At 33.6% G+C, this 72,089-nt stretch overlaps 5 protein-coding genes, 2 long non-coding RNA genes and 1 other non-coding gene across 10 annotated transcripts in view; 5 read left to right on the top strand and 3 right to left on the bottom strand.

Annotated features, from left to right (window-relative positions):
* The window catches only part of LOC145953293 (uncharacterized), a 5,966-nt gene extending 5,229 nt beyond the window's left edge, over window positions 1-737 (top strand). Inside the window, exons 5-6 of the mRNA XM_083067234.1 lie at window positions 141-235; window positions 686-737. Coding sequence (XP_082923360.1) covers window positions 141-235; window positions 686-737 — 147 coding nt within the window. The remainder of the gene's footprint in view (window positions 1-140; window positions 236-685) is intronic.
* Window positions 738-1,232: 495 nt separating this feature from the next.
* On the top strand, window positions 1,233-2,995 carry LOC145953218 (uncharacterized). The gene is made up of 2 exons (XR_014430778.1): window positions 1,233-1,534; window positions 2,810-2,995. It is a non-coding gene; the product is annotated as an uncharacterized LOC145953218 (long non-coding RNA).
* A 5,954-nt stretch (window positions 2,996-8,949) lies between these two features.
* LOC145953292 (serine/threonine-protein phosphatase 7 long form homolog) lies at window positions 8,950-9,958 on the top strand. Its single transcript, XM_083067233.1, has 4 exons — window positions 8,950-8,997; window positions 9,115-9,689; window positions 9,781-9,859; window positions 9,950-9,958. The coding sequence occupies exons 1-4, from the start codon at window positions 8,950-8,952 to the stop codon at window positions 9,956-9,958; spliced, it is 711 nt and encodes a 236-aa protein (XP_082923359.1).
* Window positions 9,959-13,438: 3,480 nt separating this feature from the next.
* On the bottom strand, window positions 13,439-15,259 carry LOC109801433 (uncharacterized). Its single transcript, XM_020362499.3, has one exon. The coding sequence runs from the start codon at window positions 14,743-14,745 to the stop codon at window positions 13,978-13,980; it is 768 nt and encodes a 255-aa protein (XP_020218088.1). The 5' UTR covers window positions 14,746-15,259; the 3' UTR covers window positions 13,439-13,977.
* A 13,019-nt stretch (window positions 15,260-28,278) lies between these two features.
* TRNAQ-CUG (transfer RNA glutamine (anticodon CUG)) lies at window positions 28,279-28,350 on the top strand. Its single transcript has one exon. It is a non-coding gene; the product is annotated as a tRNA-Gln (tRNA).
* Window positions 28,351-40,713: 12,363 nt separating this feature from the next.
* Window positions 40,714-42,871, bottom strand: LOC109800406 (Tetratricopeptide repeat (TPR)-like superfamily protein). The gene is made up of 2 exons (XM_029271539.2): window positions 42,679-42,871; window positions 40,714-42,607 (listed from the first exon to the last, which is right to left on the bottom strand). The coding sequence occupies exon 2, from the start codon at window positions 42,538-42,540 to the stop codon at window positions 40,792-40,794; it is 1,749 nt and encodes a 582-aa protein (XP_029127372.1). The 5' UTR covers window positions 42,541-42,607; window positions 42,679-42,871; the 3' UTR covers window positions 40,714-40,791.
* Window positions 42,872-44,118: 1,247 nt separating this feature from the next.
* Window positions 44,119-46,614, bottom strand: LOC109801525 (UPF0496 protein At4g34320). 2 transcript variants are annotated; one of them, XM_083066266.1, is made up of 3 exons: window positions 46,433-46,614; window positions 46,188-46,282; window positions 44,119-45,532 (listed from the first exon to the last, which is right to left on the bottom strand). In XM_083066266.1, the coding sequence occupies exon 3, from the start codon at window positions 45,512-45,514 to the stop codon at window positions 44,399-44,401; it is 1,116 nt and encodes a 371-aa protein (XP_082922392.1). In that variant the 5' UTR covers window positions 45,515-45,532; window positions 46,188-46,282; window positions 46,433-46,614; the 3' UTR covers window positions 44,119-44,398. The 2 variants fall into 2 exon arrangements, with proteins under 2 accessions (XP_082922392.1, XP_029127373.1); XM_029271540.2 differs by having other exon boundaries at window positions 46,188-46,614.
* A 17,179-nt stretch (window positions 46,615-63,793) lies between these two features.
* On the top strand, window positions 63,794-68,349 carry LOC109799957 (uncharacterized). Of its 2 annotated transcripts, none has more exons than XR_002239915.2 (3): window positions 63,794-64,985; window positions 66,271-66,442; window positions 67,367-68,348. It is a non-coding gene; the product is annotated as an uncharacterized LOC109799957 (long non-coding RNA). The 2 variants fall into 2 exon arrangements; XR_014430702.1 differs by having other exon boundaries at window positions 63,806-64,985; window positions 66,271-66,399; window positions 67,367-68,349.
* The last annotated feature ends 3,740 nt before the right edge of the window (window positions 68,350-72,089 follow it).

The following is a 72,089-nucleotide window of genomic DNA, read 5'->3' as shown; positions in this document are numbered from 1 at the left end:
TGGGTGATTGTTGATAGGTTGACAAAGTGTGCTCACTTTCTTCCTGTCAACAAGAGGTGGTCCTTGGAGAGGCTTGCACAGATATATATCCGAGAGATAGTACGGCTGCATGGAGTGCCTTCCAGTATTATTTCTGACAGAGATCCAAGGTTTACTTCAAGGTTTTGGCAGACTCTACATCAGGCGTTGGGAACAAGATTGAGGTTGAGTTCCGCCTATCATCCACAGATAGATGGTCAGTCGGAAAAGACAATTCAGTCACTAGAGGATCTTCTGAGAGCTTGTGTGTTGGACCATCTGGGTAGTTGGGAGGAGGTGTTGCCATTGGTAGAGTTTACCTATAATAATAGTTATCATGCGAGTATTGGCATGGCACCTTTTGAGGCTCTATATGGAAGGAGGTGTAGGACTCCATTATGTTGGTATCAGGAGGGTGAGTCAGTAGTGGTTGGTCCAGAGTTAGTTCTTCAGACTACTGAGATGGTGAGACAGATTCAGGAGAGGTTGAGAGCTACTCAGAATCGACAAAAGTCTTATGCTGATAAGAGGAGGAGACCTCTAGAGTTTGAGGAGGGAGAGCATGTGTTTCTTAGGGTGACACCTACTACTGGAGTGGGAAGGGCTGTAAGGGCCAAGAAACTCACACCGAAGTTCATTGGTCCTTATCAGATCCTTCGTCGTGTAGGTCCGGTAGCATATCAGTTGGCGTTACCTCCGATTCTGTCCAACCTGCATGATGTGTTTCACGTTTCACAGTTGAGAAAGTACATCAGAGACCCAAGTCACGTGATAGAGATGGATGAGGTGCAAGTTAGAGAAAACTTGACTTACGAGAAGAGACCGGTAGCTGTAATTGATCACAAGTTGAAAGAGCTTCGAGGCAAGTCCATTAGCTTGGTGAAGATTCTTTGGGATGCAGCTACTGGTGAGGCAACCTAGGAAGAAGAGAGTCAGTTCAAGGAACAGTATCCATTCCTCTTTTCAGGTAAGCCTATTTTCGGGGATGAAAATTCCTATTTGTTGGGGAGTATTGTAACATTGTAAAAAAAAAAAAAAAAAAAGAAGAGAGGCTGATTCAGTAGCCAGAACGGGCCGTTCCCAAACTGGAACGGCCGTTCCACACTACTGAATTGAACTACATATTGTAGTTGAGAACGGGCCGTTCCGGGAAGGAGAACGGGCCATTCCGGGAAGGAGAACGGGCCGTTCCAGAGGGAGAACGAGCTGTTCTGGATGAGTCCCGGAACGGGCCGTTCTGATTTCAGAACGGGCCGTTCTGGGCGTGGATTTTGTGCGTGATCTGGGAGTTCAGAACGGGCCGTTCTGGTATCGGTACGGGCCGTTCTGGCCACTCCGGATTGCCTATAAATAAGGGTGAGGGGGGGCCCGTGAGGAGTTCTAGTTCTAGAGAGAAGTTTTAGAGAGAAGGTCTCTGGATTAGAAAGCTTGTTTTGGGAGGATTGAAGTTTCGAGTTGAGCCTCGAGGGGAAATTCTACTTTTGTTCAGTCTTTGGCTATCTGAGCCAATCTTCAGGTAAGGGAAGCTAGATTGTTTGCATGTGGCTGAATTTATTAGTTTGGATGAGAGTTTTGAACTCTTTGAATAGTTTTAGGCCGGGCGCAGGTTGAGCGTGTCAGGCGTGGAAGAGCTTAGAGCTTTTGGGTTGGTGTTAGGCCAGGCGCGAGTTGAGGCACTGTGCTTGAATATATTTATGAATGAATTGATGCTTATGCATGTTTAAAGTTGAAGTTTTAGATCATGTATGTATGATATATGATGTATGGTGAGGTGTGATTCATATGTATGCTTTGTGATGATATATATGAATGTTTGAATATGATATGTTCATATGGTATGTATTGATCATAATGGTAGGTAGACCATTTATGATGTATGATGCATTATTGCATGTGATGTCTTACGACATGTGTATGGTTGTTGATCATGATGGTGGGCAGACCATTATGATGTATGATGCATGATTTCATGTGATGCCTATGGCATGAGTCTAGCCTAGGACTTGAGGAGAGGAAAAATATTTTCGAACTGGAAGAACTCACATAGAGTCTCTTGAGAGTGGTGCTTGGATAGACCACTGATATATGAGAGTGGTGCTCTGGGAGGCCACTGGATTTGGGAGAGTGGTGCTCAGATAGGCCACTGGGTTGGGTGAGTCTCCTCTAAGTCTTTAGCTAGTGTTGGAGCGGGGTATGAGGTCGAGGGTTATTCCCTTAACCAAGTACTCGGGAAGGTGCGTGGATCCTTGCGGATAGTCGGTGGGCGAACTCCACAATTGACTTAGTTAATGCATGCCAAGGTCGTGGTAATCCCGTACCCAGCTGTGCTATACCTGACGGTGGATCTGGACTTCCAAGTGTGTAAGTGACATCATCCGAGTAAACCCGAGTGAGGATTATATATCCTGTTTAGCTGTGACCGAGCGGGCGCATTGGGCGTGAAAACGGTTGGGGTGGTTTCGGTAGGATGGAATGTCACTTGTACAGCTCTATTGTTATGGAGATCTCCTAGGTGTATGCGTGACGACGCATTAGATGATTGATATGTATGCATATCTGTCATGAGTTGCATTCCTTGCATGATTATTAATATGATGAAGTGTGGTGTTTGACTTCATGTTTGGTGAATGAATGATTAATTGAGATGAAAGGTTCCTTAGGGACAGGATTTGGGATGCATGTGTAGTATAGATTTTTACTCTGTACTTGTATTATTGATCTTTGAATTCTAGCTTACCCTTCTGTTTTCAATGTGGTGGAACTGCGATGATCATACTTGGTATGGGAGCAGGTCAGGGATAGCTTGGGAGTAGAGATGATCGTTGTGAGACGAGGAGCTGAGTCTCGTGTTTTGAGTTACCATTCTGGGTAACATTTTTTTTGTCAGTGCTTGACCGGCACTAAGGAATATTTTGGGATGACTGTACATATATGGTGCTATATTTTATATACAGAAACTTAATTATTTCGATCTTTATATTTATGCCTGTATGTATGTGTTATCCAGTTTAATATTCTCTTAGTTAACTAGTTGTAGTGCGATTCCACTAAGTGTAGAGACCGTGGCGGGTCGTTACATTATGAGTCTTGCAAAATGGTGTCCCTTTGGTAGCTTATGCCATTAAACTGTGTTTTTCTCCCCACGATCTCCTTTAGTTCTCCTCTTATGAGCTCTTAAGGTTTTAGAAACATGCGCAAATTGATCTAATCCTATCTAATATCTCTTATTTAAATTAACCTCCGAGTTGAGTCTAAAGTCTAGCTCAAATGTTTCTAATAAGCTCTCCCTTTTATTTTATTTATAAAATATATTTCTTTTTATTTCTAATTATTCTAATTAATTAATTATTTATTAAAAATAAGATGTTACACATGAGATGACTTGTTCTAGTGCAACATGTTTATAGTTCTTGCTTGATCGACAACTTAATATTTTATGTTTTGCAATCCTATATATGTATGTGTATGTGTGTGTGTGTGTCTATACATATACACATACACACACACACACACATATATATATATATATATATATATATTGATGTATGAATATCTAGGAATTGTTTACATAATAATCTTAACTTATATTATATTTATGTTTTCTATTACTTAGTTATTGAATGGTAGTGAGTATATATAAAGATTTCTCATATTGTTACATGTATGTTATGTTTCAGAACAACCATTCCACAAAAATGTAAAATGAGTGTTCCGAAATATTTTATAAGAATATAATAGGTATTTATATAAAATGTTGGGTAGATGTGGTAAAATGTTGGGTGTGGGGAATAAAAGCACTCAACCCTTTTTGTGATAGTTAAGGCGGATCAAAAATCCTGAGTCCGCTTGTAACATGCATTAACCGATATAAATTTAAACTTAATCAATTTTAAAATCTTGAGTTTCAGATTTCTAAAATAAAATTCAGTGGTTAAGCATGGTACCATCAAACGATACGACTTGTAGAAAAAAAAAAACCTCTTATAACTAACTCGCAGTGATAATGTAATTGTGTATGCTACTTTCATATATATATTCACCACTAGTCTATCATGGTTAATTTCTCATTTCTATATATATACAAAAAGTCTACCATGGCTAATTATGATCAAGATGGGTTAAGGTCTCAATTGATAGAATCTAATAATGGGTCTTGGATTTGAAAGATGTTGCAAAAAAATAAAACGATGAACGAGTAGAAAGATGTCTCACATGTATCCCTTTTATAGAAGAATGGGTATATGGGTCGAGTGGATGTGATTCTAAATGGAAATCATTTACTAACAAGTCTTTGATCTTAGTAGATTTGGTTTCAGTACTTTAAAATCCCAGGTGATTAAAATAAAATTTCATTAAAAGTAATTAATTAAATTTCTCGACAAAAATTAATCATTAACAAATATGGTAAATTGAGATTTAATTATTAGAAATATAACTACATTTAATTTTTATTGCAGCTATTATTTTCAAATAAATTCTTATTCTTTTTCCTTTCTTCATCATCCCGTACATGTCCAAGAAAAATTATATACTTATTATTTTTTAATGCATGTTTAATTAGAAACCCAATAAGAAAAATTAAATTATGTTTAAAACTTTTATTACTCCGAAATTATGTTTAAAATTTGATTGTTATAACTATTATTTTTTCATTAATGAATTGTTATATATTAAATACATTTTTTTTATCTTGTATGATAATATTTTTTTGTGGAAATTTTTTTTTTTTATCTTGTATGATAATATTTTTTTGTGGAAATTTTTTAACAACAAGAAGCTTTACGGAGATTCTTTTAACTTCTTATTGAATTCGGTTTTTATTTATTTTGATCATTTATGAATTGAATATTAATATTTTAAAATAAGTTATTAATAAATAAAGTATTTTTTTACAAATAAATTATTTATCATAAATTTAAAATATAATTTATATGTTTAAGTGTATATATTTATATAAATTTTAAATATAATTTATATATTCAAAGATAGTATGTATTTATAGATTAAATTACACTCTTCTTTATTGGAAGTTACAACTATTATACTATTCCTCCTCTTATGTTAAAAATTGCGATTCTCTCTCAATAGATTCAAATGTATAATATTTTACCCATTTTTTTTGTTAAAGTTTCATTAACTTTCATTAAAAAAAAAATGACCAAAACATCTATTATACTAACATCTTTTTAGAGATGTAAATATTATACCACCCTCCTTCCTTATAAACATTTTCTCCTTAAAAATTTAAACATACTACACTTTAACAATATATGTCTTAATTTATATATTTAATTGTTATTTTAAAATTAAATTTTACTAAAATTAACTATATATATCTTAAAAAAATATTTCCATTGTCATCTTTACAAAATAATTGTAAAGTTACATACGGAGCCAGGATTTCAATACTGGGGGTGCCATATAGGGGGTGCCATATAGTAATATACATATGAGTTTATATTAAAAATATGAGTTTATATTAAAAATAGGGGGTGCCATATAGTAATATATATGTATATAAAAAAAAATTAAAATTGTTGGGGGGGCCGTGGCACCCGTAGGTCCCCCCTTGGCTCCGTCCTTGGTTACATATCAAAATAAAAATAATATGTATTATATATAAGTATAATAAAATCAAATACAAGTATTAAGATACTATTTAATCAATATAATTAATGTAACATTTTCATAAAAATTTAGATAAAATAATATTTTCATTATATAGTATTATATATATATATGTTAAATTAATATATTATTTAATTGGAGTTATTAATAAAATATTTAAATTATATATAAATAAATTAGTGTTTATTTTATGACAAAGTATTTTATATTTAATTAATGTAATGTTAAAACATATATTAAATATATAATTTTAAATAAATATATTTATATTAAAAATATAGTATTGGATAAAATATAATTATTATAAAATTTAATATATATATATATATATATATATGTTAATTTATATTATATATTGACGTATATATAAAAGTATAATTTATACTTTTTATTTTATTTATTATTTTAGTAAGCTAATTGAAATTTAATTAAATATTAAAATTATTTAATTTAGCGAATGAATGAAAATGAACATTAAAATATTTTGAAATATATTTTAATTAAATTATATTTTTTTATGAATTATTAAATTAAAGTATAAATTTTTATAAATAATTAAATCAAAATTATTTTATAAAATCTTATAATAATAATTCTTTAGCAATATTAAGTCAATATAATAAGAGAGTGATAATATATATAATACCTGAAACTCTAACAGATAAAAGTGTAATTTATTTTATATTTTAACATATGAAGGGTTAATAGTGTAATACTTACATCTCTTGAGAATGTAATTTACATTAATAATATTAAGTTAAAATGACTAAATTGTATATTTTAACATAAGAGGGGAGAAAAGTGTAATACTCTGATTAATTTTTTTCATTAGTCAATCGTTATATATTAAACGTGAACTTTTATCTTATGCGAGTATTTTTATGATTTTTTTAACAATGAGAAAGTTTGTAAAAATTCTTTTAACTTCATATTTAATTCAATTTTTATTTATTTTAATCATTTATTAATTAAATACTAATATTTTAAAATAAATTATCAATAAATAAAAATATTTTTTTTGTTTCAAATAAATATTTTATCATAAATTTAAAATATAATGGATATGTTCAAACATATCTATTTATAATATATCCAAACATAGTATATATATATATATATATGATTTATTATAAATCAAATTCTATATATTAAATATGAACATTTATTTTGATAACGTTTTTAGTGGTTTTTCTTCGATGAGAAGGTTTTTAAAGATTTTTTTCACTTCTTAATTAATTTAATTTTTATTTATCATAAATCTAAAATATAATTTATGTATTTAAAAGTATCTATTTTTTAAATATAATTTATATATTCAAACATAATAATAATTTATATATATATATATATATTATTTATTATAAATTTTAGTTACATATAATAAATATTTAATCTATGTATTACAAATGCTAAAATACTAGTATAAAGTAATAATAAAATTATGGTATTGAATCAAATTAGAAGTTAAGATAGGTTATTTTCTAGAGATAGAAATAAAAGAGATGAGAGTATTATGATAGATATATTTTTTTTTTTTTGCCACAAAAATTGTAAATAGGAGATCACACTCTCACCATTATTGGGTATAAAGTTAATAATATACCGAGGATTCTAAAACTTAATGATTAACAAAATTTCAATAATTTGACCTAAGATTTAACTTGTTAAATTGAGGGTCAATAAAGATTCATAAGAGAAATTTTACCTCTAACATTAATAAATCTTTTTGAGTAAATATGTCTATCAAATTAAAGTAGAATTTTATTTGTTATAAGAAATGTTGAACTCATATCATAAAAAATACAAACTCAAACCAGACTCGTATATTTTTGCCAACTCATGGTTGCATTTATGATAGGTTATATAATATAACAAATTAAAAAAAAAAGATAAAAAGAAGAAAACAGTATCAATTATGTACATATAAGCAGCAAGAGTTCATGTATTATTAATTTTGTTAAAATTATACCACAATAATTTGTACATAGATATTTTATTATTTTTTGAGAAAAAACAAAATAAATTTCCATATGATTTAAGAAGTGTTAGGTAGACTCTTGATACCAAAAGTTAACAAATTAGTATTAGATTTGTCATTGTTCTAAATCACATTCAAGGGTCTCCATCAAATAAATGCATATTAATTTTGCATATTAATTTTGAGTAGTTAGCTTTGTTATGCTGTATAGATATGTCTATTAAAAAAATAAAAAATAAAAATAAAATTTAAGGATCAATGATTGCTAGTTTGTTTTTTTGGCATTTTGACCATTATAAATAAAAAAAATTTAAAATTTCTAAAATAAATTAAAAAAAAATATTTACTAAAATAAATAATTTTAGACACGTAAGAGTGAGAGGGAGATGAAAACATCAACCTGTTTGACGTTTTGAGTACACTGTGCATGCAGGAATCATGCAAAATTTACGTACGAAAATGTTAGCATGGAAGGCATCACATAGGGTGACGTTTTTCCACTGTTCATGCTTTTTCAGAGGCATCAGATTCCTACATTGTTCATGCCAGTTTTTTCAGAGATGCCAGTTTTTTCCAGAGTATGAAATGTGTAAAAAAAAACGTCAACATGAGTGACGTTTTTAGCACAAAAAACGTCTATTCAGGTGACGTTTTTAGTACAACAATGGCAATATTAGTTCTCTCATCCCTTTAAATAATGTGAGAGTTAAAGGAGAGAAGTAGAGAAGGAGAAACAAGAAGAGAAGGAGAAGGTGTGAAAAAGAAGTGAAGAGAAGGAGAAAGGAAGAGAAGAAAAGAGGTAATTTTAAAAATTTTGAAAGAATTAAACGTTGTTATTGCCTGCAAATTTTTCTTAGTCAATGAACCTGGAACGGGCCGTTCTGATCCCAGTTGTTGTGTGTTAAATTTGTAACTGAAACGTCCCGTTCTAGATGCAAATGTAAACAACGAGGGTTTTAAAACGGGCCATTCTGGTTTCAGTACGGCCCGTTCTGGAACGCCAACCAGAGATTGAAACTATTAATTATTATAAGGGACCAAATTAGGTGTTTTACCATTTTTTTGTGTTATAAAATTTAAATTATATGAAATTAAGTGTAATAATTTTTGTTTGTGTGATTTTAATTATATAATATTGATGTAGTAGTATAAGATTATTTTGTTTAGGATTTAATTGATTATTCGTTATTTAGGAGTTTATGGTATTTATTATTTAAATTTTATATACGTATTTCTTGATTTTGTATAATTTCAGAATGTCTCATAAAAGAGTTAATCCGGGACCTATTGATGATTCTTTACTGACTATGCAATTAATTCACGTAATGGTGAGGCTGATAGAGTTCTTCGTATTAGAAGAGCTACCAAAAGTGGTCATCGAGATGGGTCAATTCTCGACGAATTAAGACCGTATCTTGCACGAGCAGGGATGCTGGGAGTGGCAGAAATCTCATACTTTCTTATTGACCACTAGTTAATTTCAGCATTAGTTGAGAGATGGAGACCAGAAATACATACTTTTCACATCACATTTGGAGAGTGTACCAATTACATTGGAAGATGTTTCAGTTTTGCTAGGTCTAAAGGTACATGGAGACCCAATTACTGGTTGTTCGACATATAGATGGGTCCCACTTGTTGAATATTTGTTTGGAATAACACCACCAGCAAATGCAATTAAAGGTGGAAGGCTAAAGATGAGCTGGGTTGATGAACATTTTTTTGATGTTTTGATGCATGTGCACAGTATTGAACAAATGAAACGATATACCCGAGCTTATATTTTGCGGTTGCTTGGAGGTATGCTTTTCTTTGACAAGTCTTCAACTCTAGTACTGATGCGATATTTGGTGATGTTAATAGATTTAGACCAATGTGGGCAACTTAGTTGGGGATCAACCTTGCTTGCTCATTTATATAGAGAACTGTGTGTTGCCACTAATTATGACAATAAAGAAATTAGTGGGGCATGCATTTTACTGCAATTGTGGGCATGGTATCGGATGTCGTATTTTGCACCCTTCACGGCACCACGAAATATTTTTGGTATTCCTTTAGGTGCAAGGTAATATTTTAATTTAAATTGCGTTATTAAATATTAGATTTAACATTAGACAAATAATTTTAATTAACTTGTTAATTTTTCATATTTTTAGGTGGAATAGTGTCTTGCAGGTGACACAAAGAACTATTGTTCAGATTCGCGATATGTTAGATAAGCTGAAAGATAAAGATGTACGTTGAAAGTTGTTATTCATTACAAATTAAAAGTGGATATCTTCAAATTAGTATTCATTTATGACTTTTTGTGTTTTTTGTTTGCAGTTTGTTTGACAGCCATACCTTCATTTTTTATTCTCTACCACCATATTGTGTAGAGAACAAAAATATTTGGAGGGCAGTAGTGCCATTAATTGACTTTCATATTATTGAGTATCACCATGCTGACCGTGTGATGCGCTAGTTTGGCATGGTACAACACATTCCTCGTCCTCCACGTCAACCAGATAATTTGCATGATCTAACTCTACGCGGCAAAGATGACATTGATTGGCGAGTTCAGCATGCTGTCTTTCTACAAGAGTGGGAAACAAGGTTAAATCGTGTTTGGACACAAGAAGCTTGTACTACTACACGTTTAAGTAGTAATTCAGAGTACATGGTGTGGTATAAAAGACACACCAGACGTTGGATTGGGCCTACTACTGCAAAACAAGGTTATGTGGTAAGTAACATATATTCGGTTGTTTATATTTGTGTTTTATATTAAGTTGAACATGTACAAATAACAATCAACCCGCAACAATTTTGATTTACAGGATGACACTATTGAGGAAATGTATCATAAGGCTAAAACAGAACCTAAAAGCAATTTTTCAATGCAAGAATTGACTGATAATCTTGCTAACTGTTTAGAGGTATACGGTGAATTCCACCGACTTTAGTATCCCTCTACAGGTGCTCCACTACCATTACAAGATGAGCTCGAACCAATTGTTGTGGAAGATATATGTAGGAAACCTTATAATTAAATTGTCCACTTATTCTTTCTTGAATTAAGGATATTGACACGGAAGCATCTTCCCTAACCATTCCTGAAATGAAATGTTAACAATAATACTAACATTATTATGAAGAATACCTTTATTTTAAAATTTTTGAAAAGTATGTATAGATAAAAAGTTACCTAATATGCAAGAACAAATGAATTCTAAGTCCAATTTGTTGTGATCTTGAGACAATATTGCATTAATATATGTATGTCGACCACCCCATTTCTTTATGACCCACTTGTTATTGCACTTAGTGGACATACTAGCCCTTAGTTTCCAAGGGCAACCTTCATTACTATTAGGGCATCGTACAGACAAAACTTTCAATCCAGACTCAACAACTACAAATGTCTGATGAGCATTCATAGAGTAGTGTTTAACAGCCATTTGGACATCAGCTTTTGTATAAAAACATAGCCCAACATACAACTTATCTCCAACGCGCCAAGAATTGGGAACATCTAATCCACCATACCACATTTCTTGATCTGGATGAGACCAATCAATGTAATTATAATGTGGAGTATTGCTTCAAAATGGAGGTTGTGATGGACCTATATGGTTACAACAGGCACAATATGAATAATAAATATTACTAAATTAAAATCAAACTATAAAAAACATTTATAATTACCTGATTCGTTCATTATGGGAGGCTCAATGTTACCTTCGTCAGATGAGCTATCATCTGCAATTTCATCATCTTCTTCAACATTGATATCATCATCGTCACTTAAGTTTGTTGCAAAATCAAGGTTTGAATAAGGATGATTTGTTGGTGGCGAAATTGTTTGCTCAAACTGATGGTCACTACTCATTACATTTGACTGTGTCAAAACTGGAGGTTGATGTGCTTCTTCTGCTGTAGTTATTTCTTGTAAGGAAAAAGAAGATGTGTCAACAATATCAACAACAATATATAATTCTATCATACTCATATGACTTTGCCGTTGAAAATTATCAAACATGCATGCAACATCTTCATCGTCAGCAATTTCTACAGCTAGATAAAAAATGGGATTCACACAATGCAAATATGTGCAAGTAATGCTAGAAACAATTTGGTTATGATGCAATTTCAACTTCACATGAATTTTTTTCTTCAAAGATTCAAAATTCAATCCACGATTTACGCGAATTGTTTTCGTGTCACTTGTAAAAATACAACCTTGCTCGTTGTTAATTCTACTACCATTATAATATAATAAGCAAATGAAAGACATTTTCAAAATGAAAATAGAAATATACAAAATCAAGATAGGAATATGATAATAAAGAGAAGAGTAGCAAAACTATAACATGAGTTGAAGACTTATAGAATGCAGAATGGTCGAAGACAGCAACTCATTCATCTATATATAACAAAACTTCTGAATGATAGACATCACCCCTGATGACGTTTTCATAGTCAAAATACATGTGTCAGTCCCCAATGGTTTAGAGCCCAGTGTTTTAGAGCAGCTGAGAGTGGCCAGAGTCAAACACAAAACGTCAGTACCAGTGATGTTTTGTGTTGTTAGTTTTTTCTGGTACTGAAGTTTTCTGTTGCTTTTTTTTTTTTTTATGAACACAAAACGTCAGTACCAGTGACGTTTTGTGTTGTTTTTTTTAGCTGAACTGAAAATGTCACTGGTACTGACGTTTTCTGTTGTTTTTCTTGATCAACAGAAAATGTTAGTACCAGTGACGTTTTCTGTGTGAACAGTGTAGCCTCGTCACTCAGAATGACGTTTTTTACAAATTGTCACCCACTCTAACGTTTTCTTCTTTTCTCCATATCCTACGTGTCCAAAATTATTTATTTTGGTAAATAGTTTTTTTATTAATTTATTTTAGAAATTTTTTTTATTTATTATTTATTCTGGTTCTTAAGCCTTGTTTTTCAATTGTTGCTTATTGTTATCCTCCATATGTGATTAGTTTCTGATTATGTAATACGTTTTTTTTTTGTCTGTGTCTGATATAAGACATATTGCTTTCTGGCTTTGAGGTGGGTCATCTAATTAAAAAGGGTTGTAATTGGTAGATATTTTTTATGATGCTGCTGGTTTACCACTTGTATCCAACTTTATTCAGGTGAGTATTTCTTGTACTCAACTATTCAATTTATATAGATTCTCATTTGCTTGTAAAGAGGAGAAAAATAATTCACTGTGCTTTTCTTGAATATCCCTGAATCGTGTAGTTATCAGAAATGTGATACTTGGAGATACACAGCACTCAAAGTATATAATTCATCAATTCTTGCAATTATACCAAAGGACTTTATAACTTATTGATATGTAATTTCCTGGAATGTTGAGTGGATCCAAAAAATCCTAAATTCCCCCACCATTATCCTCATTCATGGTTACTTTTTTATTCCCCCGAATTAATAACTAACCCGTCCTTCATATACATTTGAGAGATTGTAGCTACCATTACCCCGTAAATGGTCAAGAAATTTTATTTCTCATATCAATTAATTAAGTTGTTAGGTACATATATACTTAAAGAAGAAAGAAAAATTAAAAAATGATAAATATACATTATACGATGTAGTAAAAAGAGAAAAGGACAAGTCTAAAATTAAAGTGGAGAAAAATGTTTAATTGTTTAATGGATATTAATATGTTTTATTGTTAAGATGGATAGATAAGATTTCAATTAAGTTAATAGGACTCCAAATTGCACGACCACGACAATACTATAAAATATCTATGGGGATGTTATCAGATTACAAAAAATTGCACTTATAAAAACCCAAAATACTCCATGATGGTAGGAATCCAAGATAGAAACTTACGACTGAATATATTCATTACATAAACCATAATTAGGATTAGGGAAAGCACATATCCAACTCACTCACTTATGTACACCCCTTTATAATCACACATGGTATATAACGGGAAAAAAAAAAGAAGATAAAATTCTTAAGTAATTATGATATTAATTGTTCTTGAATTAAAATTAGAGTTTCACCTCAATAAGTTTTATTAGACAAGTTTATGAGATGAGAATCTAATTTTAATTGAAAAACAACCTAAAAACACCCTAAAAACACTCGAGAATTTGTATCTAAATTTTTTCTTCGACTAATTATTTTTTACACCTTCAACCGATATACACATCACTTGTCTCCTTCTCAATTTCCTCTCAAATCAAGAAATTACTATATAGTTGAAAATGTAATTCTAATCAATCTTCACATAACAAATCATTTTTTTTAATTTATAAGAAAGAATTTATAACATGTCACGTGAAGATTAATCAAAATCATATAGTCTCAAACCATATAATAATTTCTCCATGAACCACTCAAGCCCTTGAGATCAAGGAGCCCATGACTCCGGCGATGAGAACGGTGGGATCTCCGAGCACCGCCGACACCGCCACCTGCACCGCCATCCCGGCCACCTCACAACACTTCCTCACCCTACTCCCTTTGCTCCTCCCCTTATGGCAACCACTCTCAAGAACACTCATCAACCCTCCACTTTGGTGCCAACTCTCCACCACCATCTCCCTCACACACGCCACATGCAAATTGTACCTCTTGCAAGAAGACCTATAGCTCCAACCCCGCCCCCTCTGCCCGCACCGGTGGCACGCCGAGCTCACCTTCCTATACAAAAGCAACTTCACCCCATTTTCTTCCCCAAGCACCGTGGGGAGCTTGGCGCAGCAGGGGTGAAGGTCGAAGCCACACGAAAAGCAATGGTAGAGAAACCCGGCGACGGGTTTCTCACACGCATTGCAATAGCGCGGCGTGTCGCCGGGCGGGTGGGAGAGGAAGTGGAAGGAGCATTTAGGGTAGAAAGGGTGAAACAGCGAAGAGGAAGGGATGGCACAGTGAGTGTGAAGGTCAAAGTCGCAAAAGGAGCACTTGTAGCGTGAGCCTATGCCTAGTTCCTTGCACCCGTCACATTTGAAGGGGGATTCGGAGTAGTCGAACTTTAGCTTATGTTGTTTGTGGCTGAAGTGGGATATCTCGCTGTATTTTGTGTTGATGCTTGTTGTGTTGTTTGTCACATGCTCTTTCTCGTATTTGTGATTATGGGAATTGGACGTCAATGAAGTATACATAATTGGAAAGGATACGATGTGCTGTGGTGTGAATTTTCTCTTTGGGTAGCTATTGGAGTGAAGGGATGAGAGGTAGGAAATATATATTTAGAATCTTGATCAACTTCTACCTCAAAATTGTTGGATTGTGTAGATAGAAGAGAGAAACTACAGATTAGATATTAGAAAGAAAAATTGATAGATATATAAGTAATGTGATAGAAAAGAGAGAGGTGGAAAAAAGTATCAAATTAAGATATTTCCTAAATAATTGTCTGCATAATGAGTGAGTATAAAATGTCTAATCACTATTTGAATTCATCAACTTTGGATATTAAAAAAAGAAAATAAAGATAAAATGGATGTATAAAAAAAGAAAAAAATGGTTAAGAAGAAGAAATAAGTGGTATACACAAGGTTATTGTTTGTCTGTTTTGGGTGTTTTGAAATTAGGTTATAGATGGAGCAATGATGGAAAGGAATTGGTGGTCATGGTGGAGATGGGTGAATGCATGGTGAGGTCAAGGGAATCGAGGCATGAATAGAGAAAGAGGTAGACATAAAGCATATTATTAGGTCGTGCCCCCACAAGAGAATATATCCTAAATTTTCTTTACTTTGGAAGATGTGTTCTTTATATTCTTAACCTGAAACCTCTTGGTCAAGTTTTTAATTTGCACTTGGGATTAAGATTTGAATGTGAATATCAAGGGGATCGTGTTTCAAAAGAAATGGGAAACTCCACGGGGCAGATTTATATGGTTCTATAACTGATTATTTCTTTCATTATTTCACATAGGTGGTAATTTTGAAAGAAAAAAAACAAACAAATTAAATACAATTCTTTAAGTTTTTTTTTTAATGTTTTTATGTCAGAATCATAGTTTTAAAAATCGGACCGGTCATTAAATCGGTTAAGATATTGGGTCAGTGAGTCAAAAATTGAATCGATAAATCATTAATTAAATCGCATGATCCAATTTTTATTAATTTTTTTTAAAAAAATATTAATGTTAAATATATTTTATACTTATAAATTTCAATAAATTCATATCCTATGTTAAATTATCTTATTTAAAATTATCTTTATTTTTATTTTGTATAAAAAAATACATAAAAAAATTATTTAAAATATTTTTTGGTTGAACAGGTTTGACCCACCGATTCACTGGTTGAACTGGAAAACTGACCGGTTCACTCCGATTTGAAACGGATCAAATGCATAATCAATCCAACTCAAGATTCAGATCGGCTAGACAATCAATTCCCGATTCAACCGGTCCAATCCAATTTTTAAAACTCTAGTCAGTCAGTGTACGTAACATCTCAGCAATTTTTGTGTTGATATTCGCAGCAAACTTTTATTATTGAGATTAATTATCAGGGTGAAATTTTAATCTAGTTAGAAAAACTACACTAAAAACACTTAAGAAACAGTATATAAATTTTATCCTTTTTGAAAATGAAATTACATTGATGTAGTTTACTCCAATTGTTACATTAACACTATAGAATATAATTTTTTTATCTTTGAATTATAATGATATATTATCTTAATTATTTGTATCAAGATAACCAAATACTATATATATTTTAAACTATATTACATTAACTTTGATTTACATAAATGAACGAGTGTTTGAGTAGTATATAGGTGCCTATGAAAAGTTTATGCTGCAAATTTAGTAAATTTGGTAGAAAAATAATTTCTCGCCTCTGAACTAGACTAATATTGAGTTAAATTGACTTAACTATTTGGTAACATATTCTATTCTTGGAAAGATTATCCCAATAAATTAATTCAGTGATTTATTCTTATCTTTTTAATTACAATGACTCAAAGAATGAAATCCTCAGGATATATAGTCTAATCCTACTAGGCATGAAATGCACGCAACCTAAAGTTTTGAAAGAAAGAAAGAAAGAAAGAACGCATAAATTCTTTATCCCAATTTATACTTTTCTACCTTCTAAATACAATTAAATATTGGCTCCAGAAGAATCTTAACCAGTTATATATATGGTCTTATATATCCCCTTATGTCTTCATCTAAAATGCGAATAAAAAAATCCATTTTATTTGAGATATGTTTGGTAAATTTATTCATCAGTATTTGTAATAAAAAAAATATATTTTTTTAAAACTTAAAATAAGTTTATTTATAAACTAATTTATAAAATTTTTCTTAGTTTTTCTATAATATTTTTTAATTTATGTAAAAAAATAATTTTAACTTGTGAAAAACTTATTTTATTTTTCAATCTTAAGATTTTTTCTTACAATTAAGTATTTACAGAAAAATTAATCCAAACATACCCTAAATTTAATAAACTAATTTTAAAAAAAAAATAGGTATGATATTTAATAATTTATTATTTGTTATATTTTTTTTAAATAAAAAAAATTATAAAGATAATAAAGATTGAACCTAGATTCCTAGATTTCTAATTATCCCAACCTCTTTCCATCCTAGTGGTTATTATTTGTTATATTTTACAAAGGAACATAACAATGTGGATTAATAGAAAGAAAAGAAAAATAGAGGCAGATATTGGAGCATATAATTTTACCATAATAATAACTAATTCAAAAGGCATAACCAAAGATGTAGCATGGTTGCCACGTGTCACATGTTGAATGGTGTTTCACTAGTAGAAAAGATGAATGATTGGGGAGAATCTGTATGCGCCACACTGCTTCTTTAAGAACAAAGCGAGAAGAATAAAGCAACCTGGTTGAACAAGAATAAGGGATCCTGTTTTTTTTCCCTTCCTCTTCCCTCTTTTACCTGTTTTCATGTTTTGACCATTTATTTTCTTTTACCACTGAAACAAAACAAGCATTTTGAATCTTCCAGAAAGTACAAGTTATTTGTTCTGATATTACCTGATCCAATTCTTCTGCAACAAATGCATTGTATGAGATTAAAGAGTAAGTTGAATGAGGATTCTCTTTCTTGATGAGCGAAGTTGTACTTTATCTCTCTTATATCTTTGTCAAGAACAAGAATAAAATTATTCCTTCCAATTTTTCTCTTACCTTATCAAACAAGGTAACTAATTACCAATTGTTATGGTTTCCGATGGTGTAGCAAACTATAATTCTTAAAATCTTAGAATTTGAGTTTGTATAAATGACATTTTTTTATTATATATATTTATATAATTTTGTTTCCTTGAGTTTATATTTAGGTAAGTGTAATTAAAATTGTGATACAATTTTGAAAAGAAAGGATCGTATTGAAAATATGTAAAAGAATAAAAAATTTGACTCTAATATTAATCTGTCGATAGAATCAAAGCTATTAAAAAAATAAGTGCAACCTTAATCACGATGTATCAGTAAAATTTATACTTTTAACCAAAAATAAAGAAAAAATTTCTCACAAGAGAAACTCACAATTTGATTAAATTTAATTCTCTCTTAGATGCTCACAAGAGGCTCCTATTTATAATCTAAGATAAACAACATCTCATTTATAATAAGTAGTACCTTTTCACTAAGTCTCTATTAGGACATAAATCTCCACTAGCATTTATTTTTCACTAGGAAGTTTAAAATCATTCAAAATTGACCTATACAATATTAAAAGTCATCTAAACTCATTTAATTAAAATAAAATAGGAAAATTTCATTAAAATTGAGAAAATGACACTATAAAAAATTTGTCATATAATGACATATATATGTTCTATAGTGATACAATACTTATCACTAAAAACTACTTTTACTCATACAATATATACAATATATGTTTGTATATTGTTAAAAAGTGTGAATATAAGATATAGTGACACACAAAATATGTTGTTAAATCTCATTTAAAATCAATATTAAAATTGTGTGTAACTATATGTCAAATATATATATATATATATATTAATATATATATATATATATATATATATATATATATATATACCTACATATATTGTACTTATAGTGATATTTTTATATGTCACTGTATGTGTAACATTTATTGTAATGTGGGCTTTAAGTAACTTTTAAGTTCAAAAGCTAAGTAAACCACTCAAATAAAGCCTAAACTCACTGTAGTATTTTTAGTATTTGGTGTTGGGCTAATTGGACTTTCCAAATTATTATTTTTAACCCTTTTGTATCTTCTTCTAGTCATTAAAACTTTCATCAATTAAAAATAATATTTAAAAATATTGAACCTTGATAGATTTTTATCGAGTTGTATGCTCATCAATTTATAATATAAGAATTGACTTGACATCAATGTTATTGGAACTAGCTAGGTGACCGACTTAATCAAAATATTTTATTATTGATTGAAAATTAATTATTAATTAAATTGTATGAACCAATATATTATTAAATATATAATTTCATATTAATCATATGATATAACTATTACTTTTAATCAAACATATACTAAAGTTATATTCTACTTTAGTGGTTAAGGATCTTTTATAAATCATGTGATCTAGACTCAAATTCTATTAGGTAAATTTTTTTTTCTTTCAAAACTTCTTTCACAAACCAATCACATCCAATGATAAAATTAACAATGTGAATAATGAAAAAAAATAGGTGGATACTTTGAACAAATAATCTTATATTTAATAAATGTATTATATTAAAAATAATGCATATAACTTAAAAATTTTCATTCATTTGTCAAAAAGCTTCAATTGTGTAGTGGTTAAGATTGTTTCAAGCCATCCAACAGAGCAAGATTCAATCTTATGCGAGACCTTCTGACTCAAGTCTGATAAGAATGGTTTAGAGAGTGAAAATAATAAAACACAAAATCAAAAGATAATTACACTACTCATTTGATATAAGTAAATAGTATATGCAATAGTAGTACAAAAACCTTATTTTTAATGCAAACAAATTTAATTCATGTACTACCCACATCGGTACCAAGGCCCACCTCAACACCTTGGAGGTCGGGGCCACATCGGATTATCAAATCAGACCGCTCCCTAACCAATAAGATAAACTGATAAGATCACAATCTTATCAAATCCTAACCACCTCAATTATCAACAGGGGAAAAACCCTAAATTATATCAAGGTACGTGCATTATATATATGAGACCCATACACCCACAAAGACTGACTTAAGCATTGGAGTCTCTTTTGCAAGTACCAACCCCATCTTGGAGCAGCGGACGTACCAAGCAGAGGAGACTCACCGATCTTACTCAAAGATCTTTTCACCCACCGATCTAAGGTAAGAACAGTTTGGCGCCCACCGTGGCACCCACCGATCATAACATGAGGTTGAACCCTGAGAAGTTTACATTTAGAGTACAAGGAGGAAAGTTCCTAGGCTTCATGATCACTAGTAGGGGAATTGAGGCGAATCCCGAGAAGTGTGAAGCCATCATTAACATGAAGTCCCCCCAGACGTTAAAGGAAGTGCAAAGACTGGTAGGTCGGTTAGCCTCCCTCTCACGCTTCATACCAAAGCTAGCAGAAAGGGAAAAGTGGATCTTCAACTTGCTGCGAAAACCCAAGGAATTCGTCTGGATTGAGCAATGTGAAATCGCATTCTCAACCTTCAAGCAATTCCTCGCCACCCCACCAATCTTAACTCGACCTAAGGATCAAGGTGAGCTGCTTCTATACCTTGCAGCTACTGACAGCGCTATCAACGCAGCCCTCGTACAAGAAGATGGGGCAAAGCAAGACCCGATATACTTCATCAGCCGTGTCCTTCAAGACACGGAGACGAGGTACCAAACGATCGAGAAGCTAGCCTTAGCTCTTGTCACCGCCGCCCGACGACTCCGACCATACTTTCAGAGTCACCAAATTGTTGTCAAAATTGACTACCCCATCAGACAAATACTCCGAAAACCCGAACTCGCCAGACGAATGATTGCATGGTCGGTAGAGCTCTCTGAGTTCGAAAATCAGTATGAAAGTAGGGGGACACTCAAGTCCCAATGTTTGGAAGATTTTGTTGCCAAACTGACCTCGATCACGACGGAAGATCAAGAGACCTGGACACTACATGTAGATGGCTCCTCCAACCGAAAAGGGGGAGGCGCCGACATCATTCTAGAAGGACCCAACGACATCCTTGTCAAGCAGTCCCTGAAGCTCAATTTCTAGGCCACCAATAACCAGGCCGAGTATGAAGCACTCCTAGTTGGACTGAGATTGACACACAAAATCGGCGCCAAGAACATTCGTTGCAATAACGACTCCAAACTCATGGTAGAACAACTAGCGGGCACCTACCAAATTAAAGACCCCCTCTTGCAACGACATCACCTCCCCACCTCGGCCTGGATCACGCCCTTTCAGAATTTCACCATCCACCATGTACCTCGAGAAAGAAATGCCAGGGCTGACCTCCTCTCGAAGCTCTCCAATACCAAGCACCCAGGACAACATAAAACCATTATCCAAGAGACTTTGTCCTCTCCGAGCCTAGAAAGCGAGACAATTTGCTCGACTGAACCATTCGAAAAAGAATGGATGACCAACATATGGTGCTACCTAAGTGAAGGAATCCTACTCGACGACAAAAATGAAGCCCGACGAGTTAAGAACCAGTCGTCTCGATTCATCATCGAATCAGGCGAACTGTTCAGGCGAAGTGTCTCAATGCCGCTACTCAAATGCCTTGACAAGTCCCAAGCCGAGTACGTACTCGAAGAAATACACAAGGTGATATGCAGACTACACTCGGGAGCACGCTCCATGGTTACTCGGGTTATCCGTGCTGGGTATTAATGGCCCACGTTGAGATCAGACTATAAAGCTTACGTACAAAGATACAAGCCATGCCAAGAGTTTGGCCACATACCTCGGAGTTCCCCCGAGGTCTTACACCAAATGCAATCACCATGGCCTTTTGCGTAATAGGGAATGGACATCCTCGGCCCTTTCCCCTTGGCCAAGGGCCAAGTCAAATTCTTGTTGGTAGCCATCGACTACTTCACAAAATGGATCGAGGCCGGTCCCCTAGCCAAAATCACGACCGAGAATGTACAACAATTCACATGGAAAAATCTAATATGCAGATACGGCCTCCCACATGTGATCGTTACCGACAATGGAAGACAGTTCATAGATAGGAAGTTTGAAAGCTTCCTACAAGAGCTCGACATCCGACATCACGTGACCTCGGCAGAACACCCCAGACGAACGGCCAAGCTGAAGCGACGAACAAAGTACTACTCCATGAGCTTAAAAAGCGATTGGGATCAGCAAAAGGTCTATGGGTGAAAGAGCTCCCCAGCATCCTTTGGGCCTATAATTTCACCCTGCAATCAACAACTCAAGAAACACCATACAGGTTAACCTACGGTTCCGATGCCATGATTCCCGTAGAGGTAGGGGAAGCATCACATCAGAGGTTGACCTTTAATAATGAGCAGAACAACAAAGAATTGGTAGCTAATCTTGACATGATCGACGAGCTCAGAGATGAAGCTCGGATTAAGGAAGAAGCCTGCAAACTCTAAGCCGCAAGAAGATACAACACCAAAGTCAAACCAAGGAAGTTTCGACCAGGAGACCTCGTATGGCGACTCCGAGGTGACGCCAAAAAGGACCCCGCCGAGGGAAAGCTAGCACCGACATGGGAAGGCTCCTTTCGGATCGGTGAAGACCTTGAAAATGGCACATACCGACTAGAAGAACTCAACGGTAAAGCAATCCCTAGAACTTGGAATGCCACCCACCTCAAATTTTATTTCAGTTAAAATGTATGATAAGACGATGTACTTTTTTTTCTCCTCGGTCTTTTTTGTCCCTAAAAGAGAAAAAAGAGGGTTTTTGGCCGAGAAGGTTTTAATGAGGCACGTCTAAGTTTCAATAAAAACAAACCCATTATCACATATCCATTATTTTACATTACGCAAACATGAAAGGTCGGATCTCAAAATCCAAGGTCAAGTTTGAACCTTGAAAACGCAAAAATGAGATCAAGTCCAAATCTCGCACTCAAATCAAGGTCAAGTTTGAACCTTTTCCAGCCAAGTTTGAGCCTTAAAATGAAAAATCAAGGTCAAGTTTGAACCTTTAGAGGCCAAGTTTGAGCCTTAAAATGAACATTAAAGGTCAAGTTTGAACCTTAAAGGTCGAGTTCGAACCTTAGAAAAAATAAAGGTCAAGTTTGAACCTTTACAAGCCAAGTTTGAGCCTTTAAACGAACGTTAAAGGTCAAGTTTGAACCTTAAAGGTCGAGTTCAAATCTTAGAAAAAATAAAGGTCAAGTTTGAACCTTCGCAGGCCAAGTCTGAGCCTTAAAATGTAGATCAAAGGCCAAGCCTTAAGCGCCAAGCTTGAGCCTTAAACACAAAAACTAAAAGTCAAGTTTGAACCCAAGGCCAAGTTCAAGCCTCAAAAACAGGTCAAAATTGAGCCTAAGGCCGAGTTTGAGTCTTAGAATAAAATCAAACATCAAGTTTGAACCTTGAATAGAGACCAAATCGAGTCAAAATAAAAACATCAAAGAGTGAAAAATACACCAAGTTCATTAATATAAACAGAGGGTTCATACATAAAAATTGCAAAATACACCAAGTTCATTACAGGGAAACAAAGGAAAAGGCCTAAGAAGTAGTGTTGTCGCTTGTGCTCTCGGACAGGTCATCCTTATTCACCAACTCCCCACCCCGCACAACTTTTTCAATGTGCATTGCAGAAAGGTCGACCCCTATCGCAAGCAACCTAGCTTGATGAACTGCCTTAGCAAAGCCTTGCTGATGCTCAACCACAACGGCACGCTCGGTCTCGAGGAGTCTCTTCTCCAAATCTTTCTTCGAAGAGATCAACACATCCATGTCAGTCTTCAAGGAAGCGATCTCATCCCCCTTGCTAGTCCGATGCTTAACCACAACGGCACACTCGGTCTCGAGGAGTCTCTTCTCCAAATCCTTCTTCGAAGAGACCAACACATCCATGTCAGTCTTCAAGGAAGCAATCTCCTCCTCCCTGCCAGGGAGAAGTACCTCGTCACACAAACACTTCTCGACAGCCTCCCCCAACTTGGCCTTCAATGCCAAATTCTCCTCCTTTAGCGAGTGAGCCTAGCCCCGAGCAGCTTCGACCTCCCCCCTACAAGACTTGGCGACCTCTTGCAGGTCACCAACTTGGGCGGCATACGCCTCATTGGCCTTCAAGGCAACTTCCAAAGACTTATGAGTCTTTGAAAAATCCCTTCTTAAGGCTTCAAGCTCAGCCTCACCCTTCTTCGCTTTCTCAAGCTTGCCCTGAAGTTTTGACCATTTGCGCTTCTAGTGGTCCACTATGGCAATGGACCTCTACATGAATACCTCCGCAGAATCCAAGCCCTCAACCGGACCAACCTTTTCGATCATCACCTTATCAGCAACAAAGGCCGGATCCTCCTTGTAAAATGCCCCGGCGGTCATGCTCGAACTCCACAATGATGTTACGTCTGGCGACAGGCTCACGTGGTCCAATCTCTCCAGAGGATGACTTTCATCAAATCGCTGCACGATACACTTCCCCCTCGGAACACGTGGAGGAGGAGGAGGTGCAGCAGTAGGAGGAACCGAGGTCGACACCTCAGAACTCGGACCTTCCCCGCGAGCTTCGGCAGAGGAAGGCCGAAGTCGCCTACAAAATAATCAAAGTAAACTTCTAAGTCACAAAATAGAAATAACACACGACACAAGGAGAACATCACAAGGCAAAGTAAAAACCTGTTTCTTCGGAGCGACATCCACCACGGGCCTCCTCGGCGACCCCTCGGGTTGAGGACTCCCGGTCAGGTCGATAGGGTTGGCATCAACGGCCCTTGATGTCACTTCCTCAAAAACGGGAAGGGTCGAGGTCCTGCCGACCTCCTTTGCCGCCCTCTTTCTCTTGCGGCGAGTCTCTAGAGGAGCAACCTCCTCCTCGCCGGGCTCGGGCACTTCGAGCTCCTCTATATTAAAGCGTGCCTTAAGTTCACGCCACTTGCTTTTCCCATTAGACCTGCAAACATAAAACAACATAGCACATAAAGAACATCGAAAAAAAAACAACAGGAAATGCAAACGGAAAATAATGAAGTACTCACTCTCCAAACCCCTCTCCTTATTCATCAAATTGGCAAAGGACAGGACGAGTTTGCTGTCCAATGGGCGTGGGGGCTCAACCAAGTTGGCGATGTCGTCCCTGTCAGAATTCAATAACTGAAGACAGCTCGACCCATTAAATTTGACTGGGCTTCGCTGCCAAAAGAAAGGGAACCTCGGCTCTCCCTCACTGTGGAAAATCACCTCTTCCCTTGGGTCGGCAACCACAGGTCGGATCCAGAAAAATTCCTTCTTGAAATTTTTATATGATTGGGAGTAAAGCTGGAACAACCCTCCAACCTTACTCCCACTGAGAGACACCCAACCTAGGGGAGGCTCGCCCAACTTAAGTTGGTAGAAATGCAAGAATACAGGCAAAGACACACCCATTCCTAGGGCTGAACACAAAACCTGAAACGCCCTTAAGAAACCCCAACTATTGGGGTGCAACTAGCAGGGGGTCACATTGACAAATCGAAGAAAGGGGCACTCGAACTCGGTGAATGGCAAGCAAACACCAAGATCCCAGAAAAAACACTTGTACATATAAAAAAATGGGGTATTCGGAGTACCCTCCATATAAACACGCTCACCAGGCTGGCAAGGCTCAATTCGGATGAGCTTGGAAATTTTTGAACTACAAATCTTCAGTGTTTTCCACATGGCATTGACATCCAAAAAAGCCCTAAATCGACTTTCAAACTCCCCAATATCACCCCTGACCCATTCGTACCCCGGGACGAAAATGGTGGGGTGAGAATCCTTAGGATTGTTCCTACCCCTTTTCTTTTCAGCAACGACAATTTTCTCGGCCGTCGCCTTCCCACGCGCCTTAGCCTTGCCCTTGGAAGGTGCAGGGAGAACAGAACCTTGCTGCCCCTCGCCGGCCATTGTTTGAAAAACAAACGCGAAAAGGAGAAATGGGAAAAAGGGAGAATGAGAATGAGTACCTAACACTCCTAGGACCTAAACTCGCGAACGTCAAACGACGAGCGAAGTAAGCACTACCACAGGGAACAATGGAGGCAATAGAGAGAGCAAGCAAAGAAACGGAGAGACAAAGGTAACGAAGAAGGAGTAATGGAGAAGCAAGGAGGGAAGCAAATGTTTAAAGTAAAAAATGACACAGTAACAAAGGCATTAAATACGCCTCATAATGATGGGGCACGCCCCATCATTACAAGTCGTCACCCTTTATGACAAGCCGCCTCAGTTCGTAAAACGAGGCGAAGCCTCAAGGACACGTGGCACTTGACCCAGAAGATCAAAATGAAAAGCCACGACCTTTCATATGAACTCGGCACTAACTCCTCGGCTTAAAGCGCTCGGAGCTCGGGAGGCTAGTGTACCACCCAAATCAATCTTATTAACTCCTCGGCTAATAGCCCTCGGAGCTCGGGGGCTAATGTACTATCCACATCGGTACCAGGGCCCACCTCAGCACCTTGGAGGTTGGGGCCACATCGGATTATCAAATCAGACCGTTCCCTAACCAATAAGATAAATTGATAAGATCATAATCTTATCAAATCCTAACCAACTCAATTATCAACAGGGGAAAAACTCTAAATTATATCAAGATACGTGCATTATATATATGAGACTCATACACCCACAAATACTAACTTAAGCATCGGAGTCTCTTTTGCAAGTATCAATCCCATCTCAGAGTTGCAAACATACCAAGCAGAGGAGGCTCACCGATCTTACTTAGAGATCGTCTCACACACCGATCTAAGGTAAGAACAATTCATATTATTGATAATCTTTTGAACAATACAAAATAAAATAGTTAACCTAGTTATGAACTACTGAATTAGTTTATCTAAAAATAAAATTAATATCACAATTTGGTAAATCATGAAGTAAAAGTAAATATTTGCCAATAAAAACACCGTATTTAGATAGATCATACGAGGAACTTTTAATGCTAAATATCACTCTCGTTGATAGTCCATTTCAAATTAGACTACATGCAGCGCTTCATCTTAGTGTCGGCGCGTTGCACTCTTGATGTAGATCAAACAAAAAGTTCCTATATAGGATCTAATCATCATATATCATTATGCATTATAAATTTGTTGATTTTGAAATAATTAAATTAAATGTCATATCATCAGTAATTTTTATTAATTTTTAGTATAAAATAATATATTTTTATTTTATAACTATTTTTATTTTAAAATTAAAATAATTTAAAATCAATGTAATTAATATTTTATATATCATTACAGTTTCTTATATTAATGTGTTATTAATGTAATTATATATTATATTATATAATTTAAACTCTAATTCTTTCATTTTATATTTTATACATTTATATATATATATATATATATATATATATATATATGAAGATTTACTTATTTTAAAGTTAAGTTTTGGTAAGTTTACTCAATACATTGGATAGGCCATTTGGTCTCCAGAAATCGACAAATCTGAGACTCATTCAGTACTTTGAATAATTGAAGAATCCTAGTAAACACACAACTATCCCCTTCGATTATCGATGGTGCTGAAAAGATCACATAAATAAAACATTAACTACTCCTTTTGGTATAACTAATAGTCGAAGGGATCACTCAAGCAAGTTCAACCCTTCGGCACTTTCGGTAGCCGAAGGATTCACACCAACGAGTTTAACCCCCTTGGCACCCTCAGGAGTCGAAGGATTCACACAAACAAGATAGGGCCCTCTTAGCACCCTTGGTGGCCGAAGGGTCCACGCAAACAAGTCATTCCCCTGTTGGTGACCAATAGAACCAAATGGGACGAGGAGGCTCGCAACATTGAATTATGATGACAAAGGTAATTAAAACTTAATTATTGGTACGAAATCAATTATCCATATCTTACCTAATTGATAATCTTAACTTGTGGCTCATTGGAATTTGGAGACAAGGTATAAACAGTTCATATTTTAAATTAAAAGTTATTGTTCATTATTCGCATTTAATGCACCAATATAATAACTTACTTAGGCGTCAGAATCCCTTTTATAGGTTTACCTCTTTCAATGTGGACAAGCTACTGGATCGAAGAATAAAGAGGAGTGAAAGCATCAACAAAAAAAAAAAGAAATATTTTTTTATAAACATACTCAATAACTCAAATTTTACTCTAAAAATAAATATATTAAAATTGAGTGTCGACATAAATCTCAATACATTATATATATTAATGAAGGTCTTAGAAGACTTTTTTTTTTCTTTTTTGAGTTGGAGGACTTAATTCAAATAACAAAAAGATTATGTACTATTTAAGGTATTAACATTATTAAAATAATTTTTTTAATAAACATTGACAACATCAACAGTCAGATGTTCTACGAGTTAGAATAAAAAAATTTACCATGAATATATTAATAAAAGTTAAATTATCAATTACGATTCCATGCTCCAGTGATTAGGACATCGGATTTTGAATCCAGTAACCTGAATTCAAATTGCGGTGGGGGCTATTTTACAAATAATTATCTTTCTCAATGCTTAATATAACGAATTTGTTAGGCAGGAATTAACAATAGACAATGGTCCCATGGTCTAGTGGTCAGGACATTGGACTCTGAATCCAGTAACCCGAGTTCAAATTTCGGTGGGACCTTTTTCAAATGATTTTTTTAAAACCTTATTACATTTTTTTCTTCAAATTTTTTTGACCTTGTGTTGAGCTTACTCGAAGATCTGTGATAACTCAAAAAAGCAAACAACTCGAAATGGGGCACATTCATGAGGTTCAAGGTATCAAATACTTAAGTCATCTATACTCGAGGTGTACTCGAATCAAGGAGCCAAGTCGAATCCAGAGGTGTTCGAATAGGTGGAAATCGCTATAGAATGCCAGATAAAATGATTTCTTTAGAAACAATTAAAAGTGCTCGAAGATAGCGCGCTAGAGCGGTTATTAAAATTCAAGAATAAAACACGTGGGAACGACAGTTATCAGGAGTTGGTGGTGGAAGTTATAAGCACGTGTTTAATATGGGAAACGGTTGCCCACCCACGATGCTTACACGTAAAGAAAAACTGCCCTTGAAGAACTCTATAAATACGTCAATTTTAGTCTTGTACGAGGTCGGAAAAACTCATACTTGAATTAACTTCTGAAGCACTCTCTGCCTACACACACATATATGGCTTTCGTGCACAAGATCGTTTTTGGGTATAACTGACTCTCGACCACTTTTCTTTTGCTTTTTAGGAGTAGAATTAGCATAGTTCTCTTAGTTATTTCTTTTAATCACGTAGTTATATTACTTTGATATTGTAACTCTGGAACATTATGCAAGTTGAACCATGATTTGTATTGCAAGTATCTCAATTATTCATTCTGTTCATCTTAGCATTTATATGTATGGAAATTATTGCTTGTTGATTTTTGAAGAATCTTTAGAAATAAGTAATTACTAAATCTTCCTACTACTCCTCTTCTCGTTTTATAAGATTAAAACTCAGAAACATCACATATCTAAATTGAAACGTTTTTCGTGCTAGTTCGAGTAAAAAAAACCCATAAAACAAATTCCACCGTAAACACCTTGATTCACATCAAGTAATCAGACAGAAACTTCCATGTGTTTATCTTCTACCCTGCACATAAATAAATAAAAAATATACATATTAAACCCTAAACATATCACATTTTAAATAAATATTAAATATAAATTAATCTTTAAATAGTTTCTAACACGAAACTAAACTCATATTTTCAAACTTCCTTAACAAATCATTCTCATTCTTTATTTAATACTGTTACTAACTTGAACAACTATAATGGCAATCACAATTAATTAATATCATGTGTTAAATTTAATACAATTTTTAAATATAAATTAAAGAACATTTAAAACTATGAAAGTTATATATATATATATATATATATATATATATATATAATATTAGTACAAGAAAAATCTAAAAATATAGAAAGACGATGAAATTATGGAAATATATTCATAATAAATTTAAAAATTATAAATTTAAATGGTTAAAAAAAAAATTGAATAGCACATATCATTCATCAAAATACTTTAAAATATAAAAATCATTTGAAATATAAGTGGCATTTAGAAAAAAAAATGGAATAATTTCAAAATACTTTATTTGTTCTCCGACTATTATTTATGTTAAGATTGCAAGAGTGGCTAGCGGTATGAGTATGTATAATGTCTTGCTTTAAACATTTAAAGCTCTGTCAAAATTTAAATAAATTGACCATGCATACATAATCAAAAAGTTTATAAACAATCAAAATTCAAATATAAACAAAAGGATTGGAGGGAGTTTTTACTCAAATAATATTATTTTTAAAAAAATTTACCCAAATAGCAATTATGTAAATTTATTTCCCCAACTAGCACCATTTACTGTTTACGTTCGGAACGGGCCATTCTGAAATCAGAACGGGCCATTCCAGATTAAAAAATAACACATGAAAAACGGATCAGAACAGGCCGTTCCAAAATCAAAATTAGCACATAAAAAGTGGAACCAGAATGGGTCATTCTGCAAGTAAAACGGGTCGTTCTGACCTACAAATAACTTTTTTTTTCGATTTTCACTTATCAAATATCAAAACTCATAAAATAACATCAAATAATTAAATTTATTGAATATTAACATTATAAATATATCTAAATAAATTTATTAAAATTTAATACAACAATAAAGATCAATGGTGGCAGAAACTGATTATATTATTCTTTAATGTCCATCTCTGTTTTAATCTTGCTGGACTTTGACCGACCCTTGAAAGTTCCCTTGAGTTCTGGATTTTGCCACAAAGTTGGACCAATGTAAGTAGGTCAATAATCTTCATGTCGGAGCTCTCCAAACTGTCCTTCGTATACCTTTCTGGAACTTGCCGCAATCATACCACATTTCATTTAGCCTTACTGTAAATCTCCCAACAGGTCAAACTTTTCTCGGATGTTGCGCTTCTTTCAACTTTGTGGCCAAATCCAGAACTCAAGAGAACTTTTAAGGGTCGGCCAAAGTCTAGCAGGATTAGAATAGAGATGGACATTAGAGAACAACATAATCGTGTAAAAAATTGTTCCTATTGTCACACTAGGAAGACATATCCAAATATTGGTCATGAATTTAGTTTCCGCCATCGTTGATCTTTATTGTTGTAATGAATTTTAATAAATTTATTTAGTTATATTTATAATGTTAATATTCAATAAATTTAATCAATTGATGGTAGTCTTTGAGTTTTGGTATTTGATAAGTGAAAATCAAACAAATTTGTTTTTATTTATAAGTCAGTGTTAGTCACTTAGCCTCGTATAACTTAAGAGGGGAGGTGAATTAAGTTTTCTAAATTTTCCTCTTGAAAAGACTTTTCCAATTACTTTCTTATCAATTTATTTCCTTAGACAAATTTGTATGTAAAGATTGATGATGTAGAACAACTCAAACACAATAAAATAACAAATAAATAAAAGTGTAGGGAAGAAGAATTGCAAACTTGATTTTATACTGGTTCGACCAATCTTGCCTACATCCAGTCCTCAAGTCTCCCACTTAAGATTTTCATTACTCTTGTAAACCTTAAGACTTGAATCCTCCAACACCTCGAAACTCCCTTTCCTTGTGTTGAGATTCAAAAAACAACAAGGAGAAAAACCCTTTCTCCTTTACAGATCAACAGATCAATTGGGTAATATAAAATGACTCTCTTTGAAGAGTAGATATTTCACTTTCTAAGAACTTGATGAACTCTTTAGAGATTTTTGTAAATGATTTTGGCCAAGTAGTTTTTGTAAATAGATTTTCACATTAGAGTTCATCACCTTTCTCTGAAAAATTATAGGTATTTATAGACAATTGTTTCTTAGGTTATGTCTTTTCATGAAGAGTTGTAACTTTCTATAATTTTTCAGAAAATAGGCTCTGGTAATCGATTACAAGACTTGGTAATCGATTACAACGGTTTAAGTTCAAAATGTTTGAAACGTTGTATAATTTAAATTCAAATTTTGAAATTTTATCTTCTGGTAATCGATTATAATGACTGGTAATCGATTACTAGAGATCATTTTAACATTTGAACCTTGCACAAAGAAGCTTTTTTTTCCTCTGGTAATTGATTACATCAAGTGGTAATCGATTTCCAGACACATATCACCTGATTTGGCTTATGAAAACTTAAGATATAGAAAGCTTCTATTTTCCAGTTAAAAATATTTTTGTTTAATCTTTTGAATACTCTTTTTGCTTTCTTTTCAAACAAGCAATTCTTATATTAAAAAAGATTAAGTTTAGGTTTTCTTGAAATCTTTATTTTAATGGCCAAGTGAAATTTGCAAATTCTAAAAGTTCATTTTACATACTAAGCTAAGCAGTCAAGACTTATCTAGTTATTACTTCAGATCTTGCTTCTTGATCAGTTTGTTTTAACTTGACCTTTATTTTCTTCAATGCTTTGGCATCATCAAAACTTTGTGCATATTTTCTTCTACAGGCAGAACGGCTCGTTCTGTTTCCATTTTTTATGTGCTAATTTTGATTTTGGAACGACCCGTTCTGATCCGTTTTCCATGTGTTATTTTTTAATCCGGAACGGTCCGTTCTGAACGTGAACAGTAAATGGTGCTAGTTGGGAAAATAAATTTGCACAGTTGTTACTTAGGTAAATTTTTTTTAAAATAATACTATTTGTGTAAAAAATTCAATTGGAGGATGAAATGAACGGAGAAGATAATTTTTTGAAATAATTTTTTTTAAAAATAGAATAAATTAAAAGGATGTCTAGAGGAAAAATATAGAGAAGAGGTGTATTTATTAAAAAAAATAGATATATATATATATATTATTTAACTAAATTATTGTTGTTAGAAAAGTATTTTATATTTGACTTGAATATGTTTTTAATTTTTACAAAATAAATAAATTTTGATTTTGATCCTTATATTAAAAAAATTATATATTTCTCATCCCTTTAAAATTTGAAATGATTGATTCTAGTATTAACTATCATGTGCTCATTTGTAATTACTTGTGTATTAATTAAAATCTTAAGTGATGATTAAAGGTGTTAATATTACCAACAACTATTAGTGATAACATGAAAGCATGTGACACTTTTAAATTTTATAGACCTTAAAACAAATATTATTTATTTATCTTAAAATTATCATTAGAGACTAAAAATAATGATTTTGAATTTTAGGAAGATAAAAATAAAAAAAATATAGTTTTTATGTGGACCAAATTCAAAATTTACTCATTATATCATAAAGAAATTAAAAATAATGTTTACAAATTTTAAAAGAATAAAGAAAAATTATACCAAAATCAAAACTTGTTGAATTTTTGAGGACTTAAAATACATGTAAACATCTATATTTTCATAAGATCTTCACAACAATCAAATATGAAGAAGATAGAAATGATTACTGTTAACTTAAAGATATAATAGTTAAACTCACTTTGAAGTGTCATGCATAAGCTAAACAATCCCATGATTGAAAGTATGAAAAGGGAAGGAAAAAATTATTACTTTAGGCCCAATGTTTTCTAATAGTTCACAAGGGTGAAAAAAATACTATGGTGCAAAGTTTTTATTGACCCAAATTATTTTGAAGTTTTTTTTATTTTCTTATTTTTTACCTTGAGGTCTCCACCATATATAAGGAATGAAGATATGTATAAGCATATTTTAGACAATGTGAGACTTTTTAGATGTAAGGAAAGATAGAAATATAGACTTGAAGATTTTTTATGATCAAATCATGGAAAGATTTTTATCTAGAAATTGATTTTGCTTTTTGATGTGTAGGCATGAATTATAAATTTTTCATCAAGCTTTTCAATTTTGCTAAGAACATACTTAACAAATAATTGTACTTCAAGATATGATATCATCATTATATAGATAGATAGATAGATAGATAGATAGATAGATAGATAGATAGATAGATAGATAGATAGATAGATAGATAGATAGATAGATAGATAGATAGATAGATAGATAGAGAGAGAGAGAGAGAGAGAGAGAAGGAAGGGTTATAATAACACCAATATCTTTTATTAAATATTACACCACTCAATAACTTTATATTAAATGTAAATTTTGTAAATCGAACCGTTAAATCGAAAATTATTTATTCTTAGATCTTATTTACAAAATTTTATATTAATCCAAGATGATTTGATACTTTATTTTTATAAAACAAAATTAACGTAATATATTCATTTCAAAATATACTAAAATATGAAAACTTTGATTACCTCCAAGTTGTTATTCAATTTTAACAAAATTTGATATAAACATATAAAGTGATATAAACTTTCAATCTAACGGTTGAATTTACAAAATTTACATATAATATAAAGTTATTGAGCGGCGTAATATTTAAAAATTAATTTGCATTAAGATAGAAGTTCATTTACATTTATAATAAAAATATTTGGACAATCTTTTTAAAAATATAAACAATACTTTAAATGGATAATTATAGTTCAATATAAGAAATTTTTTTTTTTATTTTTCTTGTAAGTTATTTAGACATCTCATTATTATTTTGCCCTTTTATTATTATTATTATTATTTACTTTCTCTTTTTGTTACTTTTATTATCATCTTGTATTATTTTTATTTTTTTCCCCTTTTTTATACTTTATTTTTAATTGCCCTAACCAAATTGGATATGACAAAGTCGAGATACTTTGTATTCAAATAACACTTGAATAACTTTGTAAAGTCAGAAATAACTTAAGAAATAATATTTTTAATTTATAGAAAACTCTATCAAAACTTAATCAAATTGTTCAAAGAAGGGGATGAGTCGGACGAGTCTTAGTAGTGGAGATGAACCGTATAAAAATTGTGTGTCCATCTTCTGCTCCTTCCTTTTATAAGTTTTTGTGCATTTCTTTTGGTATCGTCTGTACCCTTTGCAAAGCTTCGTTTGACAGCAGTTTCAAAAAGGAATTTATTCAATCATCCTTTTAGTGTCACCTTTTAATCCACATAACTAAAATAAAAATATTTTTAAGTTAAATTTAATAACAAAAGGATATAGTATAACATATGATCAATTTTAATTATCTTTAATTTTTAGTCTCATAAAAGGAATAAGTTTTAATTTTGGTTTCCGTAAATTTTGTTTTTATTTTTTATCTTCTAAAGTTTGGAATAATTATTTTTATAATCATTATAAAATGGGAAATTTTAGTTTCAATCACTACAATATTTTTTTTAAATTTTCGTTCCTTTAAATTTTAAAGTTATTATTTATATTCTCTAATATTCATTTTAATATTAATAAATAATAATTATTTTAAGAATTTATAATTTTTGTAGAAGTATCATATATGCTAACATGATACCATAACAATTGTTGATGTTATTTGGAATGATTACTTAACCTTATGATAAATATATAAATAGTTAACAAAAATTATAATAGTAAGAAGAACTAAAAACAATAATTCAAAATTTTAAAGAAATAAAAAGAAAATTACATGAACCAAAATCAAAACTTATTATTTTTCATAAACTAAAACATATTTTTAAGTTATTTTAATAACTCAACATGTAAAATTCAATATGCATATAGCTGAATATGCTTAATATTGATTAACTACTGAAAAGTACAGAGACTATCCTATATATACAAACTAAATAGAAAAATAGAAATCATCAAAACCATTGACAGCTGAGCATAACAGAAAAATAGAAAACTAAAAATAACAATCTCTTCAGAGCAAAATTATTATGATAGACATAGCTAAAGTGTTAAGATAAATGTATGAATACTTAAATTCGATCCTAATCTTAATCGTATAGTCTTCTCTACTTATATATATATAACTAAACTTATCAAGTATCGTTTAGTATCAAATAAAAAATAAAATTTGGATAAGATGGTTTTATAAGAAAATGTGCTGGACAATTTTGCTTCTTTTCTTTTGACAATTCACAATCGAAACATGAATTCACATGAACATTTTACCTTGGTTGCATGGGATTGTGTCTTCATCTACGAGGATTCATCTAAAATAATAATAACAATTTCTATCTATTTAACAAATATAAATACACACACACAAGCTTAAAGCTTTCCTTTTGGCTAGAAAGATGGTGTGTCTGTTGCTGATGAGATCCTATGATGACAAATAAAAAATGTCCGACAACATTTCAAGCAAAGAGGTTTAACTCCTTCCTTGCTAAGGAGTTTCAAGTTTAAATCATCCAATTCCAAATTAACTATGGCTTTTGCCATTGATATTCTTGAATCCAGTCCTAAGAATATAAATAAGGACAATAACTCATTATGATCAACTTACTAGTTACAATACGAGTGACCTTTCTGTCTAAACAATAGTAATCTGTAAGGATCAACTTCTTTATTTGGTGGTACCAGTGCAACAAATATCTATAGGATACAAACTAAAGGAAAAACACTGTCCTAATATGTCCACAACAAAATAAATGAATTAATGTACACCATAAATATAAGAAATATATGAGCATTTACTGAGTAAGTCAATTTTTTCATCGAGGATACATGCATTGCCTGAAATTTTTCATAAGCATTAGTACAAGGATTAGGAGGTATTTTATTTTTACTGAGAATTCTTCTCCATAGCTGGAAAGTGTGATCAAGAAAGAACATAGAATGGGAAGAGATTCTAAGTCAAATTCATTTAACTACACTCAACACCCCTTACCCTTATACTCACAGAACTCTTAATAATACTGGAAGCTATAATTTGATTCTACAGTAAACATGTTTTGGAGGACAAATCATAATATGGCTATTTGGTTAGGTTATGTGGTTGGCCTGAAAGGGACAGTGTGGAAGTAGTTAACTGCTGTTACAACTATAGTTCAACCATCGGTAGCAAATGGTTATGCCTATTTTCAGTGAAGTAGGTATGCTGACATTTTCTGATGAGCAGTGAGAAAAGACAAAGCAAATTTACATGGGTGTGTGTGCCGTCTCTCAATTGATAACAACCAATTAAACACTTAAACTCCCAGCGTACACTTCCTTTGTGTCCCTCTAAACCTTTCTGTACATCGTTTGTTATACAACTTGCTGCATAAAACTTCTGCTACTTCTTCCCCTGCATGTTATGATTCACTATTACTTCACACAAGATCATTAATTGACACCTAGCAGTCCAGCATAGCACCAATTAACATAAAGGTTTGATCCCCAAATACAGGACACACACGATAACAACAACCACTATATTCTTTAAATCTCTCCACCAGGAGAAAACTCACAAGTTTGATCTTATATTTTAAAACCCACTTTATCTTGAGAAACAAAAAACTCGTGAGTTTGGTCTTACAAACTATTTTGTTGAAGTTCTAATAAGCATCCATTTCTTGTTTTTCAACAAAGGATTTAAAGCATACTTCCTCTATGCTTTATTATAAGTATAAAAAAAAAATTAATTTTATGCATATTAAGAAAATTAATTATTTACATTAAATTTTACTAATTTCATATTATTCTTCTAAAATTATCTTTGTTATAAATGTTAAAAGAAGTAATGCAATTGAAAGGTCATACATTAAATGAATAATATTTTAGACAGATTATCACTAAATGAAAAAAAAATAGTTAAAATTTATTTTTATTTAATAATAAAAAAAAGTAATTTTTTTTTCTTATAATAGAGAATAGTGGAAGTATTCGTTAACAAGATAGGATAAATTTGTATTTCCTTAACTATTTAGATGATATGGCTAATGGCTTAGCATCCATGTCTTCTACCATTTCAGCGCCAATTATATATTCAATATAATAAAGTGAAATATTCATCTTATGACTCTTAACATAATTAACATGTTACAACATTTTTCTTACCTTGAATGTTGAATCATGCGATCAACATGTGGTTTTATACCAGCCGAAATCAGCAGTAATAGGAATGGTTTCTTTATTTAGTTCAAAATCTTTTCTACAACCCCAGCAGAATGGTTGATCGAATTCTGTAGAAGGGCAACAAGGGACCAAATTGCAGTGTGATTTTTAGAATGTTTTTTTAGAGACATTGATTTCAACTTTCTTTAAGTAACTCATAGCAAATCAATTGCTACCTTTGAGACGCTAGAGTCACTCCCAAAGCAGGAAATTTCATAGATGAAATCGTTGCAGAGTCACTTTTGAAGTAACTCAAACAAGGTGAAATCAATACAAATAAATTTCCAACGAAAGTAGATAAATGTGTCACAAATATAAACAGTTAGAGTACTGGTCAAAAGATCTTGGTCATGCAACCTAGAAGTGAAACCTTATAATATACTACACAAGAAAAATCTTTTAGAAAGCAGTAAAGAAAATATCATACTTGGACAGGGCCAACAGCTGTTAATAGAACAGCAACACCACCTCAGGACCGGCAAGTGAGACACTCAATAACCAGTCCAAATGTAGAAAAGAAACTGAAAGGGGATAGTAAATGCCTTCAGATGATACTCTCTGTATTTTGTCTATCAAATCTATCACCATCTATAATAATCTTTGTACTAGCACAGCATGTCAAAAATCTGTTAGAGGGATAATTTGGTTCCATAATCTGGAAATGCGAGACTCCCTCCCCTTATATTTTGACAGTGCCACTTACATAATTAAGAGTAATGTAAATCATTAAATAGAAAATGAAGATAAATGGTGGCAGCAACATGCTTCTAACATACTATTTTAAACACACTATTAGTGATTAAAATTCATTAGTATTTACAAAATTATGTAGTCTAACTTCCTATTTAATGAAGTCGCTCTTAATTTTATAATTTTCAATAAATTTCAACTAATAATATAAAATTTGTGACAATAAGTGTCCAAGAATATCCTGTTAGCATGAACCATTAAGGTTAGGTTGTCTTAGTGGTGAGAGAATTGGAATATTCAATAAATTTCAGCTAATAATATAAAATTTGTGACAATAAGTGTCCAAGAATGTCCTGTTAGCATGAACCATTAAGGTTGTCTTAGTGGTGAGAGAATTGGAATATTCAATAAATTTCAGCTAATAATATAAAATTTGTGACAATAAGTGTCCAAGAATGTCCTGTTAGCATGAACCATTAAGGATGTCTTAGTGGTGAGAGAATTGGAATAGAATGTATAAAGTCCGAAGTTTAAACATTGTTGCAGTTATTATATTTCCTACTGATAAAAAACATAATATTCTGTTAGCATGCCTCAGCAGACTGATTCTTAAATCAGCAGTTTGCGTAGAAGTTATCAATTGGTGTATTTTGATTGTGGCTGGCTTCTCTTTATGTGCCAAGTAGGCCAGATGAAAAACAATCAATCATCATGTCAAGTTATATCAAGACTCAGATAATAGTTCCAAACTAGATGCTAAACAAAAGTATATCTAACAAAATATTAACAAATACACCAGTACTCAATCATCTTAGCTTCCTACTCGTACCAAATGTCTAAGTCAGTAGTTTCCCACTATTTACAACACAAACCCAAGTTTTCACGAATCAATCATAATTGATAACTGAAAAAACATAAAATTTCATAAGAAATAGGAACAGGTGAATTCTCTAGGAAGCAACAATTAATGGAATACTGGTTGACAAAACAGGATAACATCTTCAGTTGTGAGGAAGCTTTACGATTTTTTTTAGAACCACAGTCCTACCCTTATAATGTCTCGGCTACATACATGTATCAGCCTGGACTCCTAAATCTTCAACATATTTCTTTAAAAAAAACCCACTTCTTCTTGATCTCCTTTATTGCAACCTTCACAGCTTCTTCCTCTATGGAAAAAACCACATTCTGCAAGAAAGACTCAATCTCAACTTCCAGCCGATTAATAAGAACCTAGATGTTGTCCAAGTCCTTTATAGCAACATAGGTGCCAACTTGCACGGAGATGGTTAGATCCTTATGTCCTTTTATGGCATTTTCATATTTCTTCAACAAGGAGTCAATTCACTTTCCCATTGAACCAATTAGGATTTCAGTAACAGACACAACTGAGCAGATTAATACAGCAGCAACTGCAGTTACTTTGCTACAAATATCATGCATGAGTCCTAACTCCAGATATGGATTTGTTTTATTTTCTTCTCAAGCTTGTTTTGTCGACTCACAACTTCTCAAGAATGAGTATCTGTTGCTTGTAAACAGATTGATACATTTGGAAGAATTCTTCAACGAAAATGTGACGACTGCCTTAAACAGCGAAAAGGCTTCAACAGAAGATTATATTATAATAGCTCTCAATTTCTTGTTCTACTCTTTCAATTCAGCGAAAAATAAAAAACTTTAAACTACCGTCACATTAGCAAGCCTTTATTGCACTAGAATGGATGAAGTTTGTCAAGAAGAGAAACCATATGTAAAAAAAATAAATATATTAATAAAAATAACCTTCCCTAAAGTGCTTAAGAAAATAGGAATACATATATCACTAAGCCTTGGAAAAAAAAGTTGAATAATTGAGTCATACACTCCATCAAATTCAATTATTCTTAACTCAGAAACTGATGAATTTGACATAAGAAAATGCGTAGTTTGTTCATAAGTAAAAGACGCTAATTCTTGAATTCTCACTTCCCACGTCAGGCATATAACATAAAGTCTCTGGTTATGCAATGAGACTCCACACATATCTAGCCACACAAAACTGAGTTTATTCATGTATGAATACTTAGTTCAATTTCCAATCACGTTGATAACATTGGAGGTACAATTCACATTGCAAAATTGCCATGTACAAGAGGGCACAGTTTCTACACTTTAGAAGGCTGATTTCAATGTTGTTTGTGCAAGAAGACATTTTGTTGAAATTAATATACCGATATAGTTCTATACATGGCAAATAACCCCTTTGATTGAAAAAAAGAAAACTACAAATTTAGAATTACAAAGTGAAAAAAACACAGAAGCAGACAAGTTGCAACTCAAAACATACAATGGGAAGCTTCAAGAATGATCCTCTAAGAAACTGACACAAAAATTATAGCTTCCCGTTTACAAAAGAATCTCAAAATTCCTCATTTTATTGGTCATAGATAGTAAATAGAAGATACAAACAAAAATCAGTTACATCAATTTTTTTCTAAGATCTTCTCTACACATAAGTCAGGAAGATGAAAATTATCCCTGCTAAATTTACTCACCAGAGAATGAATTGTGCTTTCTTTAAGTCTATATCCTATTCTAAACATGAAATCTAAAACAACCAAAATATCATCCAACCTATCCTCTTGTGACAGACAGGTAATCAGGTATTCAAAAGTCTGCTCCTGGGGTTTCAGCTTCCAACTCAGCATGTTTAGCAACCATTCTTTTCCTTGCACACAATTTCCTTCTTTACATAATCCAGTTATAATATAATCATGTGTACAAGCTGTTGGTTCCAAATGCCTATCATGCATATCTTTCCACAACCTTATTGCGCCCTGTGTGTCTCCCACTTCACAAAGCCCTTTTATAAGAGGATTGAAAGAGAAAACTGATGGCTCTAAACCATGTGCCAGAAGTTCATTTAATAGTTCCGTAGCCTTAACTAGCTCACCTTTCTTGCAAAGGCCTTTAATAAGGGAGTTGTATGTAATCAAATCACAAACAATTCCCTTTTGAAACATTTCTTCAAACAAGCTCAATGCTTCATCTGTCCTTCCATGCAGACACAAACCTGAAATCATTGTGGTATAGCAAACTGTGGTTTCTGCGTATCCTCTACCACGCATATCCTCAAAGATCTTCCTCGCCTCAACAAGATCACCAATCTTACAATACCCATGCATCAAAACATTATAGGTGTATTCATTTGGCTGAAGTCCTTTTTTAATCATCTCAAACCACAGCTTCCTGGCCTCCCCAATCGATCCCATTTCACATAGACCCTTGATCACTGTTGTGTACATAACCCTGTCTGGAAAATATCCTCTGTCCTTGAGATCATTAAAAACCCGGAAACCCTCAGAATTCTTCCTCTTCAAGAGTCCATTGATGATTTCTTGATAAGTAAAGATATCCGGATTACAATTCTTGGCAATCATAATATGAAGGATCTCAGATACTCTAGCATAGTGTCCCTCCTTACAAAACCCACGTATAAGTGCATTAAAAACAACATTATCAGGATGCAAGCCATTTCCCAGAAGTTCCCTAAGAAGCTCATACCCTCTGAAAGCGTTGTTTTCTGCACAGAACGCCATTATGAGATATCCAACAGTTTCAACGTTAATGCTAGCAAAAACACCAGATTCCATCATCCGTTCATACAATGTCCAAACCAGATCAGTCCTCCCAGCCCTCAAACAACCCAAAAGAGAAGAATTCCAAGTTGCAAGCGAGGGGCAAAAGCCAACCCCTTTTAACATATGAACCGCATCTTCAACCATCCCAGCCCCAGTGAGACACTGAATGTAACTCTCCAAGGAAGAAGGATCGGGGACGAAACCCGAGAAATCAAGCAAAGACTTTGCTGCTTGGCAGGCTCCAGCATCCACAAGCATACGGAAAAGGGCATTGCAAGAAGATTGGTGAGGTGAGAAAGCACAAGAAGAGCAAAGCCAGTGAAAGAATCGAAGGCAGAGGAAGGCGTTGTTCTGTTGCTTAAGATAAAGGAGGAAGAAAGAGGGGTCAGAAAAATCGAAAGATGGATAGAGTGAAAGAAGGGTTTCCTCCCAACGGGGCTTCGTTCGAGTAATCCTACAAATTTCATGGATCATAAAGTTGCAATCTTTAGCATCTAGGTTTTTGGTGTCAGAGGTGAGGTTTCGGAATTGGGCAAAGATTCCGCGGAAGAAAGAACACGAAGAAGTTCCTCTCACCATTGCCATGGTCATGGTTATGGGATTGGTGCATGCAGCCCAAACAATACGAACTTGAGTGTGATCAAAGTGAAGCACTTATCTTGAAAAGGAACAAATAGAAATGAATTTCAATGGAAAAACGAATGAATTGAGATAACGAAAGTACGGAACCTTTGGAGGGAGGGAGAAGTGCGAACAACGAGTGTTGGGGCTGTGACACGCACGTGAGCAGATGAAGGGCACTTGCACTCTTGGATTATGCTGGTTTTGGTGAAAGAAGGGTTGAAATTTGCAATGGTGAAGCTTAGAAGAGAAGGAGAGAGAGGGTTGAACTTAACACAAGTCTTCTTGATCAAACTTTAAATTTGTGATTCAGCATTAAGGGTTGATTCACATCTTAAACAAAGTGAGGAATTCGAATCTTGCTTTATGTATAAAAAAAACTTGCATTACATCTTTTCTGATTTTTTTTTAAAAATTACAAAAATAATCATAATAAGATTGAAACTAAATTCTCATAAACTCTTTCTCACCTAATCACTAGGTTAACTCCAGTAGTCTACCTTTCCTGAGTTTACACTAGTGAGTAGTAATTAATATTCACAAATAAAATAATAATAATAATTAAGTAAAAGATCCTTAGCACCAAAAATCTATAATTTATTAATTATTATCATTATAATAATAAATAGTAAATATTATATGAGAATTGTAACAACAACAAAAAATATGGCAATTATATTTATTCTTTTTCAACTACTATATTATTTTATTCTTTTAATTCATAAATATATAAATATAGTAATAATATTATTGCAATGAGTATATATTCTAATATGAAATAATTAATTTAATTATGATCAATGTATATAAAATATTTTAATTTTAATTAAGGTAATTACATTATTTTAAAGTAAGATAATTTGGAATAGTTACCAATGGTGTATATATTTTTTATTTTTCCTTCGACCACAATTCTTTTGCGTGGCATTCAGCAATACTTTTTACTGTTTTTTTTCTTTCTACAAAAGGTATATCTTTAATGTTGAGTGGTGAAGAAATCATACTTCTATTTTAAAATAAAATGTCTATGTACGAAGTTTTAGATTTTTTTTTACGTTATTTTTTAATGGTTTAAACGAAATATCAGAAGATGTTCTCTTTTGATTCGCAAGATGCATTAGAAGACTACAAAAATTGGCCAAGAAAGACAATAATTTATTATTCGATTCACCAAGTAATGTAAGTTTTTGTTAAAATATATGTAATTGAGGTTTTTTTTTTCTTTTCTATTTATACGAAGGCAAAAGTATGTTAATCATTATTTACGCATACTTTTGTATTTATGATATTTTATTTACATATATATTTTAATTGATTTTTTTTTATAGAAATCAATTTTAAAAAATAACTGATATTTATCACTGTTATAAAAAAGATTAGTAAACATTCATATTGTTTTTGTTTATATAAAAAGTTTATATTTTTTATAAATAATAAATTAATATAATTTTTTAATATTATAATTAATCTAATTATGATTCATATATAGAATTAATATGAAGGAAAAGTAATCAATCATCATGTCAAGTTATATTAAGACTCAGATAATAGTTCTGCCAACAATCTATATGTTAAAACATAAATATATCTTACAAAATATAATCAAATACATTGGTACAATGTTGTCTCACAAAAGAATAAGTTTTAGCTTCCTACATATACCAAGTGGCTATAAGTCAGTAGCTTCCCATTATTTACAACACAAACCCAAGTTTTCATGAATCAATGATAACTGAAAAACATCAAATTTCATAAGCAACAAGATTAGGTGAATCCTCCAAGAAGCAACAATGAATGGAATTCTGGTTGACAAAACATAATAACATCTTCAGTTGTGGGGAAGCCTTATGATTTTTTGTAGAACCACAGTCCTAGCCCTTATAATGTCTCGGCTACATGTATCAGCTTGTACTCCTAATTCTTCAACATTCTTCATAAAACACTCCAACTTCTTCTTGATCTCCTCTATTACAACCTTCACAGCTTCTTCCTCAATGGCAAAATCCACATTCTGCAAAAGAGACTTGATCTCAACTTCAAGCCGCTCGATGAGAACTCGAATGTTGTCCAAGTCCTTTATAGCAACATAGGTGCCAACTTGCATAGAGATGGCTACTTCCTTATGTCCTTTCATAGCATTTTCGTAGTTCTTCAACAATGAGTCAATCCACTTTCCCATTGAACCAATTGGGATTGCAGTAACAGCAGCTATAGCAGCTGCAACATGTGGAGAAGCAATTGCTGCAGCCACAACTGAACAGATCAACACAGCAGCAACTGTAGCAACAAATATCATACTTGACACCTTCCTCCAGATATGGATTTGTTTCACTTTCTTATCAAGCTTGCTTTGCCGGACTTGCAACTTCTCAAGCATGAGTATCTGCTGATTGTAAACAGATTGATACATTTGGAAGAACTCTTCAGTGAAAGGGTCACCAGCTGCCTTGAAATTCTTCAGTTCCTGTAATGTCCTTGTATAGTGCTTCTTTTCCAACCCGGTTTCGTCTTCAAACTGTTGAAGAGCCACGAGGATAAGCAACTGGTTGTCCCTAGCTCGCTTCAGACACTTCTCTAATGCAGTACAGAAATCTAGAGTCAGCAAGCTGTTATCAAAGTACTCCTCAACAAGCTCAAACAGTTCTTGGTTCTTCCATATATCTTTCTTACAGTCAAGGATTACCTTGACAACTTCCTGGTTCATCTCAAGAAGGCATTCCGTGACTTGTTTGAGAGACTCAAACGAAAGGGACCGAACTTCGACTCCAACTGCAAGAGTATTGATGACTTGATTCGCTCGAACTTGAAGGGTGGTGTCAAAAGACTGCAAATCAGAGTCGATCTTGCAGGCAGCTTCATATGACCTCAGTTCAGTTGCCATATCAGTATTTAGGTTAATACCAGATGATGTTTCAGGGGCCTTCTTGCTTATATGCCCTCCCATTTCTTCAATTAAAATGACCTAATAAAGAAAAAACAGAATCAATTTCAAATCCAGAACCAGTTTATGAGGGGGCAAAAACATCAGTTCCACCAAGAAATTCCTTAAACAATTGGTAAAGTAAAAAGTACCCTGTTTATGATTATGGGTGCAATATTCTGAGAACAAAAATCTTGGCCTAATAAACCCAACAAATTTGAGGGTAAATACGATCTATTTCAAACAAACCAATCACACATAAGAAACTTTACCTTCTCACAATCAACTTCAAACAAACCAATTAATGGATACTATTGACATCTCAGAATTGCACACATTATAGCATCTCACAATCAACTTCAAACAAACCAATTAATGGATACTATTCCCATCTCATAGATTTGCATACAAGAGAAACTTTAGCATATCAGTATATCACAATCAACTTCAAACAAACCAATTAATGGACACTAGTGCCATCTCACAGATTTGCACACATGAGAAACCTTACCGTATCACAATCAACTTCAAACAAATCAATTAATGGATACTATTTCTATCTCATAGATTTGCATACATGAGAAACTATACCGTACCACAGGAATCACAAAAAGCACAAGACTCCGTGTTATGAAGAATCATGAACAAGTGGAATGAATCTAACAGACCCAGATAGAGAATTTTGTAAAGTTCAAACCTTTGAAAGCGATTGAAGAAGATAAGAAGCCCCAGACAGTGATTACGACGAGAGCTAGATCCAACAACCGAAGGTGTCACCCTTTAAACCTCTTTCTAAAACAAGGGAAAGAACTTGAGTGGGAAGAAGATGTTGAAGAGAAATACAAGTGTTATTTAACAACAAATGTGGGAGCTTTGAGGTGTGTCAATGACTTGCACGCATAAGAAAAACTATGTGAAGACGCGGGAAGCAAAGCAATGCACCTTCTCTCTCTCTTGGAAAACTCGCTTCTGCTTCTGGGTGTCTCCGTGTAGTGGCAAAGATTATCCTCTCAACGCGCAAAGGAGCTATGAAACAAGGCAAGGGTTAAGCAAAGTGAAGTAGCACAAGTCTCGGAAGAACATAAAAGGTGAAACAACAACTAGATTCCTTTTAGATCTTGCGTTATTTGTTCAACAAGTTTCCACATAAACACGTTTTGGTTTTTCCCCCTTAAATTACTAAGATATACATTTCAATTTTTATCTTATTTTATGCGGTTTGACTTACACTATCAGAATTTTTTACTGAAATAAATTTTTTTTAAAATTTTTTTACTAAAACAATACTGTTCGAATTTATTTATAGAAGTAGCACCTTTTACTGTTCACATTAGAATTCGGTCTCCAGGAAACCGAATTTTGAATTTCAATTTTTTTTTGTTTTTTGTTTTGCTTAGAATTCGATTCTTGGAGAGCTGAATTCTGAGTATGTTTAATTTTTTTTTCTTTTCTGTTTGTAGTTCAGGTTGTATGTTAATGTTGCAACTTGAACGGCCCGTTCTCTAAGCAGAACGGGTCGTTCTGCTTGCACGCGTAGTCTGTTAATTTTGAAACTGTTACGTCCAAGCAGAATGACCTGTTTTGATCCCTTCGTCATGTGTGTATTTTTTCATCCGGAACGGGCCGTTCTGAAAGGAGAACGGGCCGTTCTAGATCTAGTTTTACACCATGCTCAGATCCAAAACGCAAAAAAAATAAAAATTAACAGCTCAGAATTCGATTCCTCGAGAACCGAATTCTGAAGAGTGAAAGGTGTTACTTGGGTAAATAAATTGGTACAAGTGGTTTTTTGATAAATTTTTTTTAAGGTGCTTTTTTGGTAAAAAATTTTTTTAAAAAAATTCTATTTTAGTGAAAAATTCTACACTATCAACTAATAAAAAATATTTTATATATAATTTTAAAATAATTATTATAAAAAACAGTTTTATTATATAATAATATATAATTAAATAATAATATAAAATATTATAATATAATTATATTTTAATTAAATTTATATCTTAAAAAAATATATGTGTCAAACTGTAAAAAAACTTATTTTTCTTATCAATAAAATCTGAGGAGGATATTAATAGTTGTGTCCTTATATTAATATGGAGGGAGCTTTACTCAATAAATATCTCCCTTGTAATATGAAAACAAACAAAATCATTAAATTGTTAAGTTTGGATCTAACTTTCTCTTGATAAAACAAGTGGAACATTCTAATTTCTACATCCGAATTTATTGTATTAAGATAATATAAAAAGAAGAGCATGAATCATAGTAAAAAGGGAGAAAAAGACAACATTCTAGTTTTTGCTTCTAAAGTCATAATGTTACACTTGGAAGGTGGGATTTTGAAAGGAACTCTCAGTCTAGCTGCTATATATGTTTCAGACATCTGTGTTGTTTTATATTTTTATACCATCTCAGTGTACTTGAAGGGCAACAAATAAAGTAAATGACAGTAAATAACAAAATAAAAAATAATAATGGATAAATACAAAGTAAGATATCTGAAATATAATTTCAAAAAAAATCTGAAATATGTTACTTTGTTTTTTTTTTCAAAAGTTTTTGTTATTTAAATTAATCCCTAACTTGCTAGCAAATTGTACCGTTTCGGTATGTTTCCGATACGGTCAAGGGAGGAGTCGGAATACGGCCGACCTGGTTCTGGCCCATGCGTAAGAGCAATCAGAATTTAACCTGGTGATCACGGTAAAAGCCCGATCTCATATTGGTCACGCTGGTGAACTCGACCTGGTTGGTGGATGGACTCGGCCTGGTTGGTATCGGCCAGGATGGACTCGGCCTGGTTGGTATCGGCCAGGATGGACTCGGCCTGGTTGGTATCGACCAGGATGGACTCGGCCTAGTCGGTGGATGGACTCGGCCTGGTTGGTATCGGCCAGGATGGACTCGGCCTAGTCGGTGGATAGACTCGGCCTGGTTGGTATCGGCCAGGATGGACTCGGCCTAGTCGGTGGATGGACTCGACCTGGTTGGTATCGGTCAGGATGGAATCGGCCTAGTCGGTGGATGGACTCGGCCTGGTTGGTATCGGTCAGGATGGACTCAGCCTGGTTGGTATCGGCCAGGATGGACTTGGCCTGGTTGGTATCGGCCAGTATGGACTCGGCCTGGATGGTATCGGCCAGTATCCGAACAAGCCTTACTTTTCACGTTGATCCGAGAATTAAGGATAGAAATCTTACTTCTAATAATCAAATGTTCTCTATGAAAACGGTTAAGGAAATCCCCTCATTCTCGGGGCCCATGAGGCCCGCAAACAAGAAAATATAAAACCTAAAACCCTAGAGTTAAGACGGCAGATTACACTTTTGAATTCTCTGGCTTTGAGGCTTGATCTAGGAAGAAACCCTAGTCCAACCTTTGGCTAGAACATTTTGGCGCCCACCGTGGGGTTACGGTAAAACTTTTCCTGCGCCCCAAATCATATAGAAGAACCTGCACTTTACCATGGCGAGAGGCGGCACATCGAACAACGACCCACAACACCCTAACATGGAGGAGATGATGGCATTGATCAATGGCTTGAGAGAGGAGAATGCACGATCCAGAGAAAGGGAGGAGGCCATCCAGCGAGAAAACGAGGAGATCAGGAGGCGAGCGGATGAGATGCAGGCTATGATAACGACCAATACCCGAACGGCGGAGGAAGATGTCATGATGGAAGTTCCTAGGGATTTTCGACCTTTCTCGGAGGCTATAGAGACCGAGATCATCCCGAGGGATCATCGGGTCCCCCAGGTGGAACCTTTTGACGGAACCCAGGATCCTAGTCAACACTTGACGGATTTCCGAGCACAAATGCTGATTTGTGGTGGGAGCATGGAAATTCGCTGCAAGCTGTTCATGGGCACGCTCAAAAAAGCAGCCCTTGATTGGTTTAGTGATTTTCCTGACCAATCAATCACCGACTTCGACATCTTTAGTCGGCTTTTCATGGCGCAGTTCGCAACCAACAAAAAGAAATCGCCGATCACGTCAGACTTGTTTGATCTCAAACAGCAACACGAGGAGTTGTTGAAAGATTTTTTGCAAAGGTTCAACGAGGTTGCTTTGAGGATAGCATCTTTGGATGAAAGGATGGCGGTCATTGCGTTTCAAAAGGGGTTAAGGTCTGGTGCTTTCGACATCGCACTAGAGAGAGCAAATTGCCAAACGATGTCGGAGGTGAGAGCTTTCGCTCTAAGTCACATCAAGACGGAGGAAGGACAAATCAACAAAAGGGCAGCTGAAAGCCGAGAAGCTGGGGTCGTCCCAAGAGATTTTTATTCCTTATAAAAATGTGAAAGACTAACCAATAATTCCCATTTTATTAAATACCATCTTTTTTATCTTTCCATGATTGACAGGTGTGTTGTTTTAAAGGCACCAAACTCGTGATTGATCGGTAAAAATCCGACTGGGCGAGTATAAATAACTCGAAGACCAAACTCGTGATTGATCGGTAAAAATCCGACTGGACGAGTATAAATAACTCGAAGACCAAACTCGTGATTGATCGGTAAAAATCCGACTGGGCGAGTATAAATAACTCGAAGACCAAACTCGTGATTGATCAGTAAAATTCCGACTGGGCGAGTATAAATAACTCGAAGACCAAACTCGTGATTGATCGGTAAAAATCCGACTGGGCGAGTATAAATCAAAAAGGCCAGCTCACCCCCATCAAACTCTTGAAATCGGTATCCGAACGACTCTCAGTATTCGAAAGGGAATCCTTAACCTGGTCATTTTCTCCCTAAGGTAAGTCGGGTTTTGGAAGGACTTATGCATACGATTGATTTTCAAGCTAGGTTAATCTCCTTTATCTCCTATCTTGGTTATTGATTTTAACAAAATATTGCACTTACATCTCTGAGTCAGAGCTTTCGCAATCACAGCTTAATTTTCTCACCGTTATACCAGTCAGAATTTGGGAGACTAGTTTTGCCAAAATTTCATTTTAACTTAGAAAATTTTCCACTCGTTATACAAGTCGGAATTTGGGAGACTGGTTTTGCCAAAATTTCATTTTAACTTAGAAAATTTTCCACTCGTTATACGAGTCGGAATTTGGGAGACTGGTTTTGCCCAAATTTCATTTTAACTTGGAAAATTTTCCATTAAAAACATGAATCGGTACTTGGACGATTCGCTAGTCAAAATTTCATTTTACTTGGGAAATTTTACACTTAAAATTTGAGTCGGCATTTGGATTATTACTTGGAAAAAATTTTAACTTAGAATTTTCATCATGATTTTACAATAATCAACATCTCGGCAATTACTCCACACACACATAAAGTCGTTCAACTAATATCAAGAGCAACGCGCAAAGTTCATATAGGACTCGAAAAAGAAGATCACAATAGTTCTTGACAACAATTAGCAAAAACACGAAGACATAAAGAAAAACACAACATTCTAAAGTAAAGCTCAATCATCCTCGGGAGGATCCACCAACTCGCCATTCACGATATGATCAAGGGAGGAGTCGGAAAACAGCCGACTAGCCAAGCCCTTTCGCCTATAATGCTCAGGGTTGGAAGGCAAGTGTACCGTCTCGGTATGGTTCCGATACGTTCAACGGAGGCATCGAAAAACAACCGACTAGCCAAGCCCTTTTGCCTATAATGCTCAGGGCTGGAAGGTAAGTGTACCGTCTCGGTCTGGTTCCGATACGTTCAACGGAGGCATCGAAAAACAACCGACTAGCCAAGCCCTTTCGCCTATAATGCTCAGGGCTGGAAGGCAAGTGTACCATCTCAGTATGTTTCTGATACGGTCAAGGGAGGAGTCGGAATACGGCCGACTTGGTTCTGGCCCATGCATAGGAGCAATCAGAATTTAACCTGATACCCCCCCAACGATGGTGATCTCGGTAAAAGCCCGATCTCATATCGGTCACGCTGGTGAACTCGGCCTGGTTGGTGGATGGACTCGGCCTGGTTGGTATCGACCAGGATGGACTCGGCCTAGTCGGTGGATGGACTCGGCGTGGTTGGTATCGGCCAGGATGGACTCAGCCTAGTCGGTGGATAGACTCGGCCTGGTTGGTATCGGCCAGGATGGACTCGGCCTGGTTGGTATTGGCCAGTATGGACTCGGCCTAGATGGTATCGGCCAGTATCCGAACAAGCCTCACTTTTCACGTTGATCCGAGAATTAAGGATAGAAATCTTACTTCTAATATCAAATGTTCTCTATGAAAACGGTTAAGGAAATCCCCTCATTCTCGGGGCCCATGAGGCCCGCAAACAAGAAAATATAAAACCTAAAACCCTAGAGTTAAGACGACAGATTACACTTTTGAATGCTCTGGCTTTGAGGCTTAATCTAGGAAGAAACCCTAGTCCAACCTTTGGCCGGAACACAAATTCATCTCACCATCCCTCTCAAGATTGATTTATATAACACAAGCGACAGTTTCTAAACAGTAATTAAGGCTTTTTTAATTAAAAAGTTTAGATTATGACAAATATTCATTGGATTAATTATTATCGCGTAGAAGATGCATATTATAAAAATTGAATCGTATGATAGTAGCAAAGTATAAATAATAAAAATATTAAGAGTGCTTATAATAAAAATATTTTTGTGCTTTTTAAATAATTATATCAGTATTATTTTATTTTCTCTTTATTTCTTATTTTTAAAAATTTTTACAGTAAAATTAATCAAATCCTTTTTAACTAATTAACGAAAAACATTTTATTATTTTCTATATAAGATTTAAAAATTAATAGAAAAAAATAATATTTCTGAAATTGTAGAGATCATAAATATTTTATATGAGAGCACAAGAACAAAGCTAGATCAAATGATAAAAGGGTCAATTATAAAAAGTAAAATTCTTCAATAAAAATATGTTTTTTTGGAAGCATACCCGAGATATTATTATTTAATAAAAATATACATTCTCCGAAATTGATTGACCAAAAATCTTCTGAATATTTAAAATTTTAAAATAATAAAATTAATTATTTATTTAAAAAATTTGTGCAAATATAAATTATTGAATACTTCGTAGAAAACTTTGATTGAAACACAGAGCATATGTTACTTTTCAAGTACGTGACTTCTTTCATTGCATTGCATCCTACCCCAGTCGGCACAAATTGATAAGGTTTTTTCTTTTTCTTTTAGTTATTTTAATATGAATACTAATGATATTTTAATTCCACAAGGCTAATTAGCATTGGCCCCTGAAATAAATATCCTGAAGAAACTATCATTTTATTAAGGATTAGCGATATTCATTGAAGACGTGCGAGAGAATGCTACAACGGATTGACTTGTAACATTTGTTGGATTTGTTATTATTAAGGTTTGTTTAAAATCTTAAAAGACTTTTGCCGGAGAAACTCCTATCAAGGTGGCACCAATTCGCTCAATAAAAGTTTGCGTGACACCGAACCTAACGGTGCTAACAAATATTTTTATGATTTATCTTTTGGTCAACCAAATTTTTTATTAAATAATATTGCTTAAAAATTAGTTTAATTTTTTTAAAAGTTTATACGGTTTTCACTTTTTCTTTTTTAAGTTTAAAATAGATTTTTTTTAGTCTCTATTCTTGTAACATTGTATGTTTTTAATAGTTGTTAATTTTATTAAAATTTGTGTTGTGTTGATTGTTGTTAAATTGTTGAGAAGCTCTAGAATTGTAGAATTTCTTATGAGTTGGAGTTGTTTAGGAGTATCTCTAAGCATAGGTCAAGTTTGACCTATAAGAGAATGATACATAAGGTCTTTCTCAAAAAGTAGATCTCATAAGTTTGTTTCTTCAAAAAACTTAAAGAGAAGAGTTCTAGTTTTTAAGAATTGTTCTTCTTTTTAGCCCTTGGAGTTTTGGAAGCTAGTAATTGAGTAGTTGGTTGGTGATACGAAACTGTTGAAGTTGAGGATTGACATAGGTGTGAAGTTGTCTCGGTGTGTGATTCGAGTTCTTCTTCTTCCTTCATCATCTTTATGCTTGGAGTTGAGGTAAAAAAAAAGGCTAGAACATTTCTCTTTAGTGATTGTTGAAGTTGTGATTGAAATAGTTACTATGTGATTGCATTTATGTTGCTGTGTTGGATGATTGAGAAGATTGAATGGTTGAACTCTTTGTTTTTGTTTTTCTTGATAAGAAAATTGATGGTTTTGACCAAATTGGTGTTGCATGTTGTTTCTATGACTAGAAATGAGTTCCATATGATGTGTAGGGGTTATTTTACCATTGCATGTTGGGATTGTCTAAGTTTCAGGTGTGGAGAGCCAAATTTGTATGTTTGCAAGTGTAGAACTCGTCATCAAGCAAGGTACGCTTTTATGGCGTCAAACATGGTTCAATCAGGGGCAATCTGTCTAGCTCACATTGGGCACAAGATTGGTGGCACTAGGAGTGAGGAAAGATAATCTTCTCGGGTTGAATTGGTGTTGGGCATAGATTGAATGGTGTCGAATGTGAACTGAGTGAATTGACTCTACCTAGATTGGCATTGGACGTGAGGAGAGAGAATCATGTTGAGTTGGATTGAGGTCGTAAGTGGAACTTTGTCATGCTAGGCATGAGGGTCCAAGGGACTCTACCTAATCCACGTCAGGTGCAGGTTATATGATCTTGGGCATGGGCGATGTAAAGGGCACCCTGTCTCGATGGCATTGTGTTGATTGACCTAGAACTAGAAGAAAAGTTGTTTTTAAAGTTGTATATTCCATGGTGAGGATGTTGTGTTATAATCCAATTTGTTGGTCAACCTTTCTTGAGAAGTTGACCCTTGAAGTGGATAGTTGAGTCTCCTCTTGGACCTTAGTTGATGCGATGTGTGGGTCAAGTCAAGACATATTGTCTATAAGTGACTGATGTTGATATGTATGTGGACAAGGCTAAAACATATGTGTATAAAGTGATCAAAATAGAGTAAGGTACAAAGTTGGAGACTAAAATTCCTAACTAAATACTAGAAGGGTGTATGTAGTATTTGAAGGGTAATTGATGAGTTAATCTCATATGTGGCTTAGTTAAATTAGCTAATGTCGTGGTAGGCTCATACTCAAGTTGTTCTATCCTAATAGGAATACTAGACTTCTTAGTTTAAGAGACAAAATCTGAGAAATCATGTTGTGTCGTGGACTTTTATCCAAATTGGTTGTCGATCTAGTTGGATTGAAAAGATTGGGTTGTTGGTTCGATATGTCAAGTCACTTAGATTGTTCACTTGTGTTGTAGGAGATCTCTTAGTTGAAATGTGTGATGACACATATAGTTGTAACATATGATGTATTGATTAAGTTGTATTATTTATATGTGATGTTTGACTTGTGATGAGATGCATTGTTTGTTGCAAATTGAGGTGTTAATGTAGTGTTGTTCAAGTTATTAATATGTTGTATTTTTAATTGGTAGTAGTTGATACTGTGTTGAATTGAGTTGAGTTGTTTATGATGATAGTATAGTTGTTTTTACTTCTATATTGATTATGTTGATTCTTTGAATATTAACTTACCCTTGCATGTTTTCATGTGATTCGACTACAATGATCATTGTCGCAACCCGAAAATTTCCGATCTCGCGACTAATGGTTTAGACATTCTTTTAAAGATCTCATCAATTAAGGAATGCCCGGACGCCAGACTAATCCTTAATCAATGGTTTTGAAAATAGGTTCTTAAGAGTCGCCACCAATATTTTACCCAAAACATTAGAAAAAGAAAAGATTTTTAAAAGGTCCAATAATGGCCTTGATAACCAAAATCGGGTTCGGGGGTCGGTTACGTGTAGGGAAGGTATTAAGTACCCCTACAACGCCCTTAATCGGTACCCTATGATGAAGTTAATGAGATAAGAAATAATAAATTAAATATTAGATCCGCTTTATGAATTACTATTTACATGCTTGAAATTTAAATTACACGGTAAACCTCTAAAATATCTACATAATTGCGTTTATTATAGTAATATGTAAAAATAAAAGAAGACAAAGATAAAACAAGAGATTGATGAGTAATACCTCGTGACAAGCTTTATTGGATCTTCAACTATGGAGGTTTTAGGTGTTTTGTGACAACCTTTCACACTACAATAAGCCTCACAAAACTCAAGAAATACAATAAGAGAAAGAGAGAGAAAAAATGGAGAAATTTCGAGCTCTATGGAGCTTTGGACGAAATTTTGGAGGTCCCTCTACTGTTGGCCGAGATTTTCTATTTATAGGCATCAGATGTGGGCCAGAACGGCCCGTTCCGAATCTGAACATTATGTTGTATATTTGTACCCTAGAACGGCCCGTTCTGATTTCAGAACGGCCCGTTCCGGGGTACAGATTTTAGGCCATTTGTTTAGTTTGGAATGGCCCGTTCTGGTCTAGAACGACCCGTTCCAGCTAACAATTTTTAGGCCATTGAGAAGTCTCGGAATGGCCCGTTCCAATTCGAGAACAGCCCGTTCCGGACTTGGGAACGGCCCGTTCCGATTTTGGAACGGCCCGTTCCAGGCCACTAAAAAAAGTTAATTTGGGTTTTTGGGCCCTCTGATGTCCTATCTTGTTTGTATGCCCCCCGGACAAAATTGGGTGTCTACAGTTGCCCCTCTTTACTTGTCCTTTGGAATAGCTGTGTTGCTTTTCCAAAGGCAAGTAAAGACGTAGACATTTCGTCCGGGTCTTCTTCTCGTCTCTGTGTTGATGCTTCTACGTTGCTTCCCTTGGAAAAATGTATTTGCTTGTATCCTCACCCTTTAGAGCAGTTGAGCATTGATTGCGTACTCTATTGGGTAACAAGGTTGACAAACTGTACACCTGATCTTCAGTCTTCGAGTAGAAGCTCCATTGTTTCTCTTGTGATAATGAGGTGGAGATCCAGTTCTTCAACCTGCTGATGTTGAGTATTGTTGTGCCGACCTCTCCAAGCCGCTTGCTAATGTTGAGTATTATTATGCCTGGCCTCTCCAGGCCGCCAGCTGATGCTGAGTATTATTATGCCTGCCTCTCCAGGCCGCCTGCTGAATGTTGAGTATTATTATGCCTAGCCTCTCCAGGCCGCCTGCTGAATGCTGAGTATTATTATGCCTAGCCTCTCCAAGCTGCCTGCTGATGTTGATGATGCGATTGGCCTTTTTCTATGGGAGGACGTCTGATGAAGACGAGGATTGCTAGTAGGTGGTGCCCTTGTGATGGTGGGCAAAGGAGTAAATAATGAGTATTATTATGCCTGGCCTCTCCAGGCTACCTGCTGATGATGATGATGTGATTCCCCTTTTCTTTGGGAGGACGTCTGATGAAGATGAGGATTGCTAGTAGGTGGTGCCCTTGTGATGGTGGGAAAAGGAGTAAATGATGAGTATTATTATGCCTGGCCTCTCCAGGCTGCCTGCTAATGATGATAATGTGATTGCCCCTCCCTTTTTTTTGGAGGACGTCTGATGAAGACGAGGATTACTGGTAGGTGGTGCCCTTGCCATGTGAATATTGTGATGCCTCTCCAGGCGCCTTTATTGTGGGATGGTTGGTAAGAGTTTGGTGTTGTTCTTGTCAAGGTGAGTATTGTAATTCCTCTCCAGGCGTCTGCTTGTGATGGATTTTTTTGAATTTCATTTTTTGCTTTTTTATTATCATCATTGGTGGAGGGATCTATTCTCATGATGATGTTATTTGCTGAATCTTTATTGACGAGTATTGTTTTGGAAGCCACTTCTGACTTTGGTTAGGAAGTCATTCTTGGTCTGACATTTTTTGAATTATCCTTCATTTGGTGAAGAGCAAGGTGCGATAGCCTCTTCATGCTTATAGGCTTGCTTGTTTGATTGTTGAGCTTTTATGAATGCTTCGGCCTCTTGATTCCTCCAACAAGTGATGGATAGACACACACAAAGAATGCAAAAAATGCAAAAGAAAATGCAAAGCAGAAATGGATTGGATTTTTTTAAAAAAAGAACTTATACCCTTTTGTGCACGCTTGTGCCATATGCATGTTATGCAATGATGCTTCTATGCTAAAGCTTAAAATGAATTTTTTTTTACTTTCAAGAAATTAATCTATGCGCATTGATCAATGACATGGACTGTTAGCTTTTAGCCTTGTCGAATTCAGTGTTACTTCTTGAACCTGAGGTTTGTGTAGTTCAGCCCTCTCGCTTGTACCGGATGTGATATGTTAGCCCTTATATCAGGTGTACCTAGACTCTGTTCTAGGACACCTCCATCTTTTCTTTGTGAGTGTTCATTGTGCATACTCCGTGTATCTTTCAAATTTATCTTAATGCCATATAGGTCAAGAGGAAAGAAAGGAAGAGGATATATATATATATTTTTTGTAAAAGTTTTGGTAGAAATGATTTTTTCAAAAATGATTTATAGAAGAATGGCTGGCCGAGGTAGGCTAGTGGTTTAGGCTGATGAACAAGCACATTCAAAGTGAGGAAATCATTTTCCGCGTTAGCTTATTATTTCCTTCAGAGTTAAGCGTTGACTAGGGATTGCATATTGATTAAATGATCTTCTCGAGCTGCCTTTCGGTTTTCAGCTCGGGATGCTGCTTTGTCCTAACTTTTGCCTAGGTTACTTGAGATGTGTTCCCTAGCAGACATTTTCTTTTGATCCTTACTTTTGCCTAGGCTACCCTTTTTAATCGTGGGTTGCCTAGCAGATCTTGCCCTAATTTTTGCGCAGCCCCCTTAGTGGGTTTCCTGTCGGGCCTTTGTCTTTGCAGCATTTGTGATCATTTTTCATTACTCCATTAAAGGGGGATGCCCCTTGCACTGATTTCGTTTGGGCTTTTATCCACAAGTCATGCCAAGTTTGATTGATCTTTATTTTTTTGTGTGTATAAAGCCATTGTTTCTAATGATGTCCTTATTTCAAATGTACTTGTTCATTTATGGTTTGTTGACAAGGCTTAGAGTAGATAAAAGGGAGAAGAGAAATGAAGTAGAAAAGTGTATGGCATAAAAATGGAATTTTCAATCTACACGTGCCTCTTTAATGTAGCTCGAGGGCCCAGGCATGCCCCGAGTTCGTGATTCATACACAGAGAAGTAGAGGGAGGTTGCCCCTTAGAGAGGCCTAGGTTGTCAGACTGTAGGGCTAGTCCCACACTTGCTTGGATGTGGTACTTCAGAAGATATCATGTAGAGGGAGGTCCTTTGGTTTCTTCTCTCATGAAGGTGTTCTCAACCCGTATCTTTCCTGAGATGTAGGAATGGGTAGAAGCAATGATAGAGCTTACTATGAAGTCTCAAGAAGAACATTCAAGCTGTCTCTCGATTTTCATCTCGAACAAACATTTCTTTTTTTTTTTTTGCCTAGAACGCCCTTTGTAGGTTTTCTTTCTAGTAGTTTCTTAACAAGCAATGCTTCTCTCTTGTTGAAATCACCTTTCGAGAAAGCTCTAATCGCTTTGCTTTAGTGTTTGAGAGATTCATCCTCCTCAGGTGCTTACAACTCGTTAGGAGTGTGGATTCGTCCATTCCTATTCCGCCTAGATTTCACGGTTGCACGACACGGCTTTGTCCTCTTAGGGCATCTTGATGATTTACCCTAAACTCTTTATGCATGGTTTGCTTCCATTACTTCCGACTAACGCACATAGGTTAATTTTCCTTTTTATTCTCATTTATTCTTTTTCAAGGAGGGATATTCTCTAAATGAATGTAATGCAGAATGTATAAAAAGTTGAGAATAATAAATGTCAGTCTCATTGATTTATTTATATGTGAATGCTCAAATAGATTTTGACAGTATTAAGCGAGATTCTAAGAAGAATTACTTAAAAAAAAAACATATCAAAGCAAGTGCCCCACCATAGTATTGTTTTAAAATCGATTTGGGCTTTTCTTTAGAGCGCAGGTACTGTCGTATATTAGAGCATTCACTTCTCTTAACTTTCTATACATACTGTAACCTAATCCTCCTTAGCTAATAAAATAAAATGAATGAGATTAATGAGCTAATCTAGAATGCATGTCATCTTTTTTTTTTGCCTAATCTTTATCATGTTTCTATTATCTAAAAGGGAATGATGCATGGTAAATAAGAGACTTCTTTTATTGAGTTTTTTTTTTACAAAAAGGAAACTATCTATATGATGTTAATGGAATGCTGACCTAAGAATGTACGAAGGGGTATAAAATTTTTATTATTATTTTTTTATTATTTTATTATTATATGTTTGCTTATTTTAAAATTCCAATCCACTCTTATTAGAAGAAATAGTACGAACAAATGCACACACACATGCTCAATCAATGTACACCCACGAACGATTGTGTTCAAATCCTTGGTCTGTGGTCCCCGTCAAGAAAAGTGTGTTGTATAGGACGGTTCTAATCTCACTGGTCTTTAAGGCCCCCAAGGTGCCCCCATTATAGGGACCCAGTATCTCTGTCGCCGTCACCTGGCAAACTCTAAGGTCTGTCACAGTATTTCGGGCTAGAGTAACCGGTTATCACCTTGAGTGTGATTTCCGACAAGGCTCGCAGGCTCCAAGGCCAAACTTGGGCCGGTCGTACGTCAACCACTCCCTATGGTTAATACCCTCATGCCCCCGGGTGTAGGGGGAACTGTTGTGTGCAAAGGTTTGTGTACAATTTTATTTCAAACAAGTGCACAATTTAAATAAGCAAACAAACAAATATTAAAGCCAAACAAATAAAGCAAATAAAGTAAAGGAGAAAAATATTTAAATTATTATTTTTATGTTATTAACTTCATCAATTAAATGGGTCTGACCCTCTTTAAACTTCCCCAGTGGAGTCGCCATCTGTCGCAACCCGAAAATTTTCGATCTCGCGACTAATGGTTTAGACATTCTTTTAAAGATCTCATCAATTAAGGAATGCCCGGACGCTAGACTAATCCTTAATCAATGGTTTTGAAAATAGGTTCTTAGGAGTCACCACCAATATTTTACCCAAAACATTGGAAAAAGAAAAGATTTTTAAAAGGTCCAATAATGGCCTTGATAACCAAAATCGGGTTCGGGGGTCGGTTACGTGTAGGGAAGGTATTAAGCACCCCTACAACGCCCTTAATCGGTACCCTATGATGAAGTTAATGAGATAAGAAATAATAAATTAAATATTAGATCCGCTTTATGAATTACTATTTACATGCTTGAAATTTAAATTACACGGTAAACCCCTAAAATATCTACATAATTGCGTTTATTATAGTAATATGTAAAAATAAAAGAAGACAAAGATAAAACAAGAGATTGATGAGTAATACCTCGTGACAAGCTTTATTGGATCTTCAACTATGGAGGTTTTAGGTGTTTTGTGGCAACCTTTCACACTACAATAAGCCTCACAAAACTCAAGAAATACAATAGGAGAAAGAGAGAGAAAAAAGGGAGAAATTTTGAGCTCTATGGAGCTTTGGACGAAATTTTGGAGGTCCCTCTACTGTTGGCCGAGATTTTCTATTTATAGGCATCAGATGTGGGCCGGAACGACTCGTTCTGGATTCGGAACGGCCCGTTCCGAATTTGAACATTATGCTGTATATTTGTACCCTAGAATGGCCCGTTCTGAAATCAGAACGGCCCGTTCCGGTGAACCAGAACGGCCCGTTCTGATTTCAGAACGGCCCGTTCCGGGGTACAGATTTTAGGCCATTTGTTTAGTTTGGAACGACCCGTTCTGGTCTAGAACGACCCGTTCCAGCTAACAATTTTTAGGCCATTGAGAAGCCTCGGAACGACCCGTTCCAATTCGAGAACAGCCCGTTCCGGACTTGGGAACGGCCCGTTCCAGGCCACTAAAAAAAGTTAATTTGGGTTTTTGGGCCCTCTGATGTCCTATCTTGTTTGTATGCCCCCCGGAAAAATTGGGTGTCTACAATCATATTTGGTATGAGAGAAAACCAGGGATATGTTACTGATGAAACTTGTTTTGAGGCTATGTTGGATGATGGCAATGTAGATCTTTTGGAGTTATATACTTGTGAAATTAGTGTAGTGTATTGTTTGACCAACAACTAGGTTTTACTTTCTATATCGTGGCCAAGCTAATTGTATATACACACACATACACTTGTTATCTGCTTTAGTGTTGGATAAAATTTTATTGTGTATATATTATGACTTGTATATTAAGGTCATGTAAGTATATGAATTTCTAGGTAGCTTAGTTTTATTTTATTTTCGTTGCTAGTTACGATTATGATTCGTTAAGTGTAAATGACCTGGCGGGTCGTTATAATACTTATATTTTTCAATCATTTTTAGTTCCTTATAATTTAAGATAAATTTTTTTAGTTTTTATATTTGCAATTTTTTAATCTTTTTAGTCTTTATCATTATTTTTTTATAATATTGTATTTTTTATGTTGACATGATAGAGATATTAATTCAATTTTATAACTTTGTACGTAATTTAAAAATTATATAATAATTTGTTATACAAATTAAAATAAACTTAAATAAGAAAAACATATTTAGCATTAGTTGTCATTGGAAGTTCTGATTGACATCGAAGCAGGTGGAAGAATACTATTAGAATGTGAAAGCCAAAATGAGTTGAGGAATTCAAGCAAGGTAGATATTTGTTACATATTACTTAGAGATAATAATGTTGTTATTATTGGCTAACTAAATATAGAACATTAATTAATTTGTGGTTTAGTTCATAGAAACCATTAACGATGAAAGATTTGTGTTGCTTATACTTTATTATAAAAGGAGTTGTTATCAATTATAAAGGCAATCCAACAAGAACTTAAAAAAAATTGAGAAGATGATTAAGAAGGTTGACAAGTTAAATATATATATATTTTCATAATAGTGATTCTTCCTTGTTTTTATATCTTTTTTATAATATAATTTTTTTGTCAAAGATAATTTTTCAGACAATAAATTATATCACTGTTAATTTTAATAGTGAAGAGTTGAAGTAAAATATTCATAATTTTAAATTCAAATTTTAGTATTGTCATTGTAAATTTTATAGATAAAAAAAATATTGTTATCGATAATTTTCTTATTTACACATCCTTCCTTTCATTATTCTTTAAATTAGTTTCTTCATATTTTGAGAAGATATTCATACTTTAACCTCCATTCTGTAAAAAAATTATTTAACAACATAGAATCATAGAGTACAAGAGTATGTATGGATATATATCTAGAAAGATTTTTAAAAATTTCTCTAAAAAAAATATGCTTTATTTTTATTAGAAAAACTTTGAAAAAAAATCTTTTGATTATACCCAAAAGGATCTTTTTTCTGGTCCTCCTTATCTAAAGCCTTTGGAATTCTTCGGGAAGGTTTCCATCTGCAACTTGGACAAGGTGATGTTTCCTTTTGGTATGACAGATGGCTAGACGCTTCTCCTTTGTGCTTAGCTGTCCCGTATGTCCATTTTCAAGATGTAGTGTTGAAGGTGAAGGATGTCTTTGTGCAGGGGCAATGGCGCTTACAACAGCTTTACACGCCAATAACGCCTATCTTAAGTGATAAGATTCTCTCGAGTCACGTATCTTTACACGCTTCCTTACCTGACGTTGTGGTGTGGAATGACTCACTATCAGACGTCTATTCTGCAAAATCGGGATATAGATGGTTGTTGGCTTGTCCTGGTCACGCCTCAGGGGAGTCTTGGACTTGCTTTGGAGGTTGCAGGCACCGGAAATGCTGAAGTTCTTTGCATGGCAACTGGCACATGGCATTATTTCCACTCAACAGTTGCTATGGGCTAGGCATGTGGGCCTTGATACGTTTTGTTTTAACTGCCACTTTAGTCGTGAAGACTTATATCACTTGTTCTTTGAGTGCAATAATGCAATGGCTGTTTGGGCTAGTATGGGTATCACAATTTTGGTGACGAGAGCCACTTTGGCGAAATCTAGTTGGTTAAGAGGTTGGTATACTGTACATGGGGTATTAGGACTGGTGGTATTATGGGAGATTTGGTTGGCAAGGAACTCTCTTCTGTTTAAAAATAACAAGATCCCATCGCATGTGATTGCTTCACGTACTTGGGGATTATATGGTCTAATCTTGAGGACTTTTCGTCAGTTGGTCGTGCACCAGGAGGAAAGATGGGTACCTTGTATCCTTCCTAGTTTGGCCCAGGTTGTGATTCACATAGACCGGAGTGCGTTGGGTTCTCCTGGTCCAGCAAGATATGGGGGATTATGTAAGGATAACTCTGGGAGGTGGCAATGTGGTTTCTATGGTGACGTGGGAATTACAGATAATCTTCATGCATAATTAAGAGTTATTCATAAGGGATTAATGATTGCAAAGAAACTTCAGGAACGTGATATGCGTGTCTGATTCCCTCCATGCTATCAACCTAGTTTTAGGGTCAAGGGAGCCTTTTCACAGGTATGCGGTGTTAGTCATGGAGATAAAAGATTTGTTGGGTCGTGATTGGAGGACGTCGCTGGTGCACTCCTTATGCGAAGGTAACCAATGTGCAAATTTTCTTTCCATGTGGGGTCCAAATTGTAGAAGCGAGTTGGTAATCATTGATGAAATCCCTGTTGGGTTGTGATCTCTGCTTCAAGCAGATAGTTCAGGTGTTTTGTTTAGGAGAATTTAGTTTCTTTGTGTCCTCTTTTTTCGCTTTTTTCCTTTTAGCTATGTATTACCAAAAAAAAACATACACTCTAAATCTTATATTTAAAAATGTACAGTATTTTTTCTCAAGAGAGGAAAATACACTTGCCAATTTATAAACTCATAAACACAAAAAATGAAATCCATCACTTTGTTGATTGAAAAATTTATTTGATTTAATGGGGTTTAAATCACAGAGTCTAGGTTTTATGGGCTAATTTCTTGACCGTTGTGGCCATTTATTTCACTTGCTACTCTTGTGCCATCTCCAGCACCATATGAAGATCCTCTCTTACGAACTGCATGTTGAACATTCCATTTCCAGCACCAAAAGAAATAACCAATAGGAGCATAAAAGCATTCCATGGTGAACTAACTGTGTGATCGCTGTCCAACTACATCATGTGTCATACAAAACATGTTAATTGGGTTATGCTTTATATCACATAATCATGACACTTACTATCATAACAATACATAAACAATCAAAATAATAATATATTGACAAATTCTATCGCACCCTCGTTTTTTAAAGGGTTTCGGTACCTTGCATACGTGGACCAATAATTTATATACATTTAATTTAATTGTGCCAGGTCAAGTTAAATTTGAAATTAAAAAATTTTGCTATTAAGTCCCCCTTTTTTTCAACTTTTTATTGCACATAAGTACTTTATTAACCTATAACTATTACAATCATCTTTCATATTTGTAACATTAGTTTTCTTTTCTGCCATTGATACTTGAGACTTTCGTGGTTGTCTCATCTTACTCGGAAGGCTTCGCATGAGTGACGAGAGTTTCGTGATTGTTGTATCTCGGTCGGAAGGGTTAGCAAGTGGCGACCTTTATTGGCTTGCAAAGGAAGATTTGTCCGTTTTTTCTCATCGTTGCTGTCGACCATTCTTTTTTCTCACTAGGTTGCTTTGCATTCACCAGTATTTCCACAGATCTTAGGTATTTCCATTCGAAATTAACCAATCCATTTTTGTCTTTAATATTAATTTTTTGACAGGTATTTAAATTTTGTTTCAATTTTTTTGATTAGGGGTTAGGGTTTGTGGTTGATTTTTTCCATTGTTTCAATTTCGGTTCGTTTCACATATAGGGTTTATTTAACCAATCCGTTTTTGTCTTTAATATTAATTTTTTGACAGGTATTTAATTTTTTTTTGATTTTTTTAATTGGGGGTTAGGGTTTGTGGTGGATTTTTTCCATTGTTTGAATTTCGTTTCCTTTCACATATAGGGTTTATGGTAGATTGTTTTGGTTTCCATTGTGTCAATGTTGTTTCATTTGTTATTTAGGGTTTGTGGTGGATTGTTTTGTTTGCAATGTTTAAATTATATTTTTTTCGATTAATGCGAATGAGTTTAGCAAGATGATATGTTCTGATAATGGATAAATCATTTGGGTATTTTTGAATGTTGTTTTGTGATGCGATTATTGACTATGTGCATTTTATAGTTATGCATGTTTTAATTGAAATCGCTTATGCTTATGGTTCTGATTTTTTACTATGTGCATGTTTAAGTTATGCATGTTTGTCAATATCGATTTCGTTCATATTGAATGTTGATATATTGTGTTCTGATTATGTTTTTTTTTTAAATCATTAATTTTGGTTAATTTGAACAGAACTTGTATAATGTATTGTATGCTACCTTTTGTTGCCCTTTCATGTGTTTTTGATCCTTTAAATTAGTGTTCCATGTTTGCATTCAAGCTAAAATTTTGTTGTATTTGGAACTTCTCAATATTAGTTGAGTATTTGTTAATGCTTTAGGTTGTGATATGCATTTAAAGGTAGCGTGTATAGCTTGTGCTTCTTTGATGTGATTTAATCTTTAATTTTTTAGAAGAATTGGATTATTTTTCAACATGCATTTCATTCATATTGAATTTTGATATATTTTGTTCTGATTATGTTTTTCCTGATTATTTAATTTCTAAAATTTTTGACTTTTGGTTAATTGTAACACAACTTATATTGTATGTTGTTCATGGGTACCCTGTCATTTTTTTGTATCCTTTAGATTAGTGTCCCATGTTTTATATTTAAGCTGAAATTTTGTTGTATTTTGAACTTCTGAATATTAGTTAAGTATACATATTTATTTTTGAAGTTTATTGTTGTTTGCATTTACATTTATTTAATGGTATAATGAAATTTTGTTTTGAATATTAGAAATAGAAAGTATAGCCACAAATTATAGTTAATGGACAACTCTACATGTTCAGGTGGTAGCATGAATAATTCATCAAATGGTCCCATTTTGACACTGCCACTGGTATGCAAGTGTGGTGATCGAAGCAGGTTGAAAACCTCGTGGTTTGAGGATAATCCAGCCAGAAGATTCCATGGTTGTGGTAACTATAATGCGTCTCTAAGACATTGTGATTATTTCAGTTGGTATGACCCTCCTACAAATGATTTTCATGCAAATATCTTCAATAAGCTTAAGAGAGAAAATAACAATTTAAAAGTACAATTAGAAGCAACAAGGTTACATTCAATGGAGGGTTTTGGTTCTTCTAGCGACAACAACAATGGGTTGTTTAGCGATAATGTTGAGAATTCTAGTATTATTGAAGATGATATTAAAAAATTGAAGGTTGAACTTGATGTGGTTAATACAGAGTTACAAATTTTGCACGAATTAGTGGCACAAACCAAGTTGAATTAGAGTTATTGAATGAGAAGGTTGAATGCTACAAAGCTAAAGTGAAGAAGCTATTTTTCATCATATTTTCTATATTGATTTTTTTTTTTGCAAAGTTGGTTCATTTTATGAAGTTTTATGGTTATTTGCAGTTGCGTTCATCGTAATCCAAATGCAACACACCACTTGGTTTGGTTTTTTTGCATTAGAAAGTGGAAAAAGCCCCCTGAATTGGTGTTGAACTGTTTTCCAAACACATATGATTAATGCATATGTATTGTCTAATAGGTTCTAAGTTATATTAATGGTATATTTTGATTATGGGTTTTTTTATCTTTTATTAATGGCGTTGTATTGTTTGTTTTCATCTTATAACAATTTTAAGAATGCATACTTTGAATATACCATATGATGTTGTTGGTTATAGTTTTATCGTTCATGTGGGTGTATTAGTGTTCTTATCATTTATGAGTTAAGTTTCGTTTCAACTATTTATTATAATTTGAAAAATGAAAGAAAAATATTATGTATATCTTCTTTTTCTTCTATACTTACTCTATATAAAAGAAATATTTTTCTTAAAAACCGCCTTGGTCTCCACATTTGTAAGACTATTATATCCTTTTATTATTAATTTATTTTAAATAATTAATTGACATTATTATGAAATCCAGGTGTTAAATTCAAGATGGTAGGAGTGAAGGACAAAGTACCTGTTAAAGCAACATACATTTATTTCTAAATTTTATTTTAGTTTTAATAGAGGCACAAAGTGCCTAGACTGTAATAGTTACCTATTAAGAAACTTATATTTTGTTTAGTATATATTGTCAATTTTTATGGTAATGTATTTGTAAAATTGAAATTAGTAGTTATGTTGAAAAAGTGTAATATGGATATCATCCTCATCTTATATGAACAATCGTTCTATTCAATTGAATATTGTATATGAAATGTCCTTAGGTTATTTAATTTTCTTTTATACTTTTTTGGATTTTTATTGGCAAAGGGTATACATCATGATTACTTATTGTTTTATTTAGCTTTTTAAATAGATGGACCCTGCTTTTATGTTGGTCATTGCAAAAAAAATAACAATTATTATACTTCTTACTAGTGGAGGACGTGAAAATTTCTTATTTGGTGAAATTGATTATTACCATGGTGTAGTTCGTGGAATATTTAAAGATCAAATTATTGGTGGAGTGTTTCATCCAGGTATGAATATGTAAAATGAATTTATATGTTGTTATAGATGAGGTTATTTATTCATTATTAAGATTTTGAACTGTACATTAATTTACTCTATTTGTGATGCATATTGGGCTTTAGTGTAGATTGTATTAATTTTGTTTATTGTATTAATTATTTGTATTATTTGAATGATAGTGCTCTATATCTTAGTATTAGTATTAATTATATAGGTAATATTTTTTTTTTCTTCAGAAAATACACTTTCATGAAGGTAAACATGGCATAATAATCATTCTTAAACAAAAGAGCTATCAAAACGGGTCGGTCCGGCCCATGTTGGCTTACTCACCTTGACCCACTGTAAAATATAAAATTCATTTTCCCATAGTAAAGCAACATGTAGTAAATGATAAATAAGAAATCAAAAAAGTTAGAAAATGAATAACAACCATGTAGTAACCAAAGTTCAAATTGAGATAACAAAACTAAATTCTGGCTTAGTAAAGAAAACTTTTTAATCCAAACTCAAAAATCTTCAATCATCCAATTTTGACTAGATTCTTCCTTTTAGCTTGAACCTCGTCCCAATTTTGAAAAGCCCTATGAACAACTTTATTCTTGATATCATTGTAATCATCAAGAACTAAATCAATAGCTAAACGCATCCTATTTTTAGGTTTCACCTGTCAATAACAAAATACAAGTGGTTAATTTTATTTTATGCAAATTAAAAAGTCAATTGTCATATTTTTGGCTTGATATAAACACTTACAGAAATTTTTTCATATCGATCACTCCAAATGCACTCACGCATCCATTCAGCAACCCAAACACTGCAATCATTCCTAAAAACGAATAAATATATAATTTTAATGTGTAACAAGTTTTCGAATAATTATATGAAAATTATAATAATTGTAATATAGAAATTTAAAATTTAAATTAAAAATGGTTGATTATGATATTACGATCCATGTACTTGTTCGCCAAGTTCAGCTGGTTCTTTCAAATCATAATCAGATATTATAGGCTTGACAGCATTGTGACCGTCATAGAATGAAGGGTCCTACAATATTTCTTCTAAAAACATAGCCTACATATAACAAAATTAGTTAATAAGACAAATATAAAAGGTTTATTACAAATCATACTTATATAAATACATAAAATACATAAATAAATTACCAATTTTTTTACTTTCCGCTTTCTTAATTGAGTTGTTGATGGTGTTGGTTTAGAGTCCAACATATGAAGAGTTTTATCAAGCATGTCAACCACTAGAAGATACCAATGGTTTTGTCCATCATTAATAGGAACAAATATCTGTTACAAATGAATTAAAAAAAACATTACCATAACATATATAACATATTAATTGCACCAAAAAATAAATATTAAATATTATGGGTCCATGTTGAGACATTTACCTTTTGCAAAAGATCAACATTTTCCATGAAGTCCTTTTGATAAAATTTAGTAACTGTTTCAATTGATGTTTCTCGGTCCAAAGCATATTGTTGTAGTAAAAAAAGTTCATTAGTTATGTTGTACCTAAATATATATGGAAAATAAAATAAATCAAAGAATTAAATTTTAGAACTGGGTTTACCGAAAAATTTGTTGGTAAGAACCAAGTTGACATATATTTTGATAGTTTTTTGTGATGAAAAGACAACTTGCAAACAAGTAGATTAAGGACCTCCAATAATTGATAAGATACAATGATTTGCTAAAAAAAATAAAATTAAGCTATACTTTTTTATTAATGATTATGTAATGTTGTTTTACTTCTTAATCAACACAATTTTTAGGCATTAGAGACAATAATGTCTTTCTATTTCCATAACCCCAAGATGATTTTATCAAAACCTCTTCCCTGTAATGAAAGAATACAAAGTTATTCATTGTTCGGTCAAAGATTACATATTCATGTGTAATGCAAGTATGTAAAATGAAATAAATAAATACATACCCAAGTAATTCATCTATTTTGTTTGTTTGAAATATATAAGACGCAACAACAGCCTGCATCTCATTGAGAATCATATCATTAGGTGGTCTAAATGAAACTGGCATCCACTAAAAAATATAAAATTTAATTAATAGTATAACAGAAAATTAAACCACAATATTTGGAAAGATTAACATATGAACTTACGCTTGGTATATCAATTCCGTTTGTGCGACCTTCACATTTTCCAATAATGATTGGCTGGTAATGTTTATATTAGAAGTGTTCCCATGTTCATAACTGGAAAATAATTTCTTTGGTTGGATTGTTGGCTTAAATTGACATATTCTATTTTCAGTAGACCCGATTTTTTATGTCAATTTTTCTGTGGATAAAGCCAACTCTTTCATAATTGTCTCTGTTGCATGTTTCTCCATTGCTGATGAGTGATTTGGTGTACAAAATTTGTTCATAAATAATACACCATTTTGTGTTTGAGAACAATGAGAAGGACTCAACATTTGGTTGTTACTTGCAACAACCCTTGTCAAATTACATACAACCTCTGTTAAGTTTTCCATAGTGGATTTGACATTTGAGACCTCTTTCAATACTTGCATTATTGTTGGTTGTTGTGAATCCTGTTTGCCAACCTGATCATGTTTTTTTATTGGGAGTCAGCTCATATAGCTCTTCTTCATTTTGTTGACATTTGAGGTTACTCTCATGGTAACTGTCATACACATATTTTACATATAAAAATACGAATAATAAAAATATAAATTTAAATTAAGATTCAACTATTTACATACACATACATTCATGCATTATTTTTGGATATGATACATGTATCCAAATAAAACCATTTATTAGAAGACGTTTACCTTGAGGAAATTTCAATAACTTCTGTCAATAGTTTTGTTTTCTTGCAGCTTCTCTTCATGCTTGCCTTTGTTTGAAGAAACTGAGTTGTAGGTTTCTTAATTTGACGCTTGCGAGAAGACTTTTCAACTCCTGTCATGATGTTTTTAAATACTAAATTTATGTATAAAACAAGAAAGAGTTTGAGTAAAAAACTGTGAGTGTGATAGTATAGCTGACATTTGTGTGTATATATATAATTATTATAATATAATATAATATAATATAATATAATATAATATAATATAATATAATATAATATAATATAATATAATATAATATTTATATGTCTGTTGAAAAATTTATTTAATTTTAGTTTACATTTTGTTATTGGACTTTGAACATTTTACACAGTTCACACTTCATGATTAACTCGATTGCATGTAATAATAAAGTTGATGTTCCAGGTGGTTGGTTGATGGAAACGGAGCATCAACAGCCTCTAAATAAGTCTAACACTGTTGTTGTATATGCTACTAGTAACCATCAATAACAGCGTTTGTAGTGTGGCTACATGAGGCCATAGGTTGAATGATTTGTTTCTTGATTGTGATGCCTTTACTTGTCCATGTACTTGGCATGCTGACGCATTTAAGGCTACAAGTTCTGCCTTTAAGTGTCCATTTACATGGCATGGTAAATTAAAAACCAAAAAATTACCAATAATTAACGCAACTAATTAGTAAATCAATTTAATTATTAATAAATGTATCATTCAATTCATAGTTATTTTTTCAATCAATTTAATTAAATTGAAATTGTACTATACAATTTGAAAATTAAAACCTATGTTAAATTTTTTTTCTTATATGAAGCTAATAAAAAGGATACATTTAACAAATCTAGCAAATATATAATTATCATCTTTTATTTCATTCTTTTAAGAAGCTTGTTTTCATGTTTTCTCTTTTCAGTTTTTATTTTCCTCTTACCACGTCAATATATAAAAATAATTTATTTTTATAACTTTATTTTTTTTTAAGAAGTAAGAAATTGTTGTAATAAAAAATTGTACGTCTCGAAGATGAAAGTCCAAAATTTATTCGGAAACAAATAAAAGTTAATTTAAATTACATAATTTTAAATTGAATAATTATTTTATAATAAATTTATTCAAAAGTATGAATATTTTAAAACTTTTGGGTGATCTTTCGGTTCTGTTTCGGAATGAATAACAATTTTCTTTTGTAATACTATAGAATATTAATATATTTATGTATATATATATATATAAGCTTTATGAAGAATTAAATGGGTTTGGTTGCATTGTTAAACTCAATTGTTTTATAATATTATTTTTATTATAAGAGCTAAGAGAAATTTTAATACCA

Source organism: Cajanus cajan, chromosome 11 (genome assembly GCF_000230855.2).
Source record: "Cajanus cajan strain Asha chromosome 11, NIPB_CcT2T_4, whole genome shotgun sequence".
Classification (NCBI taxonomy): Eukaryota; Viridiplantae; Streptophyta; class Magnoliopsida; order Fabales; family Fabaceae; genus Cajanus; species Cajanus cajan.
The sequence above is the reverse complement of the archived record's forward strand: the minus strand, read 5'-3'. Positions and strand labels throughout refer to the sequence as shown.

Excerpts from the sequence above, each read along its gene's own strand:
- LOC145953292 (XM_083067233.1), top strand. The coding sequence starts at position 8,950 with ATGGTGAGGCTGATAGAGTTCTTCGTATTAGAAGAGCTACCAAAAGTG. Across the intron at positions 8,998-9,114 it reads TAGAAGAGCTACCAAAAGTG|TTGAGAGATGGAGACCAGAA; the intron begins GTCATCGAGATG and ends TTTCAGCATTAG. Across the intron at positions 9,690-9,780 it reads GGTATTCCTTTAGGTGCAAG|GTGGAATAGTGTCTTGCAGG; the intron begins GTAATATTTTAA and ends TCATATTTTTAG.
- LOC109801525 (XM_029271540.2), bottom strand. The coding sequence starts at position 45,514 with ATGGGAGGGCATATAAGCAAGAAGGCCCCTGAAACATCATCTGGTATT.
- LOC109800406 (XM_029271539.2), bottom strand. The coding sequence starts at position 42,540 with ATGACCATGGCAATGGTGAGAGGAACTTCTTCGTGTTCTTTCTTCCGC.
- LOC109801433 (XM_020362499.3), bottom strand. The coding sequence starts at position 14,745 with ATGTATACTTCATTGACGTCCAATTCCCATAATCACAAATACGAGAAA.